This window comes from Adiantum capillus-veneris, chromosome 14 (genome assembly GCF_014529385.1).
Source record: "Adiantum capillus-veneris isolate H3 chromosome 14, ASM1452938v2, whole genome shotgun sequence".
NCBI classification, from domain to species: Eukaryota; Viridiplantae; Streptophyta; class Polypodiopsida; order Polypodiales; family Pteridaceae; genus Adiantum; species Adiantum capillus-veneris.
Genome location: NC_140944.1, coordinates 129,698,540 through 129,770,628, shown reverse-complemented (window position 1 = coordinate 129,770,628; position 72,089 = coordinate 129,698,540). Strand labels below are relative to the sequence as shown.

Genomic DNA, 72,089 nt, shown 5'->3' with positions numbered 1-72,089 from the left:
CCAAACCAAACTAAATTTTCACTCATTTCATCGTGGGTTGCTCATCACTTCCACAATTAGGCAAACCCAATTGGCACAAAACATGGTCAATTCAAATCCTTTTTTTTAATTAAAAAAATCATCGCAAAATTAAATGCTCATATTTCAAAGCCCTAATCATCCAAACCCTGTCGGATCTGTCATCTTGGCTTGTATGTCTAAACTTGAGTGATTTTTGGGTACAATTAAGCACACATATGAATGCAAAATTGCCATGTTCATCACATTGATCAATCATTACCATGGCAATTCATTAAATTATTCCACAGTTGAGCATCAATTGAGTGATCTATCTCAATTCCCAAAGCCAATTTGTGATAAAACATCAATTATGTGGCCAAATAATCGTCATAGTTGGTTAAAAATACCAATTATTCATTCACTCATTGGATTGCACATGCCATTGAGTAGGCACACACACTAAAATTTAGGCCAAAAGTTTATGCAACTATTCCATCAATTTCATATTGTAATGCTCAAATTGCAAACTCAATCAAACATAAGTGAATGCGTGCATGCTTGATTTCTAAAAACTTAACACTATTTTGACCCAATCAAGCAATGCACACACTCAAAAATTAAGCACAAAAGATCAAATTTGGCTCAATTGGCAATGAATTTAGGCTTATACCTAATGTTTGCACACACTTTGCATGCACATTTCACAATCAAAAATCATTTAGGTGCCCTAATTGACCATCAATTATTGAAAATCAAGTGGTCTTGGATGGATGCGCACACTCAAATTTTGCCCAATTTTTTGGTAATTAGGCTTATCCAATGATTGAATTAGCCTAGCATACACATCAATTACATGATTGCACACTCACATATCATCAATTCCATCAATTTCTATGCATGCACAAAACTCAAGATTAGGTGCACACCCACTTGAAATTTTTGGCAGTTTTTTTCCTTCTTTGATGCATTACACACACAATGATTTTTATGCACACACATGAATTTTTTATGAGAATTAAGCATTATCCTGAAATAAACATCATTCATTAGTCAAAATTGACCATCAATTTCATTCTAAGTGAATCAAATTAGGTGCAAAGTGGAGGTCAATTGATTTACACACCTAATTTTAGCAAATAATTGCCACACATTGAACCACATTAATCAATGACGATTTGACATGAGCAATTGAGTGCACTTACACCGTAATCACACTCCAAACTATTCTTTTGCTCCACACGAAGACGCATCATTGCTATGCACCATCAAATCGGCTCCAAAATTGACCATTGCATACCAAAAATCAAGCACTCAAATCATCAAATTAGGCATAAATTAGCACAATTAACTTGATTAGAATGATAATTCCATCTCTTACAAGGGGATTGAACATACATTACACTTCAAATTTTAGCGGTTGGGTTAGCAAAGTTAGTCAAAAATTAGTAAAAATGAGCATGAAATTAGTACAATTAGCATGAAAATGAAGGAAAGTTAGTAACGGTTAGTGTAAAATTAGTGAAATTGGGGTTTGGGGTATTCACAACTCAAAATTAGCTTCAATTACTTGCACAACATCATCAAACCAAACCAAAATTGAGTTACACATGCTCAAAAACCGAGAAATTAGTAGTAAAATTACTGTATTCTAAACATCCTACTCTCACTAGCTTAGGTTATCAATCCCCAGTAGCGGCGCCAAATGTTGGGAGGCATTGTAGCAATGACCTAATCGCAACCCACACAAAACTATCAATCCGTGGATCGGCAACCCGGCTAGGGCTTTGAGGCACGGGCGTCATAGGATGCATCAAAATAAAGGATTCAAGAGAATACCTCGCCAATGCAACTAGAGATTAGTCATGGCAAGAGTAACTCTAATCATACTCTAATCACTAATCAATCAACTCCTGCACACATCAAGCCCACCGAATTCCGACTTGCCAATATTATGTAGTCACAAGAACACAGTCAAGACAAACATCCATGATCAAAGCACACGCTAATTGCATTAAAGTTGGCTTTCCCAATCATCACATGCCAACCAAGATACTCTAGTCACATCACACACAAGTGGGATTGAGCTCAAGGCTCTTAAACCTTCACACACTTAAGCACACAGATTGGCACAAACTCTAATGACATGACAAAGAGTGCACACACACTACACTAATCAAGATAATTAGAGAAGTCATCAACTAATTGAAATACTTATGGAAGAAGAGAGTTAAGATCAAAGCAAGAAGTAATTACCTCTCTCAAATCTAGAATAATGAGAGTGTAAAACTACTTCATGACATAATGAATTGTAGAGAAGATAAGACTAAGGTGTAAAATAGGGATTAGATTAATCAAATCTTCTCTAATTAAAATGGATTAGCACTAAACTCTTAAGCATGGACATTAAGCTCAAGGCTAGGCCATCCATAGAGTGAACACTCAAGAGAGAGAGAGAGAGAGAGAGAGAGAGAGCTCTCAAAAGTGGATCCTCAAGAGTGGATACTCAAGAATGAAGCCTCCTTGCATAAAGGCTTCCTTATAAAGGCTTTCACCACAATCCCTTCTACTATGGGTTTAAGTTTGAGCTCTCTAAGTAGCATATACAACTTTGGAACTCCCAATGTGCCCAAGACTTATACAAAGTGAGTAGGAAACATTATGCACTTCCATAGCATATCTCCCGCTTAATGCATATTCGGTGTAGCCTGTGTTAGCCCTTGCTAACACTTGTTCAAAAATCATATGACATTAGGAAGTGAATGGGGTATAGGAGGGCCTCTTTATTTGGCAGTTTAAGGGAATGCTTAAATCTTAAGCCAAGTTTGACCAAGCCTAAAAGAGAGTGCAAAAAGCATATGCTGAGATTTTTAGAAAAGCCATTTCCATATTTTGAATTTGAAAATAGTTTATTTAGTAACCCAAAAGAGAGGGGGGTAAATGAATTTTCAAATGTCTTTTTTTCACCCCTCTTCTCTCTCTAACATATAAAACACTCTCTCTCACTTAGAACTCATTAAAGGAGGCACCTTTTAGCCCCTGGCAAAAAAAGAAGATTTTTCACATTCTTTCTCTAAAACGTGAGACAACTCTCTCTCTCTCTCTCTCTCTCTCTCTATCTCTCTTTCCCCCCTTTTCTCTCATGTCACTTCCTCTTCCAATCATTAAGGAACATTCTTGGTTGTCTCTTTCTGAAAAAGTGCAGATCCTCCAAGGTTGCAGATCTGTCCTCTCCCACTCTCTCTTTCTTTATTCTCTCTCTCTCTCTCTCTCTCTCTCTCTCTCTCTCTCTCTCTCTCTCATGCTTCTCCCACTCCAGCTCCAGCTAAGTGCAATGGAAAACTCCATTACCTCTGTGTGCTGCAGCATTTCTCTCTCTACAATCATGATCAACAATTCAAATTCAAAGGAGATTGAGCTGAACTCCCTCTCTTTCTTCCCTCCACAACATAATCTTTTTCTCTTAACTTTGAGTACTCTCCACTTCTTTCCTCTCTTTCTTCCCTCCACAACATAATCTTTTTCTCTTAACTTTGAGTACTCTCCACTTCTTTCCTCCATAGCCACCTTCACCTACTTGTAGCAGTCACCATTACACATTCTCACTAATTTTCTTGATTAATTAACACAATGTCCTTCAATCCCCCACCACTGCAAGATATTACTAACAAATCAAAATGATATCAATTAAATGCTGATTTAGAGCAGGAGTATGCAACTGTGCGAATTGGCACATCTAATCCCAATGCTGGAGACCAGCTATGAAACCATGGATGCAAGGCAATCAACTTATGGGTTGATAGCCATATTTACCCTTGTGATCCAATGACCAATGCATCACCGCCTTTTCGTAATTTCACTCAGTTACTGCAATTTATTGGAGATGGGAGAGACGGACTGTTTGGCTACTGCTGGAGATTACATTCAACTTTTTTCAATGAAAGGGAAGGAAAAAAAATCTCTCTGCTGCCTATTCTTCATTGCAAGAGAAGTACGTGAAAGACATTCAGCAAGTCAGAGAGGAAGCCAATGAGAAGATGAAGCAGCTTAATGACGACATGTCAAAGCTTATTACAAAGGCAAAGCATCAAAAAATGGAGCAAGAGCGTCGTCTAGACAATTATGTTAAGCTACAACACACTGCACGTAATATGCGTCGGCAAATCGATCATCTCACACACATTCCATTGGGCTATCACATTCGCAAGTGCAAGAGACATGCGATGTCTATGCTATCTTCAAGTGGTGGATCTCGAAAGAAACGTATCCGTCAAACTCTGTGGGAATACAAATGTAAGCTTCTAATTTTCTACATTTTTTGTAGGTTGTTGTAATATTATTTCAATATGTAGGAACTTGGTTCGGACGATGATGGGAATCAAGTCCAATGCTGAAACAATCGGACATACTCTGCTACAGCATATCATCAAACCAAAGGAGTTGGTGGAGGATTCGATGAGCCATCCAATGCTGGCATTGCTAAAGTTTTGCACGAGAAGTATGTCACTAAGCTGAAGAACATTGTTTCACCTCAGGAGATGATGGAGGTGTGTGACAGCGCATGAATAAGTTTCAAGGCCTATGAAGCTTTGTATAGGCTTTTCACACTAGGTCACAGAGAAAAAGGCTTGTTTAGGTTGCTGCCAATGCCTTACAGTGTTAGCATCGCAAAAAGGTGCGCCAATGATAATGTTGCAAGCTTGTTGGGTGGATTTCAATATGTGAAGGATGTCCTACCACTAGAAGAGAACAAATCTTTTCGTTACAACGAGTTCAATAATGTCTATGTTGACTTGTTGAAGCTCCAGGAGTCAATGATCAAATTTTATGGGTTGACACAGGAAGAGTGTGATGGCAAAGTTATATTTGTGATAAAGCTTGATGAGTGCCAGATTGTCAAAGGTCAACGGCTCGAAAGGGTAAGCGTCACGCTTATGAACAGAGCCTTGGTGGGCGTTGATGTTGAGCTAAATGCCAGCGAGAAGGAAAACACCTGTTTAAGTATTCAATCGGAGAAGAATATTTGGTGGCTGGCAGCTTTTCATCTCCCACATGAGACACACGAGTCTCTCAAATGGTATTTTAATCACACCCCAATTGTTGACGTCATTCGGAAACAACAAGAAACGCAACTCGCAGCAACAAAAAAATTTAATTATTGCAGGTTTCAGGTCTAGGTACGTTCCAAGTGGAGTGGCATTTGGCAAGAGACTTGAAAACTCTCAAGTGTATGTGAGGATGCAAGCAAGGGGCAATGACCCTCTTTCCATGCATTTATTGCTGCCACAATAAAGTCTCATTAGTAATTGAGGGCAAGGGTAAGGGTAAGGGTGGCAAAGCTACAGTCAAAACTCTGCGAAAGGTAAGGGTAAGGGTAAGGGTGGCAAAGATGCACTCAATTCTGCGAAAGATGTGACCACTACACAAACAGTGGGTAAAGCACTCCAACAGTGGTTTCAAGGTATTCTCAGTTGTAACCAGAGTATACCCCCTAATCGTGACATGGATGATCCAAATTGGGATCCTATTCTACCGATTTCTCTGATAAATGTGCTTGTGTGTACTCTTCATGCCCGTCTATGAATTCTTGCCAAGTTTCTAATGATCCACAGCCTACAGAAAGAAGGGAAGAGTGTATCAAAGAACTTGAATCTATTCTATCAAGCATTGGCCTCCATGGCGGTGCAGTAGAGCTATCAAAGGATAGGAAGGCATCTAGAAGTACACAGGATCGTCCTAATAAAATATGTATGGGTGGTAGTAAAGCTAGGCATATGCTTTCAGACTATTCTAACTCTCAAAGTCCCAATGAGTTTCAATTGTGGAAAAAGGTGTGTCACATTACCACCTACAGGGGTAACGAAGTAGCCCTAGGAATTAAGCGTGCTCGTGTGTGGCACTCTGTAGATTATATTTTTTGTTTGCTTGAAAAGGAAAATCTAACTTCTGCTGAGATATCCACTTTAAAGTTTGTAATCAATAGTTTCACAGTGCAAATAGTGGATGCCTTGGGGGAGACACACATAATACATTACATGGTGGGTTGAACACTTTGTCTTTGGATTAAAAAAAACATCAGTGTTTGAACTAAAGGTTTATATTTTTGCAACATATTCTTTTTGCTCATAGATCATTTTTTCTCGACACATTTAGCTCATTGGGCATCTGGAGTAGCCAAGGAATGGAACGCTCACACTATCAACCAAAAGCAATGTATTTTAAAAGTACAAGGCATGGAGGTGGGAGGAAAAAGAGCAATGCCATGCACGAAATGTTCAATTGGTTCTACAGAGTTTAGCGGGAAGAGAAAGGAAGAAGACTAGAGTGCAAAGAATCTTGAAATGCAAAATAGAGAAAGTGCTCAGCGTGAGGCGATCGCAATCATATCATGCTTCTAGTGCAAAAGATCAATTTTGACGGTGGTTAGCGACAAGGCGACGAAATGGCAGACGTTGGGTGGAAAATCAATAAATGTTTGACACTAAGCATTCCAATATTGAGCTTACATTGTAATGCCACGTGATTTGTTGACACCCCATTCAGTGGTTTCATGTAACAAGTTCGACAATTTTATTTTGGATTTTTAATGGTATTATTGAGTTTTTAATTTTTTAAAAAAACTTAGTACTATATAAGTCAAAACGCACAACTTGAAGTTCATTTCTTGTTTGCACATTCTAGAAGATCCACTCGAGCACAAACGCACACGCACTCACATCTTGCACTACATGGACGATTCACATGAGCAAGCTGGCACTACGCACAACAATACCACCACAACCACTCACACCACAGAAAATACACAGCCGAAAATCCATGCAGAATCCACGGCTTCAAATCCACATCCTCGACCACAAGTGGATAACCCAGTGCCCCAGCCTGCTCTAAACACCCAAGAGCCTCCCCAACCATCAAATCCGGATGATGAAAGCAACATGCGACACATATTTGGAGGTCTCGACGATTTAACCCATGCCACTCACACACCTCTTCCAGGTCCCCCACTAATTTCACCTCTTCGTAGAGCAACGCAAGAAATAGAAGAGGAACATCGAGGTCCGCTTCAAAATCCACCGCCATCACCTCCTGCCACAACCACTGGTGCTCAGGCCACCCCACATACTACACCGCAAAAGTTTCCACGGCGAATCAAAGAAAGAGTAATCAATGTATTACCAAGCGGCCCTGTATCTAAAGCAAAAGAGGCCAAGAGGAGGAAAAGACAAATGGAGAGGGAAAAGAAAGAGGCAGCTGAAAAAAAAGCCCTGGTAGTACAAGAAGAGCAGGGAAGACAGAGAGAGCAAGAGAAAAGGCAGAGAGTTGAGGCTGAGAGATCTCATTTGGCCAACTTACAAGCACGAGCAGAGGCAAAGAAGAAGGCGGCAAAAGATAGAGCTCAAGACACCTAACAAGCAAAGGCTGGGAGCTCAAAGCCTTAAAAAATCCCCCAGAGAACCAAGCAATGTGCAAAAAGAAAAAGGGACAAGGTGACACCACAAGAGCAGCAAACCCAAGAGGAGAGGAGGAAAAAATACAAAGATGATCCTCCTCCATGGGCTAGGCAGGCGGCTCCTTTACCACCACCAACAACACAAAAAAAGCGGAGATGGAGGCCAGGCACAGTGGCCATGCATGAGATCAGGAAATACCAAAAGAGCACTGAGCCAATCATATCCAAAGCGTCCTTCTCTCGGGCGGTGAGAGAGATGATACATGAATACAATGATTCCATTACAAGAATACAACACACAGCTTTACTGGCCTTACAGGATGCCGCTGAAGACATTTTGGTGTAGCTTTTTCAAGATGGCGTCTCCTGTATGGCACATGCAAAGCGTGTAACTTTAAAAAATATGGATTTAGCCTTAGCACTAAATTTAAAAAATGAAGGATGCCTTCACAAGATGTAGTTTATCCCATGTACTCTCTCTTCATGAGATTTGTAATCTTTCTCTATAATATCAACTGGCGAATTTCTACCATTCCGAGCAATTGTTCAATTTTAATTTTTACATTGTTTTTTATATGTATTTGAATTGTTGGATATGTTAAATTTAAGTTAACCACCATGGCTCCATTTTTCGCCCGCCGAGGCACATACGTGCACAGAACCTCGAACATGCAGGCACCGGGCGGCCGGGGGGAGCGTATCGAAGATAATTTTGTGAAACGGGGTGATGGGGGGGGCGTACGGGGTCAAGAAGGGCATGTGATGCATCGGTGGCACCGGGCGGGGTTGGAGGGTGCAAAAAAAGCCCCTGTGCTCCACGTTGCGCATGGAGAAATTCTGTCCAATCGGCACTGGGCGGGGTTGGAGGGTGCAAAAAAATCCCCTGTGCTCCACGTTGCGCATGGAGCAATTCTGTCACTGGACAGAATTGCTCCATGCGCAACGTGGAGCACAGGGGCTTTTTTTGCACCCTCCGACCCCGCCCAGTGCCGCCGATGCATCACATGCCCTTCTTGACCCCGTACGCCTACGTTGCGCATGGACAGAATTGCTCCATGCGCGACGTGGAGCACAGGGGATTTTTTTGCACCCTCCGACCCCTCCCGGTGCCGCCGATGCGTCACATGCCCTTATTGAGCCCATACGCCCCCTCCCCCCCCCCCGTTGCCCCATTTTGCAAAATTATCTCCGAGACGCTCCCCCCGGCCGCCCGGTGCGTGCATGTTCGAGGTTCTGTGCACGTGTGTGCCTAGGCGGGCGAAAATGGAAATTATTGAACAATATGAATAAAAAAACAAGTACTGAATGCTGACAAAAATATTTATTCTTTATTGATTCGAATATTACATCATGGTCGATTGGTTTTTCTATGAATTACATCTTTGGGTAATAGAAAAATGGCTGACTTGACACAAAGGGATTTTACAATTTCCTCTGGGTTTGTCAACCCTTGACCTAGGCTCAAGGCACAGTGGGAGACGACCGAGCCTGGGTGTTTGCCTGTAAAGGCATACAATGCTGCCTCTAGGTCCACCAATATACATTTGTGGACGTTTAAGATGAGAGAATCTTCAGCAAGTATGCGACTTAATGCTTTACACTTTAGCAGCTCTGCAGAACCATTCTTGGAGAACTGTGTGTGAGCAACTCTAAGAATCAATGGCCCCAGATGGCTCAGGTAGTGCCAAAGAGAACTATCTCTATCCATGCAGACGTTGTGCAAACCTCCAGTATGCATTGCGAACTTATCAACATGATAAGCCATCTGCAAAGCATTTTAATTGATATTAACACATGTAGTAAGGAATACTAGAAATTCTACCAGGTTTAGATTTATCTACCTCAGTTTATTCATCCCTCTCTTCAAGATTTTTCTTTGTAAGATCAATGCTAGATCGATCATCTCTACCAATTGCAATCAGTGGTTTGTGTGGATGAAATGCGCTCTCTGGTACACTTTCATAGAAAGAGTCACGTGATTTTATTTCTACTAGTGTACTTGCTACTGCTTGCACCAATTGTTGTTCATTTTCACTGGGGAGGAAGGAGAGGCTTGTTGGGATATCTTGCTCTTCGAAATCAATTTGAAAAGTGACTTTCTCTTCCTTCCCATTGGGATCCTTCATGCCCGCATAGATAGCAAGCACTGCAAATGACTCATCTTCTCTGAGTCCTAACGTTTTGGCAATGTCGTCAAGGAACAAAAACTGATGATCATCCACCACCACTAGATGCAAAGTGAGAATTTGGAGGTCCGGGATCTCTTCCAACACCTCATCTCCCTCTATCATTCGATCTTACTCCTCAGTGGTGCTGGGATCTTGCATGAGTACGAGTACCATAGATGCTTCGGCCTGCTCATCTATCTCTTCGATAACTTCATTTGATTCCTCCACAATGGTCACAGGAGGTCTTTGGTCGACCTTTTCCTTTGATTTTACCTTGTCCATGCCCTCAAGCACAAGTAATGTTAGAACCATGTCCCATGAAATAAATTGGGTGCCTATGCACCCCATGCCCAAATCCATGAGATCATCCTCATCCTCTGTCTTGAAGTCCCATTTCGTGAGGCCTTTAATAAACCTCAACAAGCAAAATCGGAACTCTTTGTTAGCCGCATAGAGATGCTTCAAGAAATCCGCTGGCAACCATGCCGTGTCAGATCCCTCAAAGATTATGGAATATTCCTCCATGTACTGCGTCATGTAGTCAAGAAAGCTTTTGAATGCCTCTGCATGAAGGTTGGCAATGGCCTGCATGTCAATTGTCCCCTCGAACACACTGAGTAGTTCATGTGCTCGATCTGCAAGTCCTACCTTTTCTAATTGTGTGAGAAGTGCATCTGTAGATGTTGCCATGGGTTCGTTCGCGAAGAAGATGCAAAGAGAGCTTAGAGCTAGAGTTTTGTGAATGTGAGAAATGAAGTTTAAAAACTAGAAAGTCACTTAAATACCCAAAGTTACTTTTTTAAAAGCACTTAAATTAATGTCAAAATAACTTAAAACTTTTATTTTAGACAAAATCATGCGACAAAGCATTGAAAGACACCAACATTGAAAACATTTGTGCTCCACAACAAATAAATTTTACGTTTCAATAAAAAACTTGAACAAGCTGAGAATAAACAAGTATGCACAAAAACGAGATTCAAAACACCGTATGTATTAATGTGGACAAAATCCATGTTAGTTACTAGCTTTTACAAAAACACATCGCGGAAACGGAATGTTCTCACATAGAACGCTCTTCTCTTTCCTGGAACGAACAGTCTTTTCATTGATTACAAAGAAATATTGTTTGGGAAAGGTATATTTGAGATTAAGATACTCGCGAAGGTGACTAAGATGCTAGTCATTGATCACTGTAATGTGGTGCACTACATCGTCGTGGAGATGTATTTGCAGGTCAACTGATTCTCTAGCAGCAACCTCTGAGTCTAGTGCCTCCCATTCTCCCATCGTCAGCTTCCATCTTCTATAGGGAAAGACCATCGACAAGCTTTGCTTTGCAATATGGTATCTGAACACCACCTTGTCAGCAACTACAGAGCACTTGATTCTATCTCCCTGGTGGTTGACCACCTTAGTTTTCCATCTAGCTGCAAGAGACCCATTGATCACACTTCCCCCTTTGCAAGTCCACATTGTTGGTGTCCTGTGAACACTCTAAAGTCGAAATATAAACACAAACACATGAAGAGACATAAACCATGTTATCGTGGATTTATGGAAACCATAGGTGCACTTCATTGCTGCTTGCACATCCACCTCGATTCTCCTTTTGGTTGCTGCGATCAAGGCACTGTCTGGCTTAGGCCATTCCAAACTCTCCAAGGTTGGCGAGTGAACCAGAGATAGATTGCCATATCCATTTCGCCTAGGTGTGACATAAGTATGATCATAAAAAAAAATGTGAGGCAACCTCAGAGGACTGACAACAAACATAGATCAATTTGCCAAGCTCAGTGTGGATGGCCTCAAAAGGTCCAATGAAGGACTCTGTTGGCTCCCACTCTACAAAATCGGATGGAAAAACATCTATAAACATGAACAAAAAGCAATGGAAATCTTACAGTCATCAAAAGAAACACACAAGGCAGAAATACTAAATAGATAACCGAAAAACTTGCAAGAGTAGTAAAAATTACAATTTGCAGGAAACCTCGATGGAGCCACTGTTGTCTCTAGCTTCAGTTGTGAAGCAGCATACACATGCTACACCTTCGCAAGCCTCTTGCCGTCTTGTGTTTGCTTGAACTCCATGATTCTTCCCTTCCAATGGTGTGCTTGAGAATCCATGTGTCTCCTTGAGACCTTGTGTGAACCTCTTGAGCTGGGCTGCATTGTCACCCACATGATTCGTTTTAAATCCATCGTCACCCAATATCCATTGTCGTCTTGTACATTGCTGCATGAAATGGAGTCAATGACACTCCTAGGCCGTTGATTACCTTATATTTCCATGGGAAATAGTGGCACAACCTGCACACAAACACTTATGATTAGACATTTCACATCCATGTTCTCAGCTGTATAAAGAGCAAGAATCTTGATGGTACACAAAGGTGAAGGATGCCACTTACTTCTATATTGTTCCACCTGCTTGTTGTCTTAATGTGGAAGAAATGTTGCACAGCTTGAGAGGTAAGTAGATCCTCTCTAGAGAGCTTAATGGAGGAGCAAGAAACCTGTTGAGGAAAGAAAGAGGGATGATGTAGCAGAAGGATATGCTATAGACTTCAGCTTTAGCTAGAGGTGTTTTGTGAAGCCCATGGAGTAATGGAGAACTTCAGCTTGAGGAGAATGCAGCCCTGAAGAATGCAGTAAGCTTGAGGAGGGAAAGGAGGTTCAAAATTTTGCTGCAGATATTTTGGGAGGGAAAACTGAAAGGAAGGAAAGAGAAACAAGGTGAAGTGAAGAGAAGTGAGAGATGGTATAGTAGAGAGGGAGGGAGGGAATGATCAACATGTTTTTGGAGGGGACCCCTTTTAGGAGAGAGGGGGGAGAAACAGGCAGCCAGAAGAGAGAGAAAGGATTAGTTTTTACTCAGCTATTTAGAGAAAAGTTCTTTTTTTTTAATTTATAAGAGATTTTCTCTTTGTATTTTTTAAGAGTACAAGTTTGACCACTTACTTTTAGGCCCTGCCATACCCACCATTTCAGTCCACATGGCATCAACCCATTTGCCCCTTCCATAATCTCCTTTTTAATCCCATGGAAAATAAAGAGACCCCCTTAGAACCCATTCCCTTCCTAATGAATGTATTTGCATAGAATTACATGAATGTATAAATCATATGTGGAAATATTGGAAGCCTTTCTTTGAAATTTATTATCTTGCAATATCATTTGAGCCTGTACTAAAGCATATGTTCAAGTATTTACCGAGGTTAAGTTCAAGCCTCTACTGAAGCACATGTTGAAGTCTTTATTGAGGTTAAGCTCAAGCCTCTCCAATCAAGGTTTTTTAGAGGCTTGAACTCAAGTTCAAACCTCCTCTAAGATAGTGATTCAAACTACTTAATTTTGATCCTCTATTGAAGCACATGTTTAGATCCTATTTAAGGTTAAGTTTAAGCCTCTCTCTTTGAATTTGTTAAGAGGCTCGAACTTAAATTTGAGCCTCCTCTTCGATAGAGTAGCAAGCTGCTTAAATTTGAGCCTATTTAAAGTTAAGTTCAAGACTCTCTCTTTGAGGCTACTAAGAGGATCAAACTTGAGTTCGAGCCTCCTCTCGGGTATAGGCATAAAATGTTTAAATTTGAGCCTTTACTATAGAAAATGTTATGGCCTTTTGTAAAGTCAAGTCCAAGACTCCCTCTTTGAGGCTTTTTAGATGCTCAAACTTGAGTTCGAGCATCCTCTAATGTAAAGCCTCAAGCTACTTAAATTTGAATGTCCATAAAGAAGAGGTTCAAACCTTTTCTAAAACTAATCTCAAATCCTTCCCTTCAAATATGCTTAGAGAGGCTCGAACTTAAGTTAGAGCCTCCTACGAGGTAGAGGCTCAAGATTCTTAAATTTCAACCTCTATTGAAGCACAAGTTCAGGTCCCTTACAATGAAGGTTAAGTCCAAGCATCTCCTGAGAGGCTACTTAGAGGCTTGAACTCTAGTTTGAGCCTCCTCTAAGGTAGAGTCTCAAGCTATGAGGCTTCTTAGCATAATAAGGTTTAGTGTAATCCCACATTCAAATTTTGAAATTATCTTTAAACATAAAATTTGTAGGAAGGAAAATTCTAGCAATCTTCAAACTTTAGTATATTAATTTGAAAATGCCTCGATCTATTGTAATTCCACTTAAAGATTCTACAAGATTTAAAAAAAAAAGGTTGATTTTGAGCCATACAAAGTGAGCTTATGGAGGAGGTAACTTTGAAGCTATTTTATTCACCAGGGAAAAATCAATTAAATCTTGAAAATGTAGTTGTACATAGCGGTCGAATGGATTATACAACTAATGGTATCCATGTTGGGCCTCCCTGAGCACATATACCAGTCCAACTTCCCTCTTGTATTGAAATAAAATGAGAGTCACAAAACATGGGAGTAGATGAACTTACATTTTGAGAGCACTTGTGGGTCCTTCTAAAGCCATCGATTGTCCACAGCCGTCCACAACCAGCCCTTTTTGGACTACGTTGCATTTACCCAACCACTATTTCCATCAAGCCTCTCACTAGGATTGGGTTTTACAAAAGGCCAGTTGAGGAAATTCTATTATAGCCCTCGAGGCCCTATTTATGGTATTCCACATTAAATGCACCTACTTACCCCCATGCTCATATCGGCTACTCTCTCAGATAGGTGTAGTCATCCATCTATGATCACCAACACGAGGGCCATTCCTATATCAACAAGGTTGCTCATATTGACAAAAGACTCCAATGAGGTTTCTGCGGTTATTGTATGCTTTCCTTGCAAAGTTCCTCACAATGGGTTGCTCATGAGCCTTGCCTTCATCTCTCACAAGCTTGGCCGATTTGTTGTCCAGGAGATCTACAAAAAACTTTGCCGACTTCCTTGCCACCTAATTTCTCATGCTTTTGTCGACTTTCCTCTTCTAAAATGTTAATTTCTAGCGCTAATAATTTACAGGTTCAACAAGCATTGCAACAAAATTGGCTAAAGGTCAAAAGAATTTGTAAGCAGAAAGGAGCTTGCAACACACACGTAGCAACAGAAAAATTGAGAGCTTTGAGTAAGCCTGGCAACTAGGGGGACTCCAACATCCCATGTCTCGACGTGGTTGCCTCTCGGTGATCCTTTTTGGTGGTAATAGGTGGTGTTTGTGGAGTGCAAGTGGGAGATTGCAAGAGACGAGATCATGTGTGTGGGTGGTGCAATTGGGGTGATGGTTTTCGCCAGCAGGTAGGATCCCTTGAAGGTAAATGAGTAACATCTTGCAAGTGGGAGCTCTCGTGGCCAAGTTGGATAGGCTGGCGACAGGTGAGTTTCATGCGGACAATAGAAGCATGTCGACACTCAAAGTAATGGATAAGGTCTGGAGCAGATGATGATGCAACATATGATGTAAGGAATTTGTGTAATCTCAATTCAAATCTAACTTTCTTTAAAAGCTTATCATCAAGTCCCGTCAAATCTAATGGCACCTTAAGCTCAAACTTGCACAACCGTTCGCTCCAACTTAATTTAGTAGGTGAACTTTGAAACAAGCCATGATCTACAAGTAGGTTGTACCCATTTCAAAAAGAGAAAATTAACGACGATATTGCATTGGCTCTAAAAGGAATAAAAATGGGGGGGGGGGGGGGGGGGGGGGGGGGGGACAAACAGGAGGCGTAGGCGGGTAAAGAGCAAGAAGTTGAGGGAGGGACCAAGTAGCATGAGGTTGAGGCAGGGATGAGGCCAAGCAAATGCATAGTTTGTCAGTTTCTTTTTTTTTTTAAATTACGAATCGACAAGACTTGCACCACTCCGTGTTGGCGCACATGGTTAGGCATTGATTCTTATAGGATCAAAACAATGAGGGTTTTGGTTCGATTCATACTGTGTACTTTTATAGGGTGTGAGGTCTTTAGAAGGTTGATTTGCATGCGAATCTGCATAGAAATGAATAAAATAAGACGAGAGAACATGCGAGTAGGGGATACCGAGCTAGGAAAAATCCTAAAAAAATAAAATCTAACGTCGTACTTCTTTGCGACCTGCGTTGCATTTATTCGACCGAATAATGCAATTTATATCGAATAACTCGTCATTATTCGCGTATTATCATAAAATACGTGGAATTTTTTAATAATTTATAAACTATCGATTGATAATGTGTCGATCGATACTTTATCAATCGATATGGTTATATAAAAAAATATTTTGTTTGATACGTTTTTTTTCGATTTCGATTTTGGAGCTTTCTAGTTGTCACAGAGCTCACTTGCTCTACCTGATACTTTCGAAACGCATTGTATCGCTCTATGTTTATGGCAATGAATTTGTTCTAGAGTTGCTAATTGATGACTTTCTTAAGAGTCAAGCAATGTCTTTTTATTTGATTGCCAAGCAATGTCCTTAATACTTATGTTTACTCAAATTCTCTTCAATACTTTATTTTGTTGCTACTAAATTAAAAAAATGAGATATAGAACTCAATAAGAAGGTACAATGAGAAAAAGTGAGATACATTATCATGAAAATATGTTTACATTTCACCACCTATCACAGGCACCAGGTCATCAACCTCTTCATTGTCTGAATATTCTGTAGCCACTTCCCACTCCATCTCATCATCACTACATCTCTGTTCCGCCACAGTTTCATGAGTTTGAAGCACTCCAAAGTGTACTTCGGTCGCACGTGTGGCTATCTTTGTGGGTGCATGAAGGAGACCCATGTTACAAAAGACGTACACAAGGTCTACCGCATGAGTAGGACTTAAGCAATTTCTGCGCTTTGAGTGCACAAAGTCATAAGAAGATCAATTGCGCTCACAACTACCACTGGATGCCGTGATCGAAAGCACCCTAGTCACCACGTGTTGTAACTCAACTACGTCTCCTCCATATTCTTTCCACCATACTGGGCTTGAAATCTTTTTTACGCTATTAAGAACCCAAGGATCTCCGAAAGTTCCTTCCCTATTGGCATAATCCACCCTCTTCTGGAATGCATCCATGCCATCATTACCTGGCAACAACTGCGAGCAGACGTTTCTAAAGTCTCTCATCACCTCTTTGTTGGAGGCTTGTCTGCTCATCTAGAACTTTGGATCCAAGACAAATGCAACACCATGCAATGGTGTGTGCATTTGAGGCCATCGTTTTTCCACAAGATGAACGATGTGTGATCTCTCTCTTGCATTGTAGTGGTTGTATTCTTTGGTTTGACGCAACGCCTCAAACATGATCCAATAAACCTTACCAATGGCAAACTTATCTGTGTCGACAACCCTTAGTAGTTCTACATAGGTCTTACTAACCATAACAAGTTTGTCAAGTTCCGCCAAAAGAGAGGAGATTGCACCAAGGACACACTTTTTTGATTTGCCAATGAGATTATTCAAAACATAGTATGATGTAGCGAACCGTGTGGCACAGAAGATTTGAAGTGCTTTTTTCGGAGACTTGGAGCGAAATAGATGTTGTCGTATAAACTTGACTATGTGATTGGCGTCAATAAGAACCTGTTTTATGAATGATAATCTGTCCATATCCTTTAGAAGTAAATTCAGGGTGTGAGATGCACATCCAATCCATGTAATTTTTGAGTACTTTTTCATAATGGCTAAACCCGCTCTTTTGTAGTTGGAAGCATTATCTGTAACAATAGCTGTCACATTCTGCGGTCCACCCAATCGAGCAATAGCTCGCTCATATACCTTTGTCAAGTACAGAGATGAATTCTCTTTCAATGAGGTATCAATGGCCTCCAAAAGCATTACACCTTTGGGACAAATTACCATGACATTAATCAATGGTTTTTTCTGACAGCTGGTCCATCCTGTTTGCATTTCTTTACATACCCTGCAAAATATTAATGGACCCATATGTCGTTAGGTGGTGCTCCACATTCTTTCACATTGGGACTAGTGCCAAATAAATGTTCTTTGATGCGAGTTGCATTGCCGTGCCACTTATGCCCACAATGTTTGCATTCCAAAAACGAAACTGTTTTGCCTCTCTCTTCTTCCTCCACATACGACCACTCTTTTCCTCGCACCATGCTTTCTGACTTCAACAAAATATATCCTACAATCAATAGATACACTATGATTATAATTTTTCACCATAATAGTGCAATGAGAAAGATAAAAGGTTATAGTTATGATTTGCTAAATTAAAATGATGAATGAATAGTGTTAAGATAATATTTTAGGGAAGATCACCAATGGATATATCATTCTTGGCTACTAGGTGGTAAAGAGTGTTTGCTCCAGACAACCTAGATGAGCGATGGAGTCATCTCACATTCCACTATCTATGTCTCTTGGAGGTAGGAGCTACTGCTCAAACACAACCAATCGACCCTAAAATAACTGAGGTCTCTAATTTCTGTATCAACATAGAGTTAAGAGCATGAGCTCAATAACATCCATGTGACTCCCAAGTACTATGCTTGACTAATATTCACTAGGAGGTAAGAGCTTTCGCTCGATCACAACCTAGTGAATTCTATAGGTAATCCACCATATTCACTTAGAGGTAAGAGCATAAGCTCGATAACAACCAAGTGAATCCTACTTCATACCTTACCTCACTTGGAAGTAAGAGAATCATCTCATAACAACCAAGAGGCACTAAGTGGACCTATTCTATGCAACCAAGTGAATCCTACTTCATACCTTAAACCTCACTTGGAAGTAAGAGAATCATCTTATAACAACCAAGAGGCACTAAGTGGACCTATTCTATGCAACCAAGTGAATCCTACTTCATACCTTAAACCTCACTTGGAAGTAAGAGAATCATCTTATAACAACCAAGAGGCACTAAGTGGACCTATTCTATGTCTATATGGAGTAAGAACATTTGTTCATGACAACCAAAAGACCCTCCATGTATGTATATATGTTCCAAAATGTATGAACTAACACTATTATTTGTGCACATATTATAGCTATGATAGATTTTAACCATCAAATATCACTTTTAGTATCTATTCTAAAACAAATAGAGCTAAGAGTATAATAGCTTCTAATTTTTAGAATTATATACTTACACTATAGCTAGAAAAATAGCCTCTAATGCATACAATTATTTATTTATCTATTCTTAAACAAGTACAGCTAAAGTATAGTCTCTATTGCTTAGAGTAATTTATTTAATCTTATCACCAACACACTTTGGTGAAGGAAATTGTAGCTAAAACACGAAAACTTGAGCTTTATATACTACTATTGTATCGATCGAAAATATATAGATCGATTAATGTTATCAATCGATAGCCTATCAATCGATAGTTTATCCATCGATATGTAAGCAATAAAATGTTTTTTTTGCAAAAAGCTGACGTGGTAGCAAATAATACGCACGAATAAATCGTTAGAACGTATTAATCGACCACTATTCACGAATAAAATGAATGTCCAATAATGAATCATGCAACACAGTTTGCAACAAGCAAAAATGAAAATTTGAGAGGAATATGTTCAGTGTCGAGTGACGAAGAAAGCAGACCAAAGGGTGTAAGCAGGGGGCAAGATGACATGCAGGGAGAGGAAGGTGACATAAGATGATAAAGTAGGCAGCAGCGCGGCATGTAGCTCGGGAAAAGTTTTTTTCCAAACTCTAAGAACATGTTTTAAGCACCAATTGCTTGGGTGCAAGATGGCTAGAGCAACACTCTCAAGTTTCAAATTGGCTTGTCGGACTTCAAAATCTATGAGGTATTTGTGTGTGTGTGTGTGTCTGTGTGTGTGAGTGAGAGAGAGAGAGAGAGAGAGAGAGAGAGAGAGAGAGAGAGAGAGAGAGAGAGAGAGAGAGAGAGATCTTGCTACCTCCATGCCATGGGTCATGAGATGCTGGCCTCATTCAACTTTTATTTTGATAACAAAGAGGGTATCTTGAAATATATCTTCTAATTCAATCCCACAAAAAGATTTTGCACACCTACACAAATGAGATTAGGAATCGATGTCTCCTCCTAAAGTGGGAAAGCTAAGTAGTTTTATTTCATGAAGCAAGAACATTTGATGTACACTTTTCATTCTCAAATAATTGTGTTTCCTTAGAATTTTATTTGTGTTTATCACTTGCATTTTTTCTTTTGGAAAGTGGGTGCATGCTCTTCAAATATATGGGGACGCAAATAGAAAATATATGGGGATGCAAATCTGGTTTGTACATATATAAGATTCCACTTATACGTGTGAACACAATCTTCAAATCACCTCTCCAACCATGCTTCAAAGTGTTGGTCACCTCCCCAACCATGCTTCAAAGTATTGGTCTCACCAACATTGCAAGGTCCGTTATGTGCACCCAATTCCCCATACCTATGCAAGTGCTTGGTCCACACATAAATCCTATGGGGCAGGGCAAGGTTTCTATTTCTTATAATTTTGGAGAGACCACACTGCCAACTTTCCTTCATACTTTTGTATGGTAGTTTTGCATGACGTACACTATATACTTAGCATTTTCACTATGTGATGCTTCATTGCAAGATTTAACTATTCACATTTCTTTTATGTAGCTTGCACAATTAAACGAGACCCATCATACACGACTACCAGGTCAGTAGTACAATTTATTTTTCATTGTTTGCTGATGATTTTAGTATTTTTTGAGTTTTTCAATGCTTCATTAAGTTTAGTTTAGCTACATGTTTTCCTCGCTAGTGCATGCCCAAACTTGATCATCCTATCTATATATCAAATAGACATGCACTTCTTTTTCATAGTTCTGCAAATTAACTTATGTACTGCACTACTCAATGCACTTTGTACATGTTTACTTTGTTCCTAGGTGGTTGATGTGAATCTACGTATGTCGTTGTTTGAAAATGCATCTTATATATAATATCCCTTCATTCTCTTCTACATCACTCTTTCGTAGACCCATCAGATCTTGAGTCAAGACATTGGCCACTTTGGGCTTGGGAGAGCTACCCTCTGGTATGAGTACAGTGGGACCCAATCCTATTGAAGGTTCGAGGCATAATAACATCTTACCTTTATCCCAAGTCACAAGAAATTAGCCAAACCCCTCTTCTGACCTTGGTAGTTACATCAGAGTCATTGAACAAAACATCGAAGAAACCCTTGGCTAGATACTACATATAGTCAGCTATCCCACCATGATTGAGAATCGCAGGGCTAGAAAGTTAGTTAATGAGCTCTGTTGTTGACGTCAACCTACCCACAAAACTAAACACCAAGGATGCGTTGGAATTCCAAACTCAGCTTGATTAGGCCCCTTACACATCCAAGCATTTTACCAATTGGCAACTACTTCTACATCTAGTAATTTAAAGTGGTGGATATTTTTGAAAGAGGTGAAGGGCCTTTATACATAGATGCATCGCTCGCCATTAAATAACGAGCTGCGCACCAATCACAGTTGCACATGTCAAATTTGGATGCTTAGCTACATATGCATCGTCCTCCACCTAAGTCTTACATGGTAGTCTTATTAGCTCCAAAACTCTTACATTGATTGGCCCCTTCATGCTATCCATATTTGGTAGCCTGATTTCCACTTATTGTCTAGCCAATTGAAGTTGTTTTCACTATATTTACATAAAACGACCAAATGGCTATGTACAAAGCACATGTAAAAGCAACGGCCCACCATTTTCAAAATAGCCACCACATTTTGGACAGTGGAAGATTCCCTCTACTTGATAGCACCCAAATATCCCAATTCGTAGTGAAATTTGAACACGAGAAATCTTCGTTCTATCTTCTGGTCAAAATTTGGGCATGATAGTCGTATATTTTTGAGAATAACTTCAACTTTAGTGTAAATCCCAATTTTGAAATTATTTAGCAAAAAACATAAGTCTCACAAGAAAAACGTACTTCAAGCAGGACACGTCCACATTAGCGTGCGCTCACACACACACAAACACACACACACAAATCTATCATACAAGTGAGTTGATGTTGATTGGTTATCCTAGTTATCTCTTGAGTGACAAGTGTTGAGTTCAAGACTTGTCGGCTAAATCTTTGAAGTCTCTTGGGATTGTTTCTACAGCGTTGGAACTCCTCTTCTCTTGCGGGTGTGTACGAGTGCAAATATGAAGAGGAATTAGAAAAACCTTTGTGACGCTTTGAGTTCAATACATCTTTGAGCCTTGAGGTCTCTTCCCTCATTGTGTGAACGTCTTCGAGAGGGGACCCTCGACGAAAACATCTCCCTTTGCAGTACTTACTAGACTGCCTGGTTTGGAGCGCTCTCTCTCTCTCTCTCTCTCTCTCTCTCTCTCTCTCTCTGTGTGCGCCGCAGAAGAAGATGGCTGTGGCCGCAGAGGGCGAAGGCAGTCTGTTGAATAGTGCCACATGGGCCATTGCGCTAACTTGTTTCATGTTCATTGCCATCTCCATTTTCTTTGAAAAAGCCATCCAGCTAGCCGAGCATGTAAGCTCTCTCTCTCTCTCTCTGGTCTCTCTCTCTCTGTGGTCTCTCGAGTCTCTTGTACTAATAATTGACGTGTTTTGGGCAGCTCCTGATAAAATACAAACAGACATCCCTGCAAGCAGCATTTCACAGGATCAAAGATGGTGGGTACTCTTCTACTGCTAATAATAAAATAATAATATAATATATAGAATGTAATGACAATTCTTCTGTCCCATGTCCCTCTCGATGTCTGCCTCTCTAGATTATACCTGTGATAGAAAACATTGTCTCCTTTTCGCCTCTCTCTTGATGTCCGACCAGGCTGAACTGGCTAATTAAGTGCAGAGTTGATGCTGGTGGGATTCATCTCCATCGCCCTGACCGTGGGCCAAAGTTCTGTGGCCAAAATATGTGTTCCCACGAAGGCGGCGTTAGCGATGCCGCTGTGCAAGATAGACGAGAAGGCAGCTGAAACAACTTCACGGTGGGAACGAGTTCTAGCTGGTACATACGCTCAAGAATGCGGCGAGGTAAGGGACTCACCATGAATCATGTTATATCTTCCCTAGTCCCCTTTCCTTCGTCATCGTGAAATTGCCTTTTCAATTATAAATAGACAGGCTTCTAATTATAATTCATGCTCCTACACGTGGCTCTTTCTAAATGGACACCATTGTCAAAATGGACACCTGTAATGAATACACATTGCTGGCTATAGGCCTAGGTGATGGAAGGAGCAAGATTGAACCTACCCCATCAACCAGACCCCATCCAACCTCCTCTTTTCAAACATGTCACGCCTAGGTTCCTGCTTTCAGCTTGCCATTACACACAAACCACCAACATCTAGTAACAATATAAAACAGAGTTGTAGAGAGGAGAAAGAGTCGCTAGAAGCAATTCACAAGAAGTTTTGGACAGATTCTCACAATTATTCCCACATTATGACTTACCTCAACATCATGAGCTTTTGTGAGGGAGGCACAACATACCTAGCTAGGTACGATTGGGGTAGGGGACCGTCGGTCCGGTGGGGGGGCTGGCTGTCCCCTACCTCAATCGTACCTAGCTAGGTATGCGAGCTAGGTATGCGGTGCCATTGCGCTAACTTGTTTCATGTTTATTGCCATCTCCATTTTCTTTGAGAAAGCCATCGAGCTAGCCGAGCATGTAAGTTCTCTCTCTCTCTCTCTCTCTCTCTCTCTCTCTCTCTCTCTCTCTCTCTCTCTACATGGTGAACTGGCTAATTAAATGCAGAGTTGATGCTGGTGGGATTCATCTCCATCGCCCTGACCGTGGGCCAAAGTACTGTGGCCAAAATATGTGTTCCCACGAAAGCGGCGTTAGCGATGCCGCTGTGCAAGAAGGACGAGAAGACAGCAGACACAACTTCACGGTGGGAACGAGTTCTAGCTGGTACATACGCTCAAGAATGCAGCGAGGTAAGGGACTCACCATCTAGCATGAATCATGAATCATGTTATATCTCTCCTTTCCTGTGGTCATGAAATAGCTTTTTCAGTCAATTACCCTTTGTCCCCTTGGAGCAAGACGGGCTTCTTATTTCTTATTATAGTTCATATGAACTCGATAGGGTGGGCTCTAAATGACCACCCACCACTTCAAAGGGAGATAGGGTGAGAACCACCCCCTAGAAAGACACAAAGAGCAATAAGCTCTTTGTGTAACTTGTTGGTGACAGTTAAGTATGATCAATAGGTTCCCCCCCACCTCGCCTCCTCTGTCCAAAAAAGTATTTCAGGATGATGAGCAGAGACCGATAATCCTGAGAGTTGACAAATCTTAGAATCCACTTCCCAGCCATTTTAGTGGCCTTTTTGTCTAGCTAGGTTGAGAAGTCCTAGTCCTCCTTTGCTCTTGCGAAGGCATCATGTGGACAAAGCTACCTTGGAAATTTTTGAATGGTCGGGATCTCCTCCCCAAAGAAATGATCTAGCAAGGGAGTAGCCCTTATTTATCATATATTGCGATGGGTGCCAACAGGACAAGAAATAGATTAGTGAGGACAGGATGTAGTGGTTGAGCACAAAGACCCTGGAGGGAAGGGAGGTATAGTGACCCTGCCATTGGAAGATCTTAGCCATGAACTTGGTAAGAACCCAGTCCCACCTCTGAGTTAAAGACACCTTGAACCCCATTGGGATGCCAAAGAGTCTAAAAACCCGTCCATCTGCAATTTCTTTACAACCCGCATTTAGAACCAACCGAGGGGTGTTACATGCAGATATCTTAAAACCAGTTTTAGAGTGGTTATAACTGATCCACTTGCTAGAGAGAAGGAGCTCATGCATTCCCAAAAAGTCTCGATTGAGCAGCTGTTATTACTCATTAGTGCGTTGGTGTTGTCAACAAACTGTTGAAGGCAAAGGTCCTTATTTGCACCTGGAATACTTATACCTTTGATTTTGCCGTTTACCATTGCTGATTGGATAAGCCATCCCAAGGCATCTGAGCATATTGCATAGAGCAATGGTGCAATGGGGCATCTCTGTATGATCGATCTTTTTAAGGGAATGGCAGAAGTGAGCTCGCCATCAATAGCTATTCTAGCAAAGGCATTACCAAAGAGAGTCTGCACATACCTTATAAAGAGTTTGCCAAAACCAATATAAAAAAGAGTCTGGAATATAAAATCCCACTCGATTCTATCATAAGCCTTGTCAAATTTAATTTTAAAGGACATGAATTCTTGCTCACTTTATTGTGCAAACTCTATTGCTTCCCAGAGAGTGATCATAGTGTCCAGAATGTATCTGTGCTTTCTGAAGCCCTTCTCCTCAGGAAGAATAATGTAATGCATAATGTTATTGATCCTTCTAGCTAGAGACAGGGCAAAGATTTTATAGATAGAAGTCAGACATGAGATGGGTGTCGAGTTCCCTAGGTCCTCTTTCCCTCCCTTCTTATGAATTAGTTTGATAACACCAGTGTTGACTGAGGAAGGAAGAGCTCCGACTTTGACTGCCTCATACCATAATCTGAGCAGGAAAAGGTAACAAAAAAACTTTAAACTCTTTAAAGAACTCATATGATGTCACGTGACACATCCCAACCCTATGAGTCCGTGGACAAGCTACACCACAGCAGGGTTCAGTCAGTTCAGTCAAGTCTAGATTAGCAGTGATCTAGCACTTTTGTGAGTCTATTCGTAGACTGTGCATGCCCAGTCACTTAGCATAGATGCATATCCTCCGGTTGCACATAGCATGATCATCGGAATTCCCATCAGAATCCATTAGCATCAGTTAGGGGAATTTTCCAGTGCATTTAGCCTATTTTCCTATTTATTGGTATTTTCACTTACTATTTTTAAGTGACTTTCCAACAAAAGTAGGTAGGGCAATTTTGCTAAGTTAATATATAAGCAAACCCAAGTTAGCACTTTCTGGCAGAAGAGGCAGCAGGAGCACCTTGCTCAACAGGAAACTTCTCAGCAAGACCAACCCCCGCGACTACTCTGGCATTTTCTCCACAGAAGACCTAGCGTTTTTGCATCAGATTAGCCTTGGTGATTTGTGTACAGCAGATCAGCCCCGGCGTCATCACGACACAACAGATCCGCCTAGCGTTTTTGCATTTGCAGAACCCCGGCGACAGAAGGACCAATTTCAGCCCCTGGCGTGTTTGGATTTCAGCAGCAAATTAAGACCGACATTATTCACCTAAAGTGTAGCAGATTCAGCCCGTAAAGACCATCAGTTTTCAGCCAAGAAAACGCAGCCAAAACAGTCATTTTCAGCCACCAAAACAGTCCCGAAATTCTGCGATTAGAAGATCTCAAATTTCAGCCATCGTTGTCGTCGTCATCGGCATAGACCAAGTTGCATAGTCCATTGCATACGCATTGTAGACCTTTGTGCAATCAAAGAATAGACCACTCTCGCCGACGAGAGTGGGGCCTTCGGAGGAGGGTTTTACAACCTCTTGGTGTCGTATGTCTTCTCTGTCCTTATCTCAGTCTCATTCACTTGCACGCACAATATCCACTCATTTTGTTCGTGATCATAGCACTCTCCATAAGACGGAAAGCTCTCTCTTTCCCTAAGAACTAAAAGGAACCTTGAGCAATAAAGATCACTAATCTTGAGAAAATACAACATTCATTCCGCTGCACCTATCATCTGATAGGCCATCAATAGCAAGTGCTTTTCCAGCTTTTAAGGCATCAATGATGTCACTCAACTCTCCCTCAGTGAGGGACTGATCAAGAGATGTGACAAGATAAGCAAGAACCATTTTTCCCCTCAGACCAGCGATGGTTGCTCTTGCCTGAGTAATGTCAGTCCCCCTTTGGGGAGGAGTTGAGAAGATGCCAGCAAAAGAATCCTTCACCACTTGCATATTTTCCTCTTGAGATCCAGCTATTTTGCCTTCCTAATCATTCAAGAAAGGGAGAAAATCCTTTTTTTTTTCTTAAGCAGTTTGAACATATCTTTGTCTGGTCTGTCAACCTTTCCTGCCCAGTGTTCTCTTGTCCAGTTGAGAGAGGATTGAGCAGCCAAAAGCTCTTCCTTCCTAAGCTGGTCCTTTAATTCAAAGAGGGAGGGAGGGGGAGGACAATGGGGGAGGAGACTACCCTCCAAATCGGAGATTTGTTTAGCTATCCTCATCTTTCTGCGGCCCTAATCTCATTAGCTTTCTTTTTAAAACCAGTCAACAAGGTCTGACTTTGCTTGACAGCCAAGTCCCAAGCTTTGAAAGGGAAGTGAGACTGCTCAACAGACCTAGCAAAATTTATATGAATGTAGATTTGCTCTTTTGGCATCAATGAACCACCTTTTTTTGTAAGTACACGGATGTGATTAGTTAACACACAAAAGGATAAAAGGCCAAAGGTAGTGACCACCACCTTGACTGCAAGGAGAGGGTAATGGCCATAGGGTTGAAAAGAGAGGATCCCACATGAATACTTGGTTAAGATTCCTACTACATGAATAAATTCGTTGTGTGACCAACATTGTGGAAAGAACTTTGTCAAAATGCACAATTGTAATGAACACCCAATGTTGATTATAGGGAACCTACCGCATCCAGACCTCATCCTATCTCCTCTTTTGCAAAAATGCCACTCCTAGATTCCAATTTTATGTCAAAATATTTTATGTCATTTGACATTAATAATTGACCTGCGTGTTGGTATGACTAAATAAAACAAGACCTAACTATGTGGCACTCTCCTTCCTTACCACCCCCCCAAGATCGTAACATATGCAAGCATTTTCTATGCATCGATAAAGTATGTTCTTGGATGCTTCATTATTGAATAAGATTATCATCCATAACTATGATAAGGTAACTTTAGCTAACTATCAATAGTGACATCTAGTGTAGAACAATCGAGGAGGTGACATCTAAAATGTCTCAAGAACAATCCAATGAAGATCCACCCACATCAATGTATTTAACTCATCCTTCTAGCCTTCTTGAAGTATAAAGTAATCGGTGGTTGCTTTAAGTTGCAATATTTCTCCATTGAACGGGCTATTGCTTGATGTTCTTTGGATATATATGAATTTTTTCCTCGAAGCATCGCCCAATTGTGTGAAGATCGATAGATATGATGAATTCTCACCAACAAAAACAGGGCACCACTCATGCTTACTTCACCATATTTAAGAAGTTCCTCAGGAATGGAGCTATAGAAATTAAAAAAATTATCCCCCCCCCCCCCCCCCCCCCCCCCCCCCCCACACACACACACCCCAAAACCAACCACCCACAGGGACACCAACAACAACAAATTACAAATTCTTGTTGCTCCTCAATGACAAAGGCTTAGAATTATGTAGGTTCATAATGCAATAGAGAATGAGTGAAAATTTTAGGTTGGAAGCTAATACATGTTGCAAGCTTTGTGGGTATGGGCCAATTAGATCTTTTCTGCACAAAAGAATTGCTTTCAGCTTGCCATTGCACAAAAACTACCCACATCTAGTAACAATATATCACAAAGTTGTAGAGAGGGGAAAGAGTTGCCAAACGCAAGATTTGTTGACCAAAATGTGCAGATGTGTCTTGTTTCATTTGTAACTTCAGAACTAGAGCTGAAGGAAGAAGTAGAGGAGCGATCCAAAAGAAATCAACAAGGAAGAGCACAAAAGATGGCTTAATGTCAAACTGCGTCTCACTAATCTACAAGCTAAAAAGATCAATAAGACCCGATTGATGGCCAGAGAACTCCCAGAGAGCTTTCCCTCAAACCCAAAGCCACCAACCAAGCTCATTTCTTCAGAGCCCTCAAAGTTTAAAAAAGAAGGGACTCTATCACATTAAGAAGGAAAAATTAGTAAGAGATCAAAACGCTATGGCCAAACTCATGCTTGACCATCTCAGTCAAATTATTGGTCAGCCAGAAGTCTTTGTTGAGGGGGTCAAGGAGGCTAGAGCCTATCTGCTTGGTACGGTCAAATGTGATATATTCCCTACGAAAGCAAAACCACTAGGGAGACCAATCTCTATTGATGAATGTTGGGATGCCTTGCCGGCAATGGGGAAGGAAAAGTTCCCTGGTTGGGATGGACTCACTACCGATGTCGTGCCGCTCCGCTTCCACGATGGAAAAAAGGGTAAAGAGAAGCAGAAAAAGTCTATTTGAAGCTCACACATTTATTGAGTAGTGACCAGGGCTCGAAAACAAGCAAGAAGATCCAGAAAGTGTATGCTTTATGTGGTTATGAAGGCTTAAGCGTAGAGATTTTATGCTTGAAGAAAAGGTTTTACATGTGAAAGGGCTCTTAGGACATATAAGGCAACTTGGGTAGAGGAAGACATGTGGTCAGTTGGTAAAAAGAAAAGTGTGTGAGAGACTTCACATCTCTGCATGAGGGAGGCCGAAAAAGTCCTATTCTGAAAATTTTCTATAAAACAGGTTTCTTGACAAAACAGGCCGCTTGAACAGAAGAAAAACTGCATTTTGAGCACTTTTGCATCTCACGCACAGGGGATAATTCTACACCGATTAGGAGATATTGAAGTTTTCGTGCTCTGCTGTATTAGCGAGGAGGAAGCCATAAGCTTTTAGCACTCTAAGCATAAGCCAAGCATCCATAGCCCACTCTCATCCAAGCTTCCATAGCCCACTCTAATCCAAGCTTCCAAGCCACTCTAATCATGGAAGGAGTTTAAATAATGTAAGCAGCGGTATTGTTAATGATAATCAAGCTTCAAGATCTTGTTCAAGCTGTTAATTTGAAGCTTTGTCTACATTCATTGTGTCTGCTGCAATTGTTTTCCTCACACCTCTCACAGCCAGAGGCCCCGCGCCTTCCTGGCTCACCTTTCGAACACAAATACCCCGACATTCTTGGTGAACCGGACGCGAAACGAGTCGGGGTGAGCATTGTGGTGGAAGAAGATGTCGACACCGCAAGAGGCTACCATGCAGCAAATGATGCAGCAGTTTGCTGCTTATATGCAACAACAACAGGCTGCCCAACAACAATACAATTTGCAAGAAAGGATCCGTAAAGCTCGGTACATGGTTACCGAGAAATTGCATCGATTTGAAGGCCGGGATATTAGCAAATTTTGCAATATCTACAAGCAGGCAATGGAAGAGGATGGTATGGATGATCAGAATGCAGTCGAAGGGTTTTATTTGATTGCGGAGCCGGAACTTAGGAGTCGAATGAAAGAAATTCAGGCGATTCAAGGCCCGAATTGGCAAGATTTCAAGAAGGCGCTTCAGGAGGAATACTTCCTTGAGTATTCACAAAGAGTAACAAGGCAAATCTTTATGAAGTGGGTGCAGAAGAAGAACAAAAATCTGTCTGCACGAGAATTATTACGGGAATTTGAGAAGAAGTTTGAGCAACTGTCCTCGACGGAGCAATGTTCGATGAGGGATCAGAAGGTTGAACTATTCATTCAGACTGCTGACCCTCGACTTCAGAAGAGTCTAGTGCAATTGCTCGAGGATTCAACAGGAGAATTGGGCTTAACATCCGATTGGAATGTAGTCACTGAAGCAGTCAATAGGATCGTGAAATGACAGATGAGAGTCGATAAGCTGATCGTGGCTGACATCATGGATGTTGCGGAAGAGGAACCTAAAGAGAAAACAACCTCCGCAATACCTAGAGTGGAGGAGCCAGTTCTTGACGAATTGGTGAAAGGTATTCAAGAATTAAATTTGAATTTTAAAGTTGTTAAATTTGATGTACTAGCTGCAAAGGGGTCTACATTTGAGCCTAGACAGCAGCCACCACGCCGATGCATGTGGTGTGACAGTGAAGACCACAAGTACGTTAAAGAATGCGATGATTTTGACGAATCTTATAAAAGGAACGTGGTGTTCTGGAAGGACAAGAAGATACACCTTAGGGCAACGGGTGAGATGCTCCACCCGAATTTCGGTAGGGGCGGCATGAAGAAGATATTTGAAGAGATCCAGCATAATGTTGCTCTTGTGGAAGCAACTACATATGGGCTGCAAGTCTATGGGAAGGGTGATGATGATGGTGCAGGTACCAAGGGTCAATTATGGCCTTATGCTTTGAAGACAGCAGAAACAAGACATGTAACTTATGGGAAGCTGTGGCAAGTAGGGAATTCAATTCGAGAAACCACAGGGTGGACTGATCCAGTGGATTCCCTCTCCGTGTATGCATTCATTGCGAAGTCTCAAGCTAATGAAGCTATGGTGGAGGAAAAGCGGAAAAGAGATGAAGAAGCTCCTAGGAAATCAAAAAGGACAACGAGGTTCAAGAGCAAGCAAGAAGAAGGTCCTGCTCCTAAGCCCGCTCCTAAAGTGGTGATGGAGGAGGCACCCAAGGACAAAAAGCAAGGTAAACCCAGGGGACCCTCATATAAGCTTAAGTCTGACATTGAATTAGCTACGGATTTAAAGAAATTTTTTGAAGAGCGCATTCTGAATAGCAAAGTGGAGCTCACATTGGGTGATAATTTGGGCATTTCCAAATGTGAGTTTCACGAGGAAATAATTGACATCATCAAAAGAAAGCGGAAGATACCAAGTGAACAGGAGCCGGAGTCAGTGAAGAGCCAGGCGGTACGCCACATTGAAACAATTTTGGACGACTATGAAGAGTATTTGGCGAATCTTGAAGAAGAAGAAGAGTCGAGATTTGTGGTGGTGTCAAATCCAACCGTACCTGAAGATGAAGATAATGAAAGTATACCAAGGAGTCACTTTTCAAGGACTCATTGGGCAAGAGCAGCAACCGAAACTGTTGTGAAACTTGGCGACATCGACGAACCGGTCTTAGCACTCATAGATCATGGATCGGAGATCAATTTGATGGCTAAAAGCTTGCACAAAAAGGGGAAATGGCCTATTGATGTGGACCATGGTTGGCGGATTCGAGCTGCCAATATGCTTCTAGGCGAGCTCTATGGTGCTTGTGCCAATGTTAAGGTAACTGTAGGGGATGTAAGTGATGAGCAAAATTTCTTTATACAAGAGCATTCCTCTTATCCTTTAATTCTGGGGCAACCATACATTACGGCTGTGCGAATGGAAACCAAAGTGTTGGATGATGGCTCGGCCTATGCCAAGGTTCGGAGCTGTGATGGTAAGAAAGCAGTACAATTCTTGACTGTATGTATTGATCATGCCAGGAATAAGGACAGTCTACGTGATCATCCAATGCCGAAGATACGCAAGGAGTTTAGAGAACACAGGTTTGCACAGGATTTTCTCGGAGTGCCATTATAAAGCGGGACTATGATGGTACAAGTGAGGAGAAGTTCTCGCAAAGAGAAGCTTTCTCTTTGGGGTTTTTGGGGTTAACATCTGAAGGCTCAGTCTCTTTCAAAAAATTGAATGATTTGCCGAAGTGGGAAAAACAGTATGTTTCAGGTATTCAAAGTCAATTGCAGGGTTGTGATGTGCTTGAATCTGATGATGTGATTTCAGGAGTCTTTGAAGAGGTATCTTATGAAGATACTATGCCAGTTCTGGAAGAGATCAGGCAAAACAGGTTACAAAGCGGAACTGAAGTAGTCAAGGTCCATTCAATTGACATTTATGATGAGTTGAGTTTATATGAAGCACTTATGCATATTGAAGATCATTCAGGTGAAACTGTTGAAGCATAGGTAGAGACGTAATACAAGACTGTTGCAAAGAAAGTGAGGCCAGTGGCTACACCGCTGCCAGAAGGAGGTGATGGGATGATCAAAGAGGCTTCTCAACATCCTATACTCAGAGATCCAAAGAACATAGGGCATAAGTTTACTAAGGAGACATTGTAGCAGCTGAAGGTTGGCGAAGACGGTTCCCTCAATGAAGAGGATATCAAATGTTTTCAAGGTATGCTCGAAAAACATGGTAAAGCTTTCGCTTTTGAGCCAAGTGAGATTGGGTGTGTGGATCCGAGTGTTGTTTCACCAATGGTTATTTTCACTGTTCCACACATGCCATGGAGCTTGCGTCCTATTCCAGTTCCTAAAGCTCACTTGCCAAAGCTTATCAATTTGCTTAATGAAAAGATTCAAATGGGAATTTTGGAGCCGTCATGTGCTCCATATTCTAATCGATGGTTTACTGTTCTGAAAAAAATGGTACATTAAGGTTCATTCAGGATCTGCAACCAGTTAACAAGGTAACAATCCGCAATGTGGGTACTGGCCCAATTGTGGATGAATTTGCTGAGGCCTTTGCAGGTAGATCTATTTACTCCATGGGTGATCTGTATTCAGGATATGATCAATTCCAGCTAGCTTTGGAGAGTAGGGATATTACTACAATTCGTACTCCTCTTGGTTTGGTAAGGATGTGCACTCTGCCACAGGGTGCTACTAATTCAGTAGCTCATATGATGAACGGCATGAATAAGGTATTAAGGGACTTTATCCCACATCTTATTGAAGGAGTACGAGCGGAAGTGCGACGCGAGAGAGAGAGTGCAAGAAGAAGAGCACGACGATATGGTGAACTCGCTCTACTGTAATGTGTAGAGCATAGTGAGTTCTTATTAGGTTTTTACAAAAGAATATGTGTACATACCTGGCGGCCCGCCCACTTACCTGGACGACCACATTGGTCTTTATACCCCAACAACCTCCCACTTAAAGTCCAATGTGGTACTTTAAGTGTGAGAGAAGCTACTATACAAGCTAATATACAAGAGATGTAGAGAAGTGATGTACTACCCTACACCTAACTGCTTGCGAAAATGCGCAAAGCTCTCTGAGGGAAGTCCTTTTGTAAGTAGATCAGCAGGATTTTCTGTGGTGTGAACTTTGACAAGCTGAAGTTGCTTATCCTCGAGCATTTCCCTGATGAAATGATACTTCACATCCACATGCTTTGTCTTTGAGTGATAAACTGGATTGCGAGCCAATTGTATAGCACTTTGACTATCACAATATAACACAGGCATCTCTTCTTTGATTCCCAAATCTGTTACTAGTCGATTAAGCCAAATTGATTCTTTGCATGCCTCTGATGCTGCAACATATTCAGCCTCTGTAGTAGACTGAGTAACACAATCTTGTAATCTAGAACGCCATGATACTGCTCCACCAGCCAATGTAAAGACATACCCTGACGTAGACCTTCGGTTGTCTAAGTCACCCGCATAATCTGAGTCTGTAAAACCCTTTACACTTATCTCCTGACTCCCATAGCATATACGCATACTCTTTGTAGCTTTCAGGTATCTCAATATTCCTTTCACTGCCTCCCAATGTTTCTTGCCTGGGTTTGACATGTATCGACTTACTACTCCCACTGCAAATGCAATATCTGGGCGAGTAGCAATCATTGCATACATCAAACTACCCACTGCAGACGCATATGGAATCTTATCCATTTCAGCCTGTTCTTCCTCAGACACAGGACAATCTTGTTTGCTAAGTTTCACCTATGGTGGCAATGGAACACTCAATGCATTTCCCTTCTCCATATTGAGACATTGCAAAACCTTGTCAATATACTCTGTTTGAGATAACCAAATCAACTTCCTTGATCTGTCTCTCTCAATGCGCATACCAAGTATATGACTTGCCTCACCCATGTCTTTCATGTCAAACGATTTTGCCATCTTTGACTTCAAAGCTGAAATTTCTTTCAAGTGCTTGCCAGCAATCAACATGTCATCCACATACAAAATAAGGATCAGCCAACTGCCATCCTTAGCCTTCTTTGTGTATAGACAGTGATCGAACTCACTACGTTTGTAGCTTTGAGAAAGCATAAACTTGTGGAATTTATGGTACCATGCCCTCGGTGATTGTTTTAAGCCATAAAGACTCTTTAACAACTGGCATACCCAATCTTCCTTGCCTTTCTCAACAAACCCTTCTCGCTGTTGCATGTAAATTTCCACATCTAAATCACCATGCAAGAACGCTGTCTTGACATCCATTTGGTGCAACACCAAATCTAATATGGCAACCAATGCAAGAAAGCATCTCAATGTAGTAATCTTGACCACCGGAGAGAAGACTTCATCAAAGTCAATGCCTTGTTCTTGCTTAAAGCCCTTGGCAACAAGCTTTGCTTTGTACTTTGGCTGACTATCATGAGCGGTGATCTTATACTTGTAAACCCATTTACAAGGTAGAGCCTTTTTGCCCTGTGGTAATTTAACTAGCTTCCATGTCTTGTTTTTATGCAGAGCTGTCATCTCTGACTACATGGCCAATTGCCAATTCCCGGAGTCCTTCATTTGCACTGCTTTCTTGTAACATGAAGGCTCATTGCAATCAGTCAACAAGACATAGTTCATAGATGGAACAAACCTATTAGGAGGTCGCGTGACACGTCCATATCTACGCACAATAGGTGGCTCAGGATTAGCCACAACCTGTGGTTCCAATCTATCCTGTCCTTGCTCCTCTTGAGCCCTGACATTTTGTCTTGCACGTGCAGGTCCATCTTCTTGGAAGACAACTCTTCTAATCTCCTCAACCCTCTCTGGTTTAGAATTATATTTGGATTCATTAAAGTGAACATCATTGCTGCGGACAACCTTTCTGGATTCGGGATCCCAAAGTCTGTACCCCATCTCACCAGAATTACCATAGCCTAGAAAGATGCACTTTCTACTCTTTGGCTCAAGTTTGTTCCTGAATTCCTTTGGAACGTGAGTATATGCCTCACAACCAAAGACTCTGAGATGCTTGTATGAGGGCACCTTGCCTGACCATACCATCTCTGGCACTGAATCCTTCTGCAAAACCTTGCTAGGAGATCTATTTACAAGATGAACAGCTGTTGATACAACTTCAGCCCAAAACCCATTTGGCAGCTGTGCATTAGACAACATACTTCTGACCTTCTCTTGTATGGTCCTATTCATCCTCTCAGCAACACCATTTTGAGGAGGATTGTAAGGAGCAGTAAGTTCACGTTTTATACCTTTTGACTCACAAAAGTCTTGAAAGGCCTTTAAAACATACTCTCCACCATTGTCAGTGCGTAAGCATTTAAGCTTCTTGCCACTCTGATTCTCCACAAGTGTCACAAACGTTTTGAAAACACTAAACGCTTCATCCTTGTGCTTGAGAAAGTAAACCCATACTTTCCTCGAGTAATCATCTATAAATGTCATAAAGTAAGAAGCTCCCCCTAGAGATAGGTTAGGCATAGGTCCACACAAATCACTATGAACAAGTGCCAACTGTGTATCTCTTCTACTGCTTCTATGCTTATGTGGCTGTTGTGTTTTCTTACCATACAGACAATGTTCACAGAATTCAAAATCATTAAATGAAAATCCAAGCAAATAACTAGAACGAGAAAAGATTTCCATTCCATTCTTGGACATATGTCCTAACCGGCTATGCCACAAAGAAACGTTCGGCTGCTCGGTTACATTGATTACATTTTTAGAGACATTTGATACATAAATCATGTAAAGTCCTCCAGACTTTACTCCATGTGCTACTGTCATAGAACCCTTGGATATCTTCCACATGTTCTGTCCAAAAGTGGTGACGTAGCCAGCATCATCAAGTAAACTTGTGCTGATCAAGCTCTTTGTAATTGCGGGAACATGTCTCACATTCTTCAGTGTGAAAGAAGAGCCATTCTGAAACTTCAATTGAACATCTCCAACACCTAAGATCTCACATGTCTGCCCATTGCCTAGCGGAACATGATCTTTAGTGGTCACATAAGAGGTAAACCACTCCTTGTTTGGAGACACATGAAGTGATGCCCCTGAGCCTATAATCCAGTCACTCAGTGCATTTCCATCAGATGCTGTAAGAAGAGCTGAGTCCATTGTATTCTTCAAGAAGTAGATGTCTCCTGACACTAGACTGTCATCCTCTGCAACAGTGTTTGTCACATTTATTTCTTGAATCTTCACTGAGGACTTGTTCTTCTCACCATGGTCTTCAGCTTTCTGTTTATCTTTTTCTGCTTTCCATTCTCTGCAGTCTCTTTTCATGTGACCCTTCTGGCCACAATGGTAGCATTCTATGTCACTCTTGCCTTTAGCACTGCGGGACTTGCTACGAGACTGATTCCTCTTTCCACCTTTGTACTTTTCTTTGGTCCTTCCCCTGACAACTAAGGCTGTTCCTTTGCCTTTGTCCATTGTCTTTCTATTGGTTTCTTCAGTAAGCAGACTTCCTTCTACACCTGCTATGTTCAAACCATATGGAGGTGCAGAATTACTCAAAGCTGTGCGAAAAGTGTCCCAACTTTCCGGCAATGTGATCGACAGGAACATAGCTCTAACAGGTTCATCAAACTTGACACCTTGAGCTGACAACTGACTGTAGATTGTGTTGAATTCATTTAGATGATTGGACATAGGTGTCCCTTCTTTCATCTTCAAGTCAACAAGCTTCTTAAGCCAGTATACCTGTGAAGCTACACTCTGCTTCTCATAAAGATCACTCAGCTTTAACCATGCTTGATAAGCCGACATCTCGTCTGCTACATTGAAGTAAAAGCTTTCTTCCAAAGTCAGCATAATGGTAGAAAGTGCCAATTCATCCATTTCGCTCCATTCATCTTCGTCCATATCTTCTGGTTTTATCCCCTTGAGCTTTATAGGTTTTATCTGCTTCTTTTGTACCAACACGTGCCAAATCTGCTTCTTCCACAATGGGAAATTGGTTCCATCCAGCTTCTTGATATTGTAAAGAGCAGTGTCCTGTGATCCAGCCATAGCTACGCTTCACAGTAGTTTGCTTTCCTGGGAAAATTTTGGCAGAGTTTCCCCTGTAAACTGACCTCTGAATCAATATCAACGTGATGAACTAGTGGATGTCGCCTACAGACTGTGTGTAGATGCGCCCGTGTCGTATGTGACACGCCTCCAAGAACTGTGAGCCGTCCTTCGATGTGTAGACAGCCACAAATCAACACTCTGGGAGTGTCGATATCCTCAGCACTTGCAGTCGTAGGCCAAAAACCCCAAATTTGCAGAGTCGGATCTGCACCCGCCGAGACCACGTAGTCGAAAATGGCCTACGCAGACCTTTGTCGAAGCCGAACGGTGGCCGAGATGACCTCTCTCACAAGACCTTTGGGGCCGTGTCTTCGCCTGTCGAATTTCACTCCAATCTGAGCTGGTGACTCTAGCCTCCTGCAGTGCTGCCCCGAGCCTCGATCTGAGCTTTGATACCAGTTGAAGGAGTACGAGCGGAAGTGCGACGCGAGAGAGAGAGTGCGAGAAGAAGAGCACGACGATATGCTGAACTCGCTCTACTGTAATGTGTAGAGCATAGTGAGTTCTTATTAGGTTTTTACAAAAGAATATGTGTACATACCTGGTGGCCCGCCCACTTACTTGGGCGACCACATTGGGCTTTATACCCCAACACTTACTATGCCTTTCATTGATGATCTACCAATTAAGGGCTGTGAATAAAGGTCAAAAGATGTAGTAAAAGACAAGAGGGGGTGCCGACAGTTTGTTGCTCAACATATTGCTGACTGTGATGCTATATTATTGAGGCTTGAAGAAGTTAACTTAACACTTTCATGTCAAAAATCAACTTTTGGTGCTAACGCGGTCTTAATTGTGGGACATATGTGCAGTTTTGAAGGAAGAAGGCCAAGTCCAGCAAAAGTTGAAGCAATCCAAAAGATGAAGGAGACATGTTCTTCAGTTACTGAGGTTCGTCGATTCTTAGGCGCATGTGTATTCTATCGTATTTGGCTACCACACTTTGCTCATGTTGCAGAGGTGTTGTATCAATTGCTACGAAAAGGTAAGAGGTTTGTTTGGGAAGAAGTTCACACACAAGCTATTAAAAAAATAAAGAAGATGCTTCTTGAGGCTCCGACCTTGAGGAAAGTTGATTATAAATGCGACAGGCCAGTTATTTTAACAGTTGACACTAGCCCGACAGGTATTGGATGGGCTATAGGTCAAGATGATGCTGAAGGACACATGCATGCAGTGAGATTTGGAGCCAAGGTGCTCAATGCTCTTCAACGAGGATATCCACAGGTTAAGAAGGAACTTTGGGGCGTTGCTACTGCTCTAAGGACCGATAAAGAATACTTTATTGGAGCTTCTGTTGTGGTAGCGACAGATTGCTTGTCATTGACAGGGATGATTGCAAATTGCTCTACTCCGGACATTGCCATGCTACGATGGATAGCCTATATTAAGTCTCTTAACCCTGAATTTTGTCATATTGCAGGTAGAGATAACCCCGTTGCAGATATGTTATCAAGAGCCAAGTTTGAAGATGAAGAAGAGATGCTGACCACGAGTGATGATGTTGGTTTGAAGTTCTACACATCTTCTTATCTGCATGACAACTGTGGTAGTATTGCTCATGTTTTTGAAGTCTTTTCTGAAGAGTTTTATGATGGAGAGTGGCTTATGATTGGCCGCTACCTAAGTACTCTCATTAAACAAGAAGGATGGAGTGATCAAGAATTCAAGAAGATCAAGAAAAAGGCCTATGGCTATTTCCTCAAAGATGGATATTTATGGAAACAACCGAAGCGCCTAGGAGGGGTACCACAACAAATTATTTGCGACAAAGCAACTCAACATCAGGTAATTAAAGACTTTCACGAAAGTCTATGGGCTGGACACAGAGGAGTCTGGGCAACCTTTGTCAAGATTAAAGACCGATATTGGTGGAGAGGTATGTACAAAGATGTGGTTCAATTTGTGGAATCATGCTTAATATGTCAACAATACTCTAATGTGCGACATAGAGATGGATTGCATCCCACCTATCCGCTGGCTATGCACTACAAGTGGGTGGTGGACCTTATTACAATGCCAGTAGGAGTGTGGCAGATGAGATATATTGTTCTTGCCAGGGAAGATCTTACTAATCAGGTTGAAGGCAGAGCTTTGCGCACCAAAGCTACCAGTTCAGTATGCAAGTTCTTGCTTGAAGATGTTACCTCCAGTTATGGATGTGTTGGCATGATTACTGCAGATAGAGGCGAGCTAGATGCAGATAAAGCTCGAGAGTTTTTTGCTCGTATGGATATTAAACTCGCTCTCACTACAACATATAATCCAGAAGGTAACGAGAAAAGTGAAAGAGGACATCCGCCTATTGTTAAAGCTTTAGCAAAGGCGTGTGAAGGACATATTGGTGATTGGCCTAAACTCTTGCCATTTGCTTTATGGGCTGATCGCACTACACACAGTTCTGTTACAGGATTTATGCCGTTCGAATTGATGCATGGGCAAAAACCCATTATGCCTATAGAGGAAGCAGTTATGACTTGGACCATAATGCCATGGGAAGAAGGTATGTCTACTGAAGACTTTCTTGCTCTACGTGTTCGCTATCTTGAGAGGCGTCAACAGGCTAAAGAGAAGCTTAAAGAAGCAAGATTGAAGAATAAGGCAGCATTTGATGGTAAGCATAGATGACGACCACATGCTATCAAAGACGGTGATTGGGTACTTGTCTATGACAGTAGCTTGGAGAACCAATATACTGCTATGCGGAAAATGGTTAAACGGTGGTTTGGACCATATGTGGTTCTACATGTTTTTGATGATGCAACATATCAATTATGTGAACTTGATGGCACTATGCTCAAAGTGTCTATTGTAGGGAAACGGATCAAGCTATTCAAAAAACGAGAAGGCGAGATTGTTCTTGAAGATTCCCATTCAGATCCACCTTCAAAGGATCATGTTATGTATACATCAGATGATATGTCTAATGATGATTTTAATGAAGCTGACTAAGTGCAATTGGCACAGACCGGAGGCTGTGCAGGTTCAAAGGGGGTGAATGTCGTGCAGCTCCGCTTCCACGATGGAAAAAAGAGTAAAGAGAAGCAGAAAAACTCTATTTGAAGCTCACACATTTATTGAGCAGTGACCAGGGCTCAAAAACAAGCAAGAAGATCTAGAAAGTGTATGCTTTATGTGGTTATGAAGGCTTAAGCATAGAGATTTTATGCTTGAAGAAAAGGTTTCACATGTGGAAGGGCTCTTAGGACATATAAGGCAACTTGGGTAGACGAAGACATGTGGTCAGTGGTAAAAAGGAAAGTGTGTGAGAGACTTCACATCTCTGCATGAGGGAGGCCGAAAAAGTCCTATTCTGGACATTTTCTATAAAACAGGTTTTTGGAGAAAATGGGCCGCGCCAACAAAAGAAAAAGTGCATTTTTAGCATTTTTGCATCTCACGCACAGGGGATAATTCTGCACCGATTAGGAGATATTGAAGTTTTCGTGCTCTGCTATATTAGCGGGGAGGAAGCCATAAGCTTTGAGAACTCTAATCATAAGCCAAGCTTCCATAGCCCACTCTCATCCAAGCTTCCATAGCCCACTCTAATCCAAGCTTCCAAGCCACTCTAATCATGGAAGGAGTTTAAATAATGTAAGCAGCGGTACTTAATGATAATCAAGCTTCAGGATCTTGTTCAAGCTATTAATTTCAAGCTTTGTCTACATTCATTGTGTCTACTGCAATTGTTTTCCTCACACCTCTCACAGCCAGAGGCCCCACGCCTTTCCGGCTCACCTTTAGAACACAAAGCCCCCGACACCGAATTCTTTTAACGAAATCTGGGAGGATCTCTAACAGAGCTCTTGTAGAGGGGCAACTATATGCAAGCCTCAAAAGAGGACTGATCAAACCTATACCCAAGTTGGTCTGGTACTCACTGCTAAAGCATTGGCGACCTATTTCCATGACGATAGTTGCGTACAAGATCATTGCTAAGATGGTTGCACTAAGACTAGCTTCAACCTTCAACAGAATCATCAACCCCCACCAACACAAATTCATCAAAGGACAGTCGATTTATGACAACATTCTTGTTGCCATGGCTAGCATTGAATACGCTTCTTATACCAAGCAAGAATGTATTCTCCTCCAACTTGACCTAGATAAGGCCTATGATATAATCTCGTGGTCTTGCATTGACGCTACCATGAAGGCTTTGGGCTTTGGATCCAATATGTTTGCGATTGTTTGCACGTTCGGAGAAAGAGGTTACTCTGAGCTCCCGCTACAACAACAAGATAGTGGGAGGGTTTGAATTCAAGCGCTCAATCAAGCAAGGTTGCCCCGTTGCCCCGCTACTGTTTTCAATCGGCTCTCACCCTCTGGGCTTCAAGAACTCCCTAAAGGTAGCTAAGTTCGTGGAGATACTCCAAGAAAGCAAAGTAACGATCATCGCCATTGGAAAGCAGAGGAACTTAGAGGAGTGGAGAAGGACCCTGAGGGCTGCATTAACAGATGTGCAAAGGTGAATGTGTGGGTTCATCTATGGTCAAGGGGTGGCTCCCCCATGAGCCGATGTAGCTAGAATCCGTTGAACTGGTCATGGCTCGTCACGAGCATGACATGAATGTAATTTTGTTGGATCTGTTAATAAGTAATATTAATGAAAAAATGTATAAAGAACTAAAATATAAATTTAAAAAAATTACCAAAATATTCCTGAAATTTGTGAAAATTTTCAAAATACCCTCAAATTTCACAAATTCCCACTATACTTGCATCTTTTTAAGATGGATTTGCCCCAATTTCTGCATACTCTAATGTTTATGACAATGGAGATCTATCCTTTATGATTTTAGACAAAAGTATTCACCAATGAGCTCACAAATAGAGGCATCTGTGATAAAAAATGGTGAGCAATTTCATATGAAGAGGTCTCAATACCATATAAAATCCTAGTTCTATCATCTTCTATTGAGGAGAACTAATCTTTCTATAATGAGTTGCAAGAAAAAAGGAATTAGACATGTTTGTGATGTTGATTAGGGGCATTTAATGAACTTTTGAAAAATTGAAGAACATTTTGAAATTGTTTCTGCCAATAAAAGGGGTACATAGGAAATTTTTGAAATTTGAGTGGTATTTTGGGAATTTTCACAAATTACTAAATGTAATTTGGTATATTTTCCTAAAAATTTGAAGTTTTCTATACCAAATATATTTAAATTTTTGATGTCTTCCATAGGTGCTCTCTAGAAAGATGCTTTCTCTTTGTCTCTATTTTACTATGAGAATAGAAGTATCATATGATTTTTGGCTATTCGCTTAAAGCTTTCTTTTTTCCCCTTGCATAAAGCCTTAGCGAACTGTTGAACTCTTGGGAGAAACTATGGACCATTGGATAAAGCAGTTTGATTAGTGCAACATGCCAAGTTAATGGCAAACCTTTTTTTGGCTTACTCAAAAGCCCTTAAAGAACAAGGGATAAAGGAGTGTATTCAATGAGTTAAAAAATAAATAAAAATTTGTGAAAGAGTTCTTTCATTTAAGGACTTTATAAAAGTCCATTTTATTAAATTATCGTATTATTTCAAATGCTTATCAGACCTAGTTTTTCTTATGAAAGCATTAAAATATTCATTTATTTCAGTTTATCAATGGATCCATTTATCTTATTGTTTTTCTTTTACTTTAAAATGTCAATGTGGGTCTTCCATATTGTTTCTTAAGTGGGGTCCTTCATAGCATATAAGACACTTGTGCTTATGTGTATATAATGGACAATACAATTTTATATTCAAACACAACAAGATTGACATATAATGGTAGGAAATCATTTAGACCTACTCCCATAACTCTCACCCTCCTTAACCTGGCAGGCCTTCCTCACTTTTTTGTTCGGAAGTAGGATGTAGCTAAGTAGATAATTGAGTAGCTTACTTAATGGAGAGACACAAATTTTCACACACGAGAGATTATAGAGTAAAAAGAGAGCGAGAGAGCACACACGATATACGTGGTTCACCCAATGTGGGCTACGCCAGCGAGAAAGAATCCACTCGATGGGTTTAGTACTTCAAACAAGAAGTAAGTTACAAAGGGATTATACCGTTTTGGAGCTCCCACCTTGCTTCACTCTCACCACCTCACATCAACTTCACAATGCACCACAATGCTTCACAATTTTATTTATTTTTGTGTAGAAGAGGTCTCCTTTTATAGGCCAAAAGGGCTGTCCTCTCTCATGAGAGGCAGCCGTGTGTAGCCGCCCTTGTGTTGGCAAGTCCGACTTGGACTCTCCAATGCGTCCATGTGTGGCGGCCCTTGAGAAGACAAGCCCATCTTGAAATCGGCCACCGCCCACCGGCCATTGACTTTCGATCTCCGGCCACCGGCGAATCGACCAACCATTTTTTGATCACTTTCTGTTTGTCATCCAACCATAATATTTCGATGAAAAGGAATTCCGGCGATTTTGGTTTCCGATGAGTGATCTTTCTTCATGCACAATGGCGTCTCCTCATAATGGGGGCCTTACAAATGTACGGTTTTAATACAAAAAATTACAAGGGGTAAATCAGGTTCCATATTTAACATTCTCAACTTGTTTCATCCATTTTATTTTCTTTGCAAAGATATTACGGATTTTCTTTAAGCTTCTTTTGAAGCATAGGTTTTTTCATCCATTTTCTTTGTGAAGATATTATGGATTTTATTTAATTTATTACTATGCACCATTCCATTGCAGATTTTTTGTAATTTTTTAATCTATATGAAATTTAGTCTAATCACTAGTATTAATCTCTATCATCTCTCATAAGGCCGTCCATGTGTGTGTGTGTGTGTGAGAGAGAGAGAGAGAGAGAGAGAGAGAGAGAGAGGGGGAGAGAGAATACCTGATTTACACATCAATGTTATGTGTGTATATTTTATATTTTGGTACTAATTTGAAATCATTTCTTGAAGTTTAAATTTTATAACTAAACATGTATCATTGCTTTTGATTTATTGTTTATACTTTAGATTTGAAGTCTTTATTCCTCTATCGATTTACTTGTAAAAATATAAAAGGCAGACCAATTTACTTATAACATGTTGGCTGGGTTGTCTATAATTCTTGCAACTCTACTTGGGTAATTTTCTTGTAGATGTACATGTGGATTTGGATGAGCTCTTGCTCTTCAAATGAGTCTTCAAATAGGATATCTTTTTGTTGCAAAACTCACATTTGTGAGTGATTGTACTATAAAGTCACCAATAGAAATACAAATCCACCTCAAGCTCAGGCCAACCCTTGAGGGACAGAGGGTTACATATGAGCTTAGTTCAAGTATCTAGTAGCTTACAATTGCGAACAACCCAATCCTCTATACAATAGGGCTCGATTGGATGGCGAAGGTTTCCCTAAGCCAATCATCCAAGCTATGCCTTCTACTTACTACATATATTGTCTCCTTGCTTTCTTGAACGACCTCTGAGAATCTAGCCACAGACATGTCACTATCAAAGACACGACAGTTCATGGCCTTCCAAATATTACGGAAGAAATAGTATCTGACAGTGTGAGTACAAATTAGAAGTGCAGAGCTTTGAAACTGTCTACTAGCAAGGCACAAATCCCTCTTGAAAAACCCTATCTTTTTGCATCCTCTATATCCATTTACACATCTTTCCTGCAAGGCATCTAATAGTGGAGCATTCCAAGAAAATGTGGTCAAGGTCTTCGTTAGCCAATCTACATCGTGAACATCTATCGGGTTCGATACCAATCTTGATGCCTGTCAGGCAAGGCCCCTCACAGTACTTTCTATAGAAGTATCTTCATAAACTAAGGCCACTATAGATCCTAGATGTTCTTCGTGACCTCCACTCATTGAGCCTCTAACCATTGCAACTTCCATTGCTTGTTGAAAGGGGAAAACCAATCAACCTCATGAATTAACACTTGGTAGATGCCCTTGGTATGGGGTTTAGAGAAACGGGTACTCATGGGCCATTTCCAAGCTTTCCACTGACACTGAAAAGTAGATTCCCAAATCGGCATCAGAACACGTTCTAGGCCTTCTATAGCCTTGTTGACAAGTATCTTCTCAATGCCATTGATTTGAAATTGGTAAACCACCTGGTCAGAAGATTTGCAACACTTGCTATTTCTATTCGAGAAGTGGCACAATCGTTGGAGTGCTTTATTGTTCATCCTTCTTCCAATTTCTCTCCAATAAGGGTTCAAGATAACCCTGATAGCTTTAGATAGCAAGGGGGACCAGTGCAAGATGGAGTTCTTGAAGTACCTAGTTGATTCAACCCATTCTAGTGCCCCGATTGCTCTATTGCACTTTCACACCAGCTCTCTCGTGTTTCCACTTAATCTTTAGGAAGCCCATCTCGGGCCCCTCGATCCCTTTCCAATAACCATCTTCAAAGCAAAGGTTTTCCTTGTCAATCATATCCTTGGTCGTGATAGCCCAAGATTGGTCTTGATTTGCGATTGAGACCACAAACTTGGCACACACGACCTCAACATGAACAACAAAGTTGAGAATTCCAAGGCCACCTTGGACCAAAAATCGAGCGATACCTTCCCCATTAGGGAAAATTTGGACTCACAAAGAGGCCCTTTAAGGGGTTTGACTTTATCTCTCTCTACCAAAACAGGTGCATGGATAAAGTTTTGCAAACAAACTCCAAAGTTGGCGGAGGTTTGACAGTTAGAATGTCCTCTTCAAGCTCTATCTACTGATATATAGCACACCATGAGATTCCTCATATTTTAGAAGATTATTTTTTTGATTCACTTAGATTCCCATAGAGTTGTCACATCATAGGTGAATCAAAAAAAGAATCTTCTAAAATATGAGGAATCTCATGGCGTGATATATATCAGTAGATAGAGCTTGAAGAGGACATTCTAACTGTCAAACCTCCGCCAACTTTGGAGTTTGTTTGCAAAAATTTATCCATGCGTCCGTTTTGGTAGAGAGAGGTAAAGTCAAACTCCTTAAAGGGCCCCTTTGTGAGTCCAAATTTTTCCTAATGCATTTCGCCCATTTCCAAGGTGCTGAGGCTTTAATGTAAAAGGCAAGACCCGGATGATTGGCTTTGGGAGACCCTCGCCATTTTCTCGAGCCATGTTGTATAAAGGGCTTTTGGTAATCGTACGGTACTGTGTATTTCTAACTAGCCTCTGATGCAGCCTTCTGTCCCTCAAGGCTTGGCATGAGCTTGAGGCCAACACATGTCCAGGGGAGGGGGCGGAATCCCTCCCCTTCTGTAATAGTATAGATACAAGTTTGCATCCCTACCTCATGGACACAATACTCCCCGTTTTCTTTTCTTGCCCTTTTCTTCTCCAAAGTGTCTCTCACTTAAATACAATCTAACAAATTGTAATCCCACAATCATACCTACATACTTTCTTTTTTTTAATCTGTGATTGTTGTCCTCTCTTCTACAATTGTAATTGCTCTCATGGAAGTCTATTGAAGAAAGTTCCTTCTACATATAGCCAACAAGCTTGCAAGAACTCAAAATACTCATTTCTCTCATACTAGTTATCATCGTGTGCATGTTTCTCTCAACTTAAAAATTTTGTAACAAGAAATCCACTAGCCATTTCAAGGATAATCTTTTGGATTTCAAAAAATATTATGGGCATGTCAAAACTTTTTAATGGTCTATGTTCATGTTTGTTAGATGATAGTAAAGCCCAACTTTTTTGCAATTACTGCATGGGCTTGATGTCATTATTTTTGGGAGTTATAATTAACTCACAATATGTGAGTAGTGCAAAAAGGAAAAACATAGGATATATTTTATTGATGATTTGTATATAGATGTGTCTGTTTGACTATTTTGTGCTTTTGTAGGGCCACACACCTTTCATTCCTACAACTGGCTTCCATAAACTCCACATATTTATTTTTATCTTAGCGCTTGTTCACATCCTATATTCCCTTTTGATAGTTGCTCTTGGCATGTGGTCGGTAAGTATTCTTTAGTATCATCACCATCAATGTATATTTTGATCCTAACGCTTTATTTTGGAGTTTTTGAATCATTGTTTTTTTTAGGTAAGCTATTGGAAAGCATGGGAAAGACTAGCTATCTCAAGCAAGAAAGAATCTTCCCACGGTATGATTTTTTTTTGACATATTTTCTTCAATCTATCATTTTCCTATGTTGCAATATGAGTATCAAAGGAAAACTTCTTATAGATAAATTAATGCTAGTTGAGACTACATTGTATGTAACTAACAAGATAAACCTTCAAAGGGAAAGGCCAATCCTCTCTCTCTCTCTCTCTCTCTCTCTCTCTCTCTCTCTCTCCAATTTCCTTCTTATGCCTCATGACATGGTGTTAACCCTCACGGCACACGGACACCCTATGATCTATAAACGTTGTATTATTTAGAGTCAGGTATCGGGCTTGTCGGACCAATAGGAAAAGGGTAGGAGTGATCGCCGATGAGAGGCGCACTCTAACACGAACATGCTAGGGTTAATTGGCTAAGCATGGGCGCCCAAGTGTGAATGGGGTGAGCTCCTATAAAAGCCAACTAAACCTAATTTTTACTCCTTCTCTCATTTGTGCAATAGAAGAGTGCTCTTGCTCTATCTCCATCTCCATCTTCTTCTTCTTCACCTCCTTGTGTGTGTGTGTGTGTGAGAGAGAGAGAGAGAGAGAGAGAGGGAGAGTGTGTGTGCGATCGAGCATTACGAAGGCACGACGGCGGCGAAGCGGTTGAGCGCGGCACGACTGCAGCTTCTTCTTCATCGCGGTGAGGAATCCACCACAAAGGCGAGCGTAGAGCGGTGAGTGACACACCCTTTGCTCTCTTGAGCTTGCTAGTTTAGGCTTGTTGTGTGCTTGGAGCCGTTTGTGGCTCGCACACGGTGTATTGGCAAGTCCCTTGCTTCGACAGTGCGGCAAGGAGCTCACATTTTTGGCGCCGTTGCCGGGGATATGCCCTACACCAAGCTAGGTTAGCACTTTACGCTTTCTTGTGGTGCAATTTCTATCATAGGAAAGGCAGGGAATGAGGGTGTGTAGTTGTGTGGAGATTTCTGTTTTTTGCGTTTTCTACGTTTTCTAGTTTGCAGTGCACAGTTAGCATTTCTTGCGTTTTTGCATTTTCTGCATTTTCTGTCAAGTTTCAATTTCTGTAATTTTCTGCGTTTTCTGTGTTAAATTTTATGTCAAGTTCCGATTTCTGCAATTATCTGCATTTTTTGTGCTTTTTCAATATTCTGCATTTCTTGCGTTTTTCAATTTCTGTATTTTCTGCATATTTAAAAAAAAATAAAAATAAAAAAATTCTGAAAAAAAAAATAAATTCCGAAAAAAAAATTAAAAAAAAATCGAAAAACAAAAACGCGAGTGAGCGGGCGGTTAAATTTTTCGAAAATAAAAAACGTGAGTATAAAAACGGACGGGTTGGTTTGTATAAAAGATAGATCGGGATCGGGATCATTTTCCCAAGCCCAAGCCCAGGCCCAGGCCTCTGTCCTCAGACTTATGATATATACTAAACTCACTCTTATATATATACCCTACTCCCTCAAGAGAGAATGAGAGCATGTGGGACAAGTCCTCCACTCTCCTCCTTTCTCTTCCCACTTGCACCCTTAGACATTCTAGTTTGGGCCTAGTTCCCTACGGGAAATTGACAGTTTTAGGGATTCCGAGGGCATAGAGTGACCAAACGGAGGGCTGTAAAGCACGGCACGACCCTCTGACCGATACGCTCGTTTCGAGCTATCACACGGCCCATTCCACGACACGCTCTAAAAAATCTAGCAAAAAAACAAACAGAAAACACGCTAAAAACTAGTCACAAGGCCTCCTAGAGCAGCTTTTTGACACCTTAGGGTATCAAAAGCACATGCACTTACGCTCTGGGCGGGTGCTAGAACACGAGCATATTGAGGGTGCCTCTGTTCATACGGACACCCATTACCCATCCACGATAAGCTCTAGACCTTCAGCGGGGACACAAGGTAGCACCACCCAAGACCCTAAAATAGCCTCTAGTGATTCCTCCTCCGACTCAGAAATCATGGAAGCATACCCTACCCAAAACACTGAGAGAGAAGGCCATGCACCTCCCGAAGCTCCACAGCCTAGTACTAGTATGTTTAGCCGTTTCATGGAAACATTAGGTAGAGCTACTCGCTCGGAACCTGATGCAAATGAAGCACACGAAGGGGGTGGGGAAGTGGACTCTCCTTTCACATCGCACGTGGACCCCACACCCCCAAAGAGTGTCCATGTGGATATCCTGCCAACTTCTTACCAAGAAGGCCCTGTTGAGCTGCCTCCTTCAGAAGTTCCCTCTAGAGTACCGTTGGTGACAAGTAAAACCACGGGGAGCAACATTGCTTCTACCTCACAAGAAACCGTTAACACATCGACTCTAGAAGGATTGTTCATTAATGATCATTGGACATACGACCTCCACACTGAGGTGTTGACGGATCTACACTCTGGCCACGCCTACCATGTAGGATGGATAGAGATTGTACAATCCACCTCTAGTGCCACGAGCATCGAAGATCAACAGAAAATGATCTGTAATGTTATCCATGGCGTTATTCAATCAGAAAGGCAAAACCGAGGGGTAAATATACTCTCAACTGGCCCCATGAGATTTCTGGATACGAGCAAGGCTCAACAGCCTACTCTATCACAAATGGAGACTCTTCTAATGAGCCCCATGGACCCATCTTACGTCATTTCACCTGGGGTCTCTATGCAATCTGAGCCTCCGAGCGAAAACTTTAGCTTCCCTAACTTGGCTCAACCCTCTATCAAGGAAAACACAGTGCTCACTCCAGGGATAAGCCTGTCAGAGAATGTACCGATGACATCTACGGTTAGCGCAGTGCCACTACCTAGTGTCGTAGTACCTAATATGGGGCCTCGACCGTATGTGCCTCTAGCCCCTTATGCACACATGGCCCCCACACCTCCAATTGTGCCACTTGCTTATGCTCCTCGAGTGCCGCTCCCTAGGTCTTATCCGAGTAGACCTATGCCCGGTTATGTTCCATATCCTGCATCATCCACACATATGCCAAGACCGGCACCCGTCCCTCTCCCACATATGATTCCAAGAGTACCTCCACCGTCCCTGCCTCCTCACATAGGTGACTTGGCAGCGTTTGCTCAAACCATAGGTCGATCTATCGCGGAAAATATGCGTCATGCATCTGATAGAGAGCCTAGAAGTAAGGCAGTACAAATTGCCAAACTCACGCAAAAATTCAATGGGGACGAAGATGCTAGAAAACACATTGAAGTGTTTGAACAAGTATGTGATTCCTTGGGGGAACGCAACGAACTACATAAGTGCAATGCCTTAAGCTTGACATTAAGTGGGAAGGCTGGAGATTGGTATAGGACCCTAAGGGTGGATGAGAAAACAATCTACCCTACCCTTCGAAGGTTGTTTCTAAAGGAGTACATACGAGAAGGTGTGCTTTGGGGTGTAGCATCTCAGCTACAGAAGGCCGAACGTAAGGAAGGAGAGTCAGTAAGGGACTTCATTAGTCGTCTAAAGCACTTAAACTCTCGCTGCCCTGTAAATGAGCGCTTCAACAATAACCAACTGCTTGATCGATTCATTCGAGGGTTGAGGAATGAAGGAATCTATAATGGACTAGTGATTAGAGGTATCACAACCTGGGAAGATGTCACTGCCAATGCAATCCAATTAGAGGACAACTTGATGATAGCAGGCATGAGGGTGTCTACTGACACGAGATCCACTAGCTCACAAGCCATTGAGTATGAACCCATGACTGCAAAGCCCATTTCCAATGAGCCAAAGGTATTTGAGACATTCTTGATAGACCTCACCAAGGCAATCCAAGAGTCTCTTAAGGATAATCGACCCCCTCAAAATAGTCACATGTATCCAAGAAGGGAGCAACAATGGTGTTCCATTTGCTTAGGTCCACATAGCACTAGTGAGTGCCCTACGTTTAGAGTAAAATTTAATGGAACTTGCAACGCATGTGGTAGGTATGGTCACCAAGCTAAGGATTGTTTAATGATCAAACGTATGATGGAAAATAGACCACCTGTAGCCTGGACGGATGCACCTCGAGCTCCTGTATTGATGCTTGCTCCACCTGTTGAGCAACTACCGCAACACATGGTCCCTAGATCTCAAAATGTTGTACAAGCTACACCGTTACCACCTCCTGTGCTAGGACCGCAGCCCCCGCATCCAAGAGTCGCCCCTATGAACCAAGTGGGTTGCGAGCCATCAAATGCTTATCCAGATAGCTGTGAGGAGGAAATAGACACTAGTATTGCCTACGGACTTGATACATTGGAAGAATGTCCTATATACTACATGGAAGATTGTTGGGGACAAGTCAAGCCGGTTTATCAAGCTGCTGCTCTCGCATCCAGAGGTCAAAATATCAACACCCAGGCTAGGAAGCCACCTCTTCAATGCTACGAGTGTGGTGGACCACATCGAGCAGCGGAGTGCCCTATTAGGCTACAAAAGAATGCTGCACAGATGCAAATGAATCAAGGGAGCACGTCTGCAATGCCAATACTCACATGTAATCGTTGTGGCATAGATCACTTGATTGCCCAATGCCCCTATAACCCAAATGCGCCTAAAATCACACCCCTGAATTTGGTCGAAATTGCTAGTGTGACATCACCAATACCACCCGTCGCACCCGCTTATGCGATTACACGGTCCATGCTTCAAGGGCCAGGACATATCCTCGAAGAGAGAGATACCGCGTCAGTTATCCAAGCAAAGAAAAAGAAGACACGAAGGAAGAAGTCGCAGAATACGGAAAATTCAAAGCCAAGTTCCAAAACAAACATAGGAACAGGAGATGACCCCGTGTATATGAATGACCTCGAGGATGATTCAGATTCAGTCGAGACAATGGAGACTAGAACCCATACCACAAAGGGAAAGACCGACAAAGAAAACCGTAACATGGAACCAAATGAAAACCGAATAAGAGAAAACCATAAAGAGCCTCTGAAAACACCACAAGTGTTTCCAAATCCAATCCAAGACCCCCAAGATAAACCGCAGGGGCAAAAAGGGAAGAATTGTAAAAAGAAGATTGGGACGTACCCAAACCCTGTAGACGAGATTAAGCAGGTGAAACATCTAAGAGGTTTAGTGGAGGAGACTCAAAGGAAACTAGAACCAGAACCCATGCATGTCAAAATTCATGACACAGTGTTTCCCACGCAAGTTCATCCACCCCACATGAACCATAGACCGTTAGCCATATCTAGTATCATCCAAGAAGGGAGTGAGGACGGGACATCAGAAAGTGAGCATACACCCTTCTTGTTGGAAAGGATGTTTAACGAAGGAATACCTGATCCCATTGAGGAATATGAGATTCCATCCTCACCAGTTCCTAGTTAAGGACCTACACCCTGCAAAACGCCAATGAATGTTGCCAAACTAATGGACATCATGTCTTCTGAGGTTCGAACCACGATCATAGCAAAGCTGTATGGAGATCCTAAGTTATTCCTTGCACTTCGAGCATTCCTTAACGGAGAGCTACGAACGGGATTACCGCAGTTTGCGCAACCAAATAGGCCTGACTCGATTATGATTGATGAGGAAAATCATGTGCAATCACTTGACTTAGATGGACACGAGTCTGTGATCGAGGTACCCATTAACGAATTAGGGCAGTATTTTGAAGGCGACGAGTCTAATGCGACCCTACCCATCACTACCAAGGGATTAACTATAAAGGGAATTCTTGATGGTGGTGCGGGAGTTAGCATCGTTACAAAAGATTGTTGGGAATCCATGGGAAAACCCCGCCTCAGTGTTACTAACATTGTGGTAAAGATGGCAAATGGTACCATAGCCAAACCTATGGGGATGCTCAAGGATCTTAAGATCAAAGTTCTAGGACACAAGGTACGACATACGTTCATTGTAATGGATTTCTCTAAACACCTTATGTCATATGAAATGATTTTAGGACGACCATTCATGAGGGAAGCACAAATGGTTCATGATTGGTCTAAAAATCATGTCTATTTGCAATTCCAAGACTCTGTCCTTAGAGTGGATTTGGTGACTGGTAAGGTACACCCCTTAGGGAGTAAAACCATTATTGATCATCGCTCTGACACCACAGTTCACTCGGCCCCACTACAATATTGTTACACTTGTAAGAAGGATACAGACATTGGCCAAGATTCTCCTTATATGGATGTGTTACCGGGTATGACTGAGTCGGACAATGTGGATTGGGTCCACCTAGCATCAACCATAGACACTTGGGGAAATAGGGGGACGACCTGGGTAACACCTGAGGGGGATGAAATGCCTATACCCTTAAATATGCTACAAGCAATGCATATCGCTTCCGACAAGACTCATCCTAAGGTAACGAAGAAAACATACAAGTGGGTCCCTAAAGCTTCTTTAGTGACCATAGCTAGTGCTAAAAAACAGAAGCCTTGTAAGAAACGTACCACTCGCTCCAAGAAAAGTAAGAAAATGTTGCGATGGATCCCTAAACGACTATTGGAAGCCCAAGGCTACTATCAAGGAAATGATCAAATCTGGGTGCCAAAATGTAGATTGTGCTCTTACCTATCACCTGACCTAAGTGAGCACAATCCCGTAGCTCCAAAACGAATCAATGATCGTGAAAAGAAAAAAATCACAGAATGCTACACACCCGCTCCCGAGCTAGTTTGGGTACCAAAGAAAGAACGATTTGTTCCACCTAGCTCAGGAAGGGGGGAGTCCCATGAAGATTCTAGCTCCTCATGTAATACATCCATAGAGGTAAAAGCTTCTACACAGCCTCCATCAAGTGTAGTGGACCTCCATGAAGATACAAAAGAATCAACACCTCCCAGTGTTCAAGAATCACCTGATGAACCACTTCAAGTTCGATCCTGGGAGAGTACTTTACCACCCTTGCAGCTTGACAAGGCACCTAGGGTAATAGAAAACTACTGGCAAAAATCCTCACCTATTACCAACTGGAACAATTGGTTTCAAAGGGTGGCAAGCTCATTTCAAACGGTATGATCTACCCAAGGAAGGGGGGAGTGTTTGTTGACAGTCCTCATTCATTTGTTTCCCTCTCAACCTTTTTCCCTGACCTCTATATCTCCAATCTTAGGGAATGTACATATAAAGCTTTATACTCTCGAAAAAAAAAACAAAAAAACAAAAAAATAAAGAGCAAGAGCAATTAGCAAACGAGTATGTAGATTAAAAGTCAAAACATTGACTCAGACCTACACATGTCACATATGGTACAGTGAAACAGAAACCTATGCCATAAAACACCTTTGATCCTCATCACTTGAGTGATGGAGGGTAAGTAAGATTAGTATGATAGGAGTGTTTCTGTTTTAGAGTTGAGTGATTAGCGAAGTTCTCTTTTCCCACTGATGTGCCTCCTGGAGGTATTCCTTTTGTTTCCTAGTGTGTACAGGAGCGTGTTGCTGTGGTTAGGATTTGGACCTTCATGGAACCTTTCTCTCGTTCACACTTCAAATCAAGCGCAACCATCGACACAAACAGGTGTTTCTTATCCATTAGCATTGCCCTTATCTTTTTGCATCTATGATTTTCTGCTTTGATTGTGATTGGTAGCATAATATTCAACGCATTGTCTTAGTATCAAACATTTAATTCAATGTAATGTTTTGTCATAATCACTTGTCTAGGTTTAAAAATCAAGCAGTCTGACTAAGCTAGTTTGACCAAGCTAGGTATTAGAAATCTTCTCTTAATACCATGGGGAATGCCTTCTTAATAAGCAATGGTTACTTAGGTTCTTAATCCGATTTAGGCAGCATTGTATGAAATGTACTAGGGCTTTCTAGTGGGCTTAACCCTATTGACCTTTAGCTTCAGTATTATAAAGGGAGTTTACTAATGTGATGAGCCTGGGGAGGGTAACAATGTTATATGACCCCCCAAAGTTACAAATTAAAATACTGAAAATGAACAAACAAAAAATCAAAGTGCCACAATGTAAAATTTTAAGCTGGAAGAGAAATCTCAGCTTAATTTGGTACTTCACTCACATGTATCGCCTATGGTACTAGAGCCTAGAGGTTCCCAGTGTGGGCGCTTTTCCTTGAAAAGCAAAAAACCCAAGGCATACAAAATAAGCACACACATCATAATTGAATCAATGTAAAAAGACTTTGGGGGGTCAAAGAACAAGTAATCAGTCAGGCGATGATTTCATGAGAAATTCCTTTTATGGTAGCTTAACTACAAGGTTTTCTAGATATAGCCTCTAGTCAGCCCTCGAACATCAATACTTGGCTCTCGCGATTAAACAACTTAATTGACCACAGATAATTAAGAAGCTTACCCATGGTATTAATACTTGATCTCTAGTGCCTTTCGACCGTCAAATTAGCGACCCCAGACTTGTCTAATTTTCTACCTTTACACCTGTTTATGCATTTGATTACATTGCAATTTAATGTTCATTGCTAACAAATTGTTTGAAATTCTTTGACCAATCAATGTGTCTACCTAAAACTGCATATGCTTTTTAAGAGAATGCAATTACTGTGCCAATGTTGTTTGATTTTGCAGTGACTGAAGAAGGCTAAGGACATTCATCTCAAATGCTCTTTCACCTCGACGAACCAGCTTCAACTCAATAGCTTCCGAGGACGGAATCTACATCAGGAAGGGGGGCATGTTAACCCTCACGGCACACGGACACCCTATGATCTATAAACGTTGTATTATTTAGAGTCAGGTACCGGGCTTGTCGGACCAATAGGAAAAGGGTAGGAGTGATCGCCGATGAGAGGCGCACTCTAACACGAACATGCTAGGGTTAGTTGGTTAAGCATGGGCGCCCAAGTGTGAATGGGGTGAGCTCCTATAAAAGCCAACTAAACCTAATTTTTACTCATTCTCTCATTTGTGCAATAGAAGAGTGCTCTTGCTCTATCTCCATCTCCATCTTCTTCTTCTTCACCTCCTTGTGTGTGTGTGCGTGTGAGCGAGAGAGAGAGGGAGAGTGTGTGTGCGATCGAGCATTACGAAGGCACGACGGCGGCGAAGCGGTTGAGCGCGGCACGACTGTAGCTTCTTCTTCATCGCGGCAAGGAATCCACCACGAAGGCGAGCGTAGAGTGGTGAGTGACACACCCTTTTCTCTCTTGAGCTTGCTAGTTTAGGCTTGTTGTGTGCTTGGTGCCGTTTGTGGCTCGCACACGGTGTATTGGCAAGTCCCTTGCTTCGACAGTGCGGCAAGGAGCGCACACATGGATATCCAGACTGAAAGGTAACCCAAATATGTATTTGAATGGGCCTATACATCAGTTCTGGTCTCCAAAGGCCATTAATATATTTCCTTTATTTCTTTCTTTCCTTCTCTTATTTAATTATCCATTCCTTGCATTCTTATACTTTTTTTTGTCAAAGTCATAATAGTGAGTGGATGTATTTATTTATCCATTAAAGAAATGTACAAAGAAGCCTCAGGCTTGTGTCGAGCCTTGAGGGGTCGATCGCTTAATACACCAATACATTACAAAGCCCTAGACAGAGATGAAGAATTGAAAGAAGAATACATAGTCAGGAGAGTTGTTTGCATTCGTATATTATTATATAAGCATTCTTGTTATATTTAATGAAAAAAACCTTTTACTCCTTTACTCACAAACATCCTATTTGCACTCAAGGAAAAATCACTAGTTCGCACACATACCCCATTAGAAGGACAAAAGTTTAGAATAGCAAGGTTCCCTTCCTGTAAAACAATAGCGCAAGTGGTGGGATGGGTGTAGTTGAATTGTTCAGTTCCTGTTGGTAGGGATGTTGGTTCAAAACAATCAAATGGCTATCATTTTTTTAGTTGAGAGGTGTTAGCGGTTTGCCACAACGGACATCTATAGCATAGATTTCTGGCACTAACATAATTTCAATACTCAGGGAAGCGATTTTGGATGGGGCACAGAGACTCTTTGAGGGTGTCAACCTCAAGAAGTGAACCTATGGAATGAAAATATCTCTATCATATGCAAACCTATCACTCTTAGATCAAGAAATCCGCCTATGTCCTATGTCACCACACTCAATCATTAACCTGTTTCGGCACTCCAATGATGTCCAAATGCTTCAAAACTTTAGGAGGAGATCTAAGACACTTAGGGGCACTAACCTACCATGTTTCGCTGCAATCCTAGAAGGAGGTACCCAAATCATGATCCATCATGATCAAGGTGCTGGAAACTACAACATAACATACAAAAAATTTCTCCCTACGATCCACAAACATTCTCCTATGGTTGGAATATCAAAAAATAGTCATTAACGCACTCAAAACAACATATTTGGCCTAATACATATAGGCACAAATCACAATAGAATGGAAAATGATTATATTTGAATGAAAGAGCAAAGGACAAGGAACACAATACAAGTTTAAGATCGAAATGTGATTACCAGAGCTCAAGTTATGATGATTACAAGTTGCAAGAGAGTAGTCGCTCTCAGTCGTATGCTTCAAACTCAAAACTTGATAATGATTATGTGTCCTTTCCCCACTTTACAGAATATACTTTATACCTAGAGCTCTCTTGGCCATTGGCCGACTTTACAAGATTGAGAGTTTATTAGAGACTTTACGACTCAACTTTGCAGAGATTGTCCATCTATAATCAAAGACTATCAAATAATTACAAGGATTCTTGGAAAAATAATAAAAATATTGGGCTCATGGAAGAATGGATCGACTCGAGGGGCGCTCGTCTGGCTTGACTCCTACATTCTCCCCTTACTAGTCTTTGCATGTTCCCGTGAAAATTGTCTTTGTTTGCTTCAGAGTGTTTTTGCTTTGTCTAGCACTTGCTTGGATGAGCTGGTTGTATTCTTCTTCAGTATTCCATCGCGTGCTTTTTGAGTGTGTGAGTCAGTAGCTTGAATTTGTTTTACCCTCGATTCAATCTCCACTTTTGCTGCCAAATCTCTGAAAGGATTATTGAAGAGCAAGAAAATTCTTCATCATGGGGTTGAAGAAAGATGACTCGACTTTAGAGAACCCGATCATGAATGCCTCTTCAAATGATTGCATGTAGTGAGAGGGCAGAAAAATGACAGGGACATACAATCCCATGATAATGTTCTAGCTCGGAAGTTTTGTTTTCAAATTCCAACATAGCCCTTTGCTGCCTTCTAGGAATACTTACGATGGATGCTTTGTCGCTTCTATGCCCTCAAATACTGTGATGCACTACTCAAGTGGTTCACCTCTTAGACATGTAAGTTGCCACATGAGTTCAAATGAATGGGTTTTTCAATTGACAAAATTTTAACATTTTAACATGAATATAGTAACAAAAGGGGTTTTTAATTTGATTTTAGAGAAAAACCCATAAGTTTTTGAAGAAAAAGGGGGGATTTTATTACCTTAAGCATGTAAGTGAAGGGTTTTTTTAATACCCTTTGAACGCATGTTATATGAATAGTTTTTTAGAGGTACACCCCTCGAGGATGCACGTGATGATCATTTTTACAATTTTCACTAGCTTTTGGCAAGACAAGTCAAGTATATCCTTCATTGATTTAAAACTCCTTGGAGAGTTCTGATCATATACTTTTCAGGATGGGGGAAAATTGTTCATTAGGTTGGCATGGACGAGTAGTTTAATATTTCCAGATTTTGTTGTTGCCATGCATAGAAACTATACCTGGATTGCCTTCTGTTGATAGCACAATATGTTGGATTGATCTTGAGGTGTTGCATCGCATTCCTATAGTAGTTCTCATCTGTGGGGTGTCTCTCAAACCACTTCTCCCTCCAGAGGGGTTGGCTCTTGAGGATCGTATGAACTTGATTAGCTATTACAGGAACATCCCTCTAATCCCCCTTATGGTTGGGCTCGAAACTAGACAACATCGTCTGTTTCCAAAGGAGGGCCTTTTGTCTCATCAGTGACAGAGATATCATTTCATGCCCATGGTTTTTTGACGATCTCAGCTAGGGTGATCATTAGAAGTGATGAAAACTCAAGTACTTTGAGTTCATATTGCATATACTCTTTGTTCAACGGGTCGCACACTTCTCCGATCCACCTTTGAATCTCCTCTTGAGAATCTCTTTTAAATTATTTTTCTCAAAATCATGTAGCCCTACCTCTGTAGGCATGCTTGGTAGTTCTACAGGGGGAAGGTCCATGCTCATGCTGTTTATCGATAGTTAGAGGGATTTTCAATGCTGTTGGTTGAGCCCTTATGGCACTAATGGTCAAATATTTTTGTTGTATAGCCAGGGCATGTTCGAGTGCTTTGTGCTTCCAGCTCTTCCTTTGATTTAGCCAATTACTCTCTTAGCAGCTTGATCTCATCATCCTTTTGGCTCCAAATTGCCCAGCAATCATGACCTATTGATCATATTTTTCTTGAGCTAAGGCCTCCTTTAGATCCTTGATCTCTTGTACACTTGAGGACGGTGTTGATGAGGTGGAAAGAGGGGTTGGGGTGTCTTGCATTGCCAAGAGCTGGGTGAGTGTGGTTTATACCACCCCATAAAACTCCCCTAGCTTGATTTTTTTTTTTCCTTTCTTTTTCAAGATCCTCCTCCAACCGCTTTTGCTCAACCTGTAGATTGGTATTTGCTTTACTAAAGGCTTAAGCTTCTTGATAGTAATGGGCTACATTTTCTTGCTCTCTTTGCAGTTCAGATTGGATATCTATTTGTATTCTTTGTAGTTATTCAATCTTGTTTTGTAGTGTTCATTTGCTTTGACTTCCTTTGTTGCTTGTGCTTTGGACTGTTCTAACTCCAGTCCTCTTAAGTTCTTGATCGCTCTTTGAAACTAGAACTGAACTTTGATTTTTTCCAAATGATCATCAATGTCAAATGAGTTGACCAATCGATTGCCTTCTTCTATAATGGTGTTAGAGCAAGGTGACATCTTCCTTGTCTCTGTAGCCTTCGATAGTCTATATGTGACGGCTTCTTCTTTCTCTTTTTCCACCTCCCTCTTGTCTTTGCCTCCTTGCTCTTGAAGTGTCAGTTGGGGTTGCTCCTTTTCTTATTTGTCTTCAATCATTCCCACTGCTTGAATTGTGAGTGGTTCTGTTATCCCATGCTCTGTTGTTTCCTTGTTCTTTTCCATGGTCTACTATTCATTTTCTTGATTGATTGCTTGAGACGTCAACAGGTGGTTGGTTGATTAAAGTTCGGTGGAATCTCAGTATGCATTTCCAATGGATCCACACCACCCTCCTCTCCAATCTTTTCCTATTTTGTCTAGTCCTTAGACTCTCTCTGAGATTGTTCTTGTTTAAATCTTCTTTTCCTTCAAAAGTGTGTGGATTGATCCGATGATTTGAGCTCATCAATTTTTTGTCTTTTTGACTCGTGTTGGTCCCTTTGAGCTACTATACACTTGATTTCATCTTGAGTTTCTTGTTGCATTTTCCCGGCCATCTCCAAGTTATCTTTGGCAACTCTTCTTTTGTCCTATTTGATCTTTTCTCATGTCTCCGCTTTGCGTTGCTCCACCAAGAGCTTGTGTTCATCATCTTCCTCTTCATCATCTGTTTTAATCCCTTGATTTCTTTTTCTTCAGCTAGTTTCTAGTGGAGTTCTTCTCTCTTAGCTTGTGCTTCTTCCATAAACTTTTGTATCTGATAGAGCAGTATGTGATCTCTATGCTCCGCAGATCGTTGCTTCATGCATACTCGTTGCAGAGTGTATTCTTCTTTCTCCCCATACTTGTTTTCATCATCCAAGGACTAGTAATCAGAAGGAGTATCCCTTTTCTTTGGCTTGATTTCTCTACTTAGTTTTGTGTTAGACTCTTTCTCCTCACTGTCAGACTTTTTTCTCCTAGAGCTTTGTCTAGCTGCTTTCTCAGGGGGTTGTATTGTTGAGGGCCCTGCCACTGGTCTACTAACCATATATTTTGATCTATGGAGTAATTCCAATTGTGTTTTTGTCAGGGATAACTCATCTATCATACCCAATTCCTGGTATGCAATTCTTGTTAGCATTGGTCTCTCATTCATATATGTTTTGTTTTAGGCAATGTTCTTGAGGTTTGACTCTACTATATTCTCTAGTATGTAAGTGCCAACATCGGATCTGATCAGCCTCTTCTTTGACAATCCGATGGCCATCACCATAGTAATATGGAGATTTTTTTCAGTGTATTTGGGTGGCTTCGGGACCTTCAAGGATTGTGAGATCAGACGTAGTGGTAATTGCATTTTGGAGTATACCAGATCTTTATAGGTAAAGTTATGCCCTTGTTGCTTGACAAAGGCTTTGTCATTATTTGCAACTTTTGTCTTTAGCAATAGGTTGTAATTTCCTAGCGGTAGATGCAGTGCGTGGTTGATCATATATGTAGTGATTTTGACTATTAATGTCTCTCCATCTTTATCCGTTAAAGTGGCTTCTCCATTGTACTAAATTGATGACATCAATTCATGAGCCCTCTGAAAATATGTTTCTTTTGGTTGTAGCCAAAAGAAGGTATCCATCAGAAGGCACCTTGTTCCCTCAATCACTTGTTGTTTTGCTTAAAAAAGTTCCAAAGCTCCTCAGGGAAGATAGTTGTCTTTACTTTAGTGCCGTCGATTGCTTCAAAATTGTCGATGAAGATGTTTACCGATATTTGGGCAAGCTCCTCCTCTAGCACATGAACTTTCTCATCTGATGACATTTCTATCACTTGATAGGGTGGTGCTTCCCATTGCTTCCTTATTAATTTTTTACGGAATTAAGCAAAAATGTAAAAATGCAAAAATTATCCAAAAGTTATCATTTTTAAAAAAAAATCTCCACACATAGGGGATTAGTGCAGCCAAATAAAATCACAAAAAGCACATTAATTCAATTGCCAAATAATTTGATCAATCTAAGCAATTAAATCAGGAAAATTAGTGGCCAAATTAGGTCAAAATTTGACGCATTAGGCGTGTGTAAATCCCTGTTTTGAGCTCAAAAACGTAGCAATTAACCATTACACACATCAAATATGCAATAAAAATTTTCATTAATCATGCACATTAAGCACTTTTTAGGCACACACACACACTAATAATTGGGAGCTTTTACCAGTATGTAGGTGCACACACAAAAGGTTTATTCTTGTCAAAATTGCAATGTGATTTCACAAATTTCTAGTTGGGCATGATCACAACACCAATCAATCATCACAATTGAAAAATCATTAAACACACATTGATTTTTAGGTACACAACAAGGGCAAAATAGTGTACACACACCTAAAATTAGGCATACACACACTTAATTAGAATGCACACACACTTGTAATTGAACATTCAAACATGCAATTAGATCAATTAGGCACACAATTAGCAATGCATATTCACCAATTAGCAATTGAACTTGTTAATTTTATACGCCACCAATCTGAAAATTTTTGGCATTACGACGGCATGAAAATGAACAATTAAATTTTTTTCAAAGCATTGACATTGCATTGCAATTAACATAGTATAGCATAGCATTGACATTGCATCACCATGGTATCTCTAATCATCTCTACACATGTTTAGATTCTAAGGATGTTGAGAATACCACCTTGATTACCTTTCCAATGAATATCGGTTGAATGATTGAAAGCTCCAATCCTTAGTAGCAAATAAGTGTGTAAGTTAGCAACATTAGTGAAATTAGCAAGGGTTTAGTGTGAAATTAGAGTGTGTAAACACACAATTGGCAAGATACAGTGACAAATTAGGAAAAAATGAACACATTGCTTCATACACACACATAAAAAATCCACAAAATCATAAACACACAAGTGAAATTAGTGACGAAACACATCCGATTATGTCACAATTACACTAGCGTATGCCATCATCCCCGACAACGGTGCTAAATGTTAGGGGTACCATCATTGCATAGCTCCAATGATCAACAAAATTATCAATTCGGAGGGATGAACTACCTGACTAGGGCATGGAAACACTCACACAATTAGTGAGCTAATCATCGCAACACGAATGGTGACTCTATGAGGTGAGTTGCTCGGCCTATGGAGGAGCTAAGCCACAATGGTAGGTAATCTCCACATACACTTTCCTTCACCTCCAATCAACCCGATCACACACACTAACGATTGCAAGATGCACACAACACTAATCCTATCATGCAACATGCTAAACATAAGCACACATACATAGATCTATCGAGCACCACACTGCAATCAAACCTATATGTACCTGCACACAAGAAAAAGAGGAAAATCACACAAGATGAGAGAGGGATTAACCACTAATTAGTTACAATATAGCTAATCAAAGCATCATTACCAATCACAAGAAGCATGAGAGAGGCATAGTGAAAGAGAATCAAGCATTGATTAGTGTTAATCAAGTCTCATGATCAAGGAGAAGGTCAACGACTCCAAAGCCACACACCTCAAGAGCTCTCACCAAAGAGTGCTCTTAACAAATGAGCTTGAGAACCTTAATTTCTTTTACATACTACCTTATATACCTAAGGTAAAAATATGCATTGTTCGGGCACCCAAGGCCTTTCGGGCTTCACCACTTATTGAATCTGCAACTTAGGCACACTAACTAACCTATTCTTTACAGCTTGGAACTTCTAATAAGCCCGTAACACATTAAAAATATTACAGTGGCTTGAAATAAATCAGAAATTTACAATACATGACCATTTTGGGAAAATGTGAAAAATGTGTAACGTCAATCTTTACTACTTCTTCATGTTGATCTTTGATGTGCATTTGTACGTCTTCCGTCTTTAGCAGCTCTTGTTAATTGATGTTGACTCAGTTAACAAACGTTTATTGGTATGTAGGGTTGGTGTGATACCAAGCAATGCTTCCTCTCTCACATATTTTATTGAATCCTCTTGTTCATCCCGGATGTGATCTATTTGTGTGAATGGCATAACATAAGACTGAGCCTTGTGAGAATAATGGTGTGTCATCCTTCCAATCTGTAACAAAGTTGTAATTTCACATCCATGAAACTCTCAAAATGATTTGCTCGTTGAGATCTGTATCAGCCATAATATGGAACTGATGTGGGCATTGGTTTCCATCAACGTTAATCAAGACATTGGCTTGTCCCAAACTAACCTTTGTTTACTTGCTACCTGCTTTGAGTTCAATCATTGATTTGCATAGTTTTAGGTAGATTTAATATTACATAGCATTGACACGTTCTTTAGTATCCACAAGTGCTCTTTCTGTTGTTCCATTCGCCAACCGGTAAACATCCATAACGCCAAGTCAAGTTTTCTTGACTTGAATTGTTGCAATAGGAGGTGGTGGTTGATGTTGTTCCTTTCATTTTAATTTCTGTTATTTAGCTTCCTCCTATGCTTGATATTTAACTGATTGAACTCTCTTTTGTCGCTCCTTAGCTAAGTGTATCTTTTCTATCATGTCCATTGTGAGAGGTTGTTGATACTTGTTTAATCTACAACCATTTATCTAGTTAGACATCACCTCTTCCTCTAGTGTTGCAAGTTGGATGTCTCCACTTGGTGATATTTTGTTGATAAAAAATAGACCGCTACCCTTCTTTTTAAGTTTCTTGGAATGTTGCTTAAGGGTGTAGACTAATACGTACTCACCCTTTTGAAATTCCTTGTTTTTCACATGGTGATCATGGAATTGTTTTATTTGTCATTTTTGAGCATACATAGCTATAAATGACTGAAGCCTTGTCTTGTTCAACTACATTTGATAGTCTAGTGTTTCAACGACTCATGCTCGGTAATCCCAAGTTTTGGTCTATATGTAGTGTAGGAATTACGAATTCTACTGTGTTAAACAAATTATGTGCAACTCCTAAATGAGCTTCCCCATGTAGCATTTGCAACAAATGGTCTGATCTCGGTGTGTAGTTCCCTTTTTAACCACAACTGTGAAATCAGATTGAAGAAATATTAGGAACCATCAAACAATGCGACCCGTGTTGCATGGTTTGTTCACCAAGTATAACAATGCTTGATGATCCACAAAGAGCAAAAACTTGTTTGCAAGAAGGTAATGTCTAAATTTTTTTTTAGAGTGGATCATTCCCAAGCCCTCTCTTTTTGTGGTAGTGTGATTCCTTTTCGCACGATTGAGCTGCCTACTAGAGTAATTGATTGAAGAATCCATGTTGTTTTCTCCAGGTTGAGCCAAGATACATTTGATAGCGTTAGCCAATGCATCTGCATGGACGTGGAAAATCGTGTTCCAGTTAGGAGCTCACAAAATTTGAGCAAAACTAAGTTTCTCTTTCACTTTTTGAAATTCTTTCTCACAATCTCTATTCCATTTGAAATTAGTAATGAGTGCGTAGAGAGGTTTTGCAATGATCACGTACATGTAAATAACTTTGCGATAATATCCTAATGGCCCATGAAGGTTTGTACCTCTCTAACTTTTGTTGGTCTTGGAAGAGCAACAACCACTTATATCTTTATGTCCCGGAATCTTGCCTTGTTTTACCATGAAAACACACTTCTCAAGGTTTAGGAAGATACGATACGTTCTACATTTCTCAAAGGCTTTATTTCAATACTCGACATGTTCATTTTGGTGGAGAAAATGAACACACAGATTATCCATATAAATTTCTGAGAATTGTCTTAGATATTTCTTGAACGCATGACTCATCGGGCCCCTTGGAATGTGGTAGGCACATTGGTTAAACGAAATGGCATCACCCAATATGAAAATATGCATCATTCTATAGTAAAGATAGTTTTGTTCTGATCCTCTAGCTTGATTGTGAGCCATCTAGAAAGCTGTGGCTTCCTTTTCGACAACCTTTTCAAACACATGATTGGTGATGGACAACGGATAGTTGTCTTTGATACTAGCAATGTTTACCTGTTTGAAATTTACGCACACTCATAATTTATGATTCTTCTTAGGCACCATGCCAATTGGTGACACTCACTCTGTGTGTTTGCACCCACTCATCTTTTAGATTGTCTATCTCTTATTTAATTTTCTTTGCAAAGGTTTCATTGTAGGTGTATGGACGTTGTCGGTGTGGTTTTGCATCGTTCTTTAGGGAAATTGTGTGTTTGCAGGTACTAAGATCTACCCTTTTCAGATCTTGGTAAAACTAAGAGAACACATCTTTATAATGTTTGAGGGTAGATATCAACATATGCTCCTTTTACTTGTGAGATATGTGGATGTGTAAGCTGGTCTCAATTCTTCCCTTGCTTATGCCAAATTAGTCTTCCCCTCGTTCTGCGAAATGAATCTTCTTTGCGTTTTCAAGTCCATCATACGATGTTCTTGGTTCCTTAGGCTCTCACATTGGTTGCTCCACCATAATACGTTGGTCTTGTATCGTGTATTTTTTGAAGTGAGAGGATGTATCAATTTTTTTTGTGTTAGAGTTCTCCTCACTTTTCATTTTTGTAGTCCAAACCTCCTTTAATGTCCCTTTTGACTTATGATATTCATTTTTACATTAAATTTTTGGCATTGTTGGTTTCTTTTTGGTTTGGTCTTTCGATTATTTTTTTCTTTGTTTCTTTGAGTTTGCTCGAAAACTAGCTAACTTCAATGGTTCTCATGTGATTTTGTCTTGGATACAATCATATGCTCCTACGAGCATGAGATATTTCTTTTTGGTCATTCATTTTGGTATGGGTTTCTTTACATTATTTTGTTGTTTTTTAGTTTATTTCATCTAATATCTTTGTTGTCACCATGTTTTTTCGTTAGGAAACTCATAGAAAACATGCTCCATTTGTTCTTTTGCATTTTCATTTTCAGAACCACTTGAGAGTTCATCTCCCGCATCATTTTCTAATTCATCGCTCCTCAAATCATGGTATTCATCCTTGTCATCTTGTGAAAGGTCCCGTATGGAAACATTATCCACAATTTGTTTGCAATCACTTGTTTGTTCCATCTCAATTGTTTCAAAAATGTTTTTAGTTTCATGGACAACGGATACCATTAGAAAGGGTTTGATATCGTAACCATATTTGTCGCAAATCGTAGTATTGCTCACCTCATTTACACAAACATCAAGAGTCACGAGTATTTTTTCCCATCCAAAGGGTTCAAACAAACCCTTTGAGAATGGTTCCTTCATATAATAGTCATCATCTACTGAACGCTCTAGGATGCAATCTTCCTTTCTAAGACACCAGCATTTTGATGCTCCACACATCTAAATGTGAGAGTCCTTCACTAGCCAAGCAGAAAATTTTGTTTCGACATCCTAGTGATAGCAAAGTCTTCTATCGGAGCTTGATGTACATCCCTGTAACTATGGTCCTTCGTGTTTACCTTGGTTATGACTCCCTTATGCTATATATAGAGATGGTCATAGCCCTAGTCTTGAGCCTTTTTGAGTTGATGCATAAAGGGTCGCTCCAGAATAACTTCAAAATTGTTTCCTTTTCCAGAATCTACTACCAAAACTGTGTGTTTGTATTCTATCCCTCATGAGGATACTATCACTTGTTCCAAAATTCCCAAGGGTCTTTCCACATACTAGCTCGCTAATTGCAATTTCATGCACGTTCTTTTGTGAGTTGGTCTTCCCCATTTCTCCAAATACCTTTTGTAGAGATGGTTATCTGTCAAGTATCGCAATGGTGGTTACTACATTATATTCTAGAGGTAAGATGGTGTTTCCTTCTTCACCTTCACAATAATCGCCTACCTTATTCACTGGAACATGTTTCGCTTTGTGTTTCTCGGGATGGTTTGTTTTCTTGGTTTCTTCCACGAGTTCTTCTATCGGGCGGATGGATCTTCACTTTCATCTTTTCCAGAATCTACTACCAAAACTGTGTGTTCGTATTCTATCCCTCATGAGGATACTATCACTTGTTCCAAAATTCCCAAGGGTCTTTCCACATACTAGCTCGCTAATTGCAATTTCATGCACGTTTTTTTGTGAGTTGGTCTTCCCCATTTCTCCCAAATCCCTTTTGTAGAGATGGTTATTTGGGCTCCACTGTCAAGTATTGCAATGGTGGTTACTACATTATATTCTAGAGGTAAGATGGTGTTTCCTTCTTCGCCTTCACAATAATCGCCTACCTTATTCACTGGAACACGTTTCGCTTTGTGTTTCTTAGGATGGTTTGTTTTCTTGGTTTCTTCCACGAGTTCTTCTATCGGGAGGATGGATCTTCACTTTCATCTTTTCCAAATATTTGTTTATTTGTTCCCATAAACATGGTTTGATTTCAACAGCTCTGCGAGGGTGATTGTGCACCTTATAGGAGAAGACAATAAATCATGCAAGCTCTTTGTATCCGTCACTTGTGAATAGAATTCCGTTGTGATGGCACAACTCTTACCTCAAATTTTGTCTCATATTTTCCTACAAAGGATGGTAAAGTTCTTATGGTTGCAAGTTTACTTCCTGAAGAAACTTTTGTTCTTGCATCGCCGTACAACGACTAAATATCTGTTGGATAGATTTCATGGTCCATACTGATTTCAAAGATTGGTATTAATAGAAATATAGCACTTCCGTCTTACCTGCTTTTGACTGTCTCCCATAGTGATTGTGGCCATGGTTCGTCTACTTTCGGAATTGGCTGCATCTCTAAAGATCTACCTTCATCTGTTGTGTTTTTTGCCACCTTTGTGGTATTTGATTCTTCCTCGTTTGCTCTTTTGGGCTTGATTTTGTTGTCTAGATTCTGAGTACAATTTATGAGCACATGACCCCTTCCACATCGGTCACAAAATCCTTGAGTTGTATACTTTTTACCTAAGTTTGTTTCGTCTCGTGTCCCCGTATTTTCTTTTCCCAGTTCATGCACTACAAGCTCATGAGTTTTGGACTTCGAGACTGCAGTACTTGAGCAGTTGCTACAAGTCTTTTGCACACCTTCCTTATTTTGGTTTTCTCTCTGGGTGGGGATAGGTCAATAGTCTTTGTTCTAAGGTTTGTTTGTTATTGAGCCTTGCCGTGTAGGCTTGCAACATCGCTTTTAGTTGATCATTCACCTTTTCCACCAAGACTGACTTGCCTAAGTCAGTTTTTGACTCTTTCAATTGCTTTGCATTTATCTTGCTCTCTTGCTCATGTCTAAGCAATTATTTTGTTTGGTTCAATTCCGTTTCCAAAGCTGTTTTTTCCTTCACCCTTTTTGCTTTCATTTTATCGCGTTTGGCCTTCCATGATTTCTTTTGGGTTTTGATTGATCCATTTCAAATTTGGTTTGCTCGGGAAGTTTCAAATCTTCCGCTTTACCTTTTTTCTTTTTGCCTCTTCCTAAGCTTGAGCTCTAGTCACCACTTTTCTTGGTATTGTTGGCTCAGACTCCAATCACTTCGTGCATGGAAAAATTCCTATGACATTGGTAGTTGCCTTCGCCAAATTGTCAGGGTCCTTTGTACAGTTTTGAATCAAGTGGTGTCTTCCACATCTGTCACAAAATCCAAACATTTTTTTTCATTGACCTTTATGGGGAAATTATCTTGCCTAGTGGTCACCTCTGCATTCATAACATGGGCCCTTGAGTCGGACTGCTAGTGGTGCCCCCATTGGATTGCCTACCCTTGGCGGGTAACCCCTAGGCTTTTAGTTCTAGCTTGCTATGAACATGAGTGTATTTTTGTCCATTGTGAAACGATTTCTAAATTTTTGAGATACATATAAAGGTTCAGTTGTTTCATCAACATTAGACCAAAATGGACTCTCGTCAGGGATATAAGCTACATCCTCTATCTCCCTTGTGTTACTCTTGACTCGTTTCTTATAATACACAGTTGGTGGCAGCATTGGTTGAGTTATGAGAGACTCTAATAAGTGTGCATAAGCCATAGTGGCTCTATTATCCTGAGATAAAGGCGTTTGTTGCCCAATATTGGTTGTGGTTTATTCCCTCCCTGTATTGTGTTGCTAGCTCCGATCTGATACCTTGGAGGTGATGGCAGTTGTTGTACTGCCGGTGGCCCATACATCGTTTCCCTCATGTAATTCCGGTTGTAGTAACAGTCACTAGTATCACAATTTGTGTATTTTTGCTCTGTGGCGCACCACTACAACATTCGTAGAGCATTGACTACTTGCTCTGCTGCGATCTCATATTAGGATCTGGCATGCCTGTTTGATTTACTTTGTGGACTAGTCTTTGACTAACTGGTCCATATTTTGTGTCATTGAAGCATGAGCACTATGTTTTGTAGTAGACTCACTAGTGGTAGAAGAGGTGCTGCTTGTATTGGTCTCTATTCAATTACCTTGCCATAGGTTTTTCAATTTTTCAACAAGTTATGTAGCTTCCCTAAGAACTTGTTTGAATGTAGTGCATGTTTTTAAGTGTAAGTCCTTTTTGAGAGTTTTGTTTCTCAAGTCCTCAATAAAAAGAACTGACAAGCGATAATCCTGCGATAACTCCCGTACAGGACATTTTTTGATGTATTGCTTGAAACGAAGTGAAGCTTCATTCACCTTTTAATTTCCTTTTTGCCTAAAAGTATAGATCTAAGAAACTGTGTTGTGCTTGATTCTCCTCTTAGAGAATTCCTTCGCAAACTCTTGTAAGAGCTGACAATGCTTAGAAAATCTCTACTGTTTAGTGGTTGAAACCAACTCAATGTTGTTCCATCCAGTGTCAATTCAAATCCCTCATACTATGTGTGGAAATCTGCCACTTTCTCTACTCTTAAGAGTTGCTTAAAGTTAAAAACTTAGCTACTTGAGAGGGTCAAATTTTTTGAGTTTCTGCAACCATCTTCACCATTCTCCCACCATTACACTTTGTCTTGTATCCATTGATAGGTGCTTTGGAAGGGGTTCAATTAGTCGCTCTTCCTTTGAGTCTTACATCTCGGCTTCCAATTCTGATATTTGGCACCCTCGTGCTAAAAATTGTGTGTGCAATGTCACTAGCTTGATGTGTAGACATAGGAACCCAGGAATCTGGGGATCCCATCGATCTTGGTACAGAAAGATGCGGTCGACTAAATGAGTCTTCCACATGTGATTTCAAAGGACTTGCTCTTGTGGTTTCCTGTTTTGTGGTTTTGGGATTGTAGGTCTAAGTACGATACGGATTACTTAGTATTGATGGAGTGGGCCTCCAAAGTACATATGTCCCTTGATCTCACTATGGCTCACTGCTAATATTTCCGACCATACTTTTCTAGCATGATATTTGTGTATCTCTCTCAATCTCAAATGTAAATACGTACAAGTATTTTTGCTCAATTAACTCCCTCACATTGGACTCCTTGCATCTATAGTAGAGCAGTTGCTCTACCTTATCATAATTATGTAGGCCCACATGCGTGTTGTCAATGTTGATGCATGTAGCCACATTTACTCGTCTAAGCTTGGCATTTGGAATATCCAGCTTATGCGCCTTCACTTGAGGCTCTACGAAAACTTTTTCTTTGGTGTCTGTTAATCCCCACTTGTATACACATTGTATACACATTCAGTTATTCATTGCCTAGGTTGATTGGTTCAAGAGACTCTCTCTCTCTCTCTCTCTCTCTCTCTCTCTCTCTCTCTCTCTCTCTCTCTCTCTCTCTCTCTCTCTGTCTCTCCTCCCTCTTGGTCTCTACGCTTCTCAATCGTTGACTTTGACATGGTATCAGAGCTTATGGCTGAGCTTCGTGTCGCTTGAAGCCCTTGGTGGCAAAGCAGTTTTCAGTAGAGAGGAGACTTCTCCCCTTGTCATGATGGGTGTTTCTCCTCCCCCCACTGCTGCTCTTCCATGCATTTGAAAACGCTAGCCTTTAGACTCCCTCCCTTGTAGTGGCACCGGTTTCCCTCCCTTCTCCTATGAGCATTTTAAAACACCACTGCTGATAGCCCCACCCTCCCCTTCCCTGTGTTTGGAAACACGCACTTCCTGGAAGTGCGTGCTAGGTTCCTTTACTCCCTGCGAGTGGGGCTCTAAAATGCACCTTGCGAGAGAGCATCCCGCCAGCATTGTGCCGCCAAGTGTTTTTAAACGATGCCCTGTTTGACTGCCCCTCCCCCAAGCAACAGTTCCTCCACTTGCGTTTTAAAACGCAGTTCGAC

At 40.9% G+C, this 72,089-nt stretch overlaps 1 protein-coding gene across 2 annotated transcripts; it reads left to right on the top strand.

Annotated features, from left to right (window-relative positions):
• Positions 1 to 21,740: 21,740 nt before the first annotated feature.
• On the top strand, positions 21,741 to 56,054 carry LOC147443113 (MLO-like protein 10). Of its 2 annotated transcripts, none has more exons than XM_086529037.1 (6): positions 21,741 to 21,985; positions 22,071 to 22,128; positions 22,313 to 22,497; positions 46,956 to 47,072; positions 47,165 to 47,220; positions 55,689 to 56,054. In XM_086529037.1, the coding sequence occupies exons 1-6, from the start codon at positions 21,860 to 21,862 to the stop codon at positions 55,693 to 55,695; spliced, it is 549 nt and encodes a 182-aa protein (XP_086385163.1). In that variant the 5' UTR covers positions 21,741 to 21,859; the 3' UTR covers positions 55,696 to 56,054. The 2 variants fall into 2 exon arrangements, with proteins under 2 accessions (XP_086385163.1, XP_086385162.1); XM_086529036.1 differs by having other exon boundaries at positions 47,160 to 47,220.
• The last annotated feature ends 16,035 nt before the right edge of the window (positions 56,055 to 72,089 follow it).

What these genes read in the sequence shown, in the direction of transcription:
- LOC147443113 (XM_086529036.1), top strand. Translation starts at nt 21,860, where the DNA reads ATGGCTGTGGCCGCAGAGGGCGAAGGCAGTCTGTTGAATAGTGCCACA. An exon ending in CCATCCAGCTAGCCGAGCAT is followed by an intron (nt 21,986 to 22,070) that starts GTAAGCTCTCTC and finishes TGTTTTGGGCAG; the next exon opens with CTCCTGATAAAATACAAACA. An exon ending in TTGCTCTTGGCATGTGGTCG is followed by an intron (nt 47,073 to 47,159) that starts GTAAGTATTCTT and finishes TGTTTTTTTTAG; the next exon opens with GTAAGCTATTGGAAAGCATG.